The sequence below is a fragment of the Rhea pennata genome, chromosome 11, assembly GCF_028389875.1.
Source record: "Rhea pennata isolate bPtePen1 chromosome 11, bPtePen1.pri, whole genome shotgun sequence".
Taxonomy (NCBI): Eukaryota; Metazoa; Chordata; class Aves; order Rheiformes; family Rheidae; genus Rhea; species Rhea pennata.
Window position 1 is genome coordinate 19,367,417 of NC_084673.1, and position 72,089 is coordinate 19,439,505.

Genomic DNA, 72,089 nt, shown 5'->3' on the forward strand with positions numbered 1-72,089 from the left:
AGATCTTTTTTTTCTTTTTTTAAGTTTTTGTTGTTGTTGTTTTTTCCTCTCTAAACTAAGCTTCCGCTCTAAGTACAGCGAGACGATATTAAAACTATTCTAACTGCTTGAAAAAACAAAGCTTAGAAGTTCAAAACTTCAGATTTTCATGTTACAGAATTATGAAAAAAAAAATCTGCTTGTTCAAAACCAGTCTCCCTGGAAGTGTATAAAGATACTACGACTTACCTCCTAACCTGCAGAAAATGCATGGGTAAATATTTTGCAGGAGAAATCATTCAGCTGGCTTAACACAACGCCACCTGCTACAGTTCACCATCCAGCCAACGAGATGTTACCAATTGTTAGGAAAATAATAGAAAAAAATAGATAGAATAACAATAATGAATACCACGTGCAGTCCCTGCGTTCAGAAAAGACAAACAGCCAGACGGGTTTCAGAGACCATCAAAGGCAAGGAGCAGCTGCCCCTCAGGGACAGCCAGGTACCAAGGACTCTGGCCTCGAGAGGGGTACTGGGACAGGGAACAGGATAATCAGTGTATAATTAAAAAAATGATACAGTGCTCAGCGTGGCAAGGAAAGCGGCTAACAGCGAACAGGCTAAATGCATGGCAGAGAAGAGCGTGACATCTACAAAATAATCGTTACGTGACATGGAGAAAACAGATCGTTATCTCTTCCAATGTGAAAACTAAGGACTATCGAAGAAAGCTAGTAGGGAGCTGGGTCTGAAACAGCAGAAAGGGCTTCATGCAATGTGTACCGGATCTGACCAAAGGCTGCTGTGGGCACAAAAAGTTTACACAGGTTCAAAGAGAGATTGGAAAAGTACTTGGAAGCAATATCTACACAGGATTATCAAACAGACAGACCACATCAGGCTCAGGAAATCCCCCAAGCTGAAAGAAATCAGAAACTAGGAGTACGCTTGTGGGGAAGCATTATATAAGCTTGCCCTGTTCCTCCTCCCTCTTGGGTGGTGCCTGCTTGTGGTCCCTGCCGAAAAGAGGGGAGAGGACAGGAGGCCGGCTGGGTCCGGCGTTGAACGAGCAAACTTGTTCCTCAGAACACAGCTGAGAGGCAAGGGAAGTGTCACTCGTGACTACGGAAACTGCTTCCTACCTTTCTAATCACCTTTCCTGATGTTTTCATTCTGCACAGTTTCACATGCTGCAGTTTCACACGTCGCAGTTGCTCTCTTCCCAATCCCTTTAGCCACTGACATTTGAAAGTGTTCAGCAGTTTCTCTCTCTTTCACCTGTACCACCATAAAGGACTGGTATCAGCAGAAACCTGCTCCACAGCCACATACATGGCTAAGCACAGCCTCTGAGCAGCCCAGCTTCTCACTCCTACCGCAGCCTGGTCTCCAGAGCCAGGCCGTTTGCCCACATGTGCCTGCAAAATCCTTCCTACCATCAGGCCCTACCACTGCCACACAGAGCAGTGGCATGCAACAGTTTAATTATCATGTTATTGAGTCTGCATTAGCATCAGGATATCCAAAGCCCTAGCTTACGCAGGGGATGAAGAACAGTTCGGATTGCATGCGTGAAGCAAGGTCTTCTCAAATCACAGCACGTGCACAAGAGCCAAGGAGAGGCAGCTCAGAAACACACAAAGCAGACAGAGTTAAATTCTGTTGACACACGGACAAGCTTTAATCAACAGAGTGCAACTCTTGTTCAACGTTTACCCCGTGGAACACATCACCATTAATATTTTGGTCATTTCTAAAACCTTCAGCCTTAGAGACGCATGAATGGAGCCTCACCGCTGCCACCTTCTCTAAACCCACCCCCCAACCCTCCACAGCGTCTGTTCAACCTGTCCTACCTTCACAGAAATAGAATAATTTATACTTCTCAAAGGTAGGGTACATTCACCAAATATGCAGATTCTGTGCTCTTTCTTCACCCTCAGTTACACATTCCTGCACCCTCGCTTGCATCAAATTTAACAGCTGCATGGCTGCAGAAAAACTAACCTGCATACACTCCTCCTCCTCCATCCAAAAGGGAGCAGCAAGCGTTGGGACATGCTACTGTTTCAGAGAGATCTACACTGGCCCGCATTCCTCTAACCAAGATTAATACTCGGCCTGGGTTCTGACATTTGCCTCATCCTCTTCAAGTCATTTAGATCATTACAACCACTGTATTTATAGTTCACCACCTTCCACCACTCCCTGCCATGCCTCTACTAGCTTCCTCTCCTGCAACTCTTCTCACACAGCCTTTACTCTTTCTGGAAGGTTGACTCTTACCTTGACTCTGCCAGTGGTGGCAACCTTGATCCTTATCTTACTCTCTACCTCAGCACATTAAGTTTCACCCATCTCACAAGCTTCATCTTTTAAGTTTTAAGCTCTTGATGATGGAGACTAGCACGTTTGCATTTGTGACATGGTATGCTGGGCTCCCATCCTGCCTACTTTTTCTGGTTCTACACAAAGTAAGAGTAGAATTCATGTCTGGAGAACTGCAAAGTCTCATTAATAGAGCCAGGTCATAATAATGTCTAATGATCTCAAGATCAAATCTGTTCAGCTTTTTAACTCATTTCTAACTGTTACCTTGTTCACTACAGTCTGCAATTAAAAAAAAAGAAAAAAGAAAAAAAGATTTTAAGAACAGCGTTAAATGTAGATGTCATATAGCTCTACAAGTATCTCACATAAAAAAGCAAAAATGGTGGAAATCTAAAGTCAGCAGTGGATTTTTGAGTGCTATTACTGAAAACCCAAAGGATTACAAAGTTTTTAGCAAATAAACCTAAAATACAAAAAATTTTCATAAAGCAAGAGATATCTGCTTAGTCCTAATCAGTACTACTTTAGATTTGTCTATTTGTGAACAAGTTGGAGATGGGACAGAGAAGTTAGAGCATATTCCTGTGTCTGTCTTGACAAAGTTTTACCTGCATTCAACCTGTGCTAAAGAATGTCAACCCAAAGGCAAATAGTCCTTGGTTACTTAGGCTGGGAAGCCAAAGGTGCCCTTATGTGAAGGGAGACCCTTGTGTACCAACTGGTGGCTTGTCTTACCCACACTAGCTTGATTGTCAATAAGGTACCACAAAATTTCAGAAACTCCAATACTTATCAATAGTTTAAACAGTTTTCTTTCTAAAAATAAAATTGTCACATGACTCACCCAATTATTTTTTTCTTGGTCTAGTATATGATACAGTCTCATTTATTTAATGGCTTCATTGCCATTAGGAACTCGCCAAACTTTGAGTGTTTAAGAGTCATGTGTGAATAGAAACATCAATTTCCAAAACATTTCAGGCTCTGGCTCTCCAGTGTTATATTGCAGACTCAGCTGTCCAGCAAGAGCTATGAAAAATAAAGCAAGCTGGCTTGGCGCAAGTATGGGAGTGGAATCCCACTATTCCTGTGAAAGGAGGACATCATTCATTAGGAACCCAATAAATTTAGAAGTTTAAGTGGTTTCTTGCACATGTTTTGGTATTATTTCTCATGATTTCCAAAAGCAGGAAAAAACATTGGTATCCTTCAGTCACTCACAAAACTTCTTCTATTGAAAAGGAAATCTCTCACCAAATAGTTAAGTTATTGGCCCTTCATTCTCTAGTAAAGAGGAAAAAGTATTTTTATATATTTAACGCCCTAAGTAACAATTTAATTTGATATTTATATAGGTTTACAGTATATATCTAAACAATGCAATGACCACAAGTACTATTCATCTTTTATTATTGATTTAAAAGTTTTAATTTGCTCAAATCACATTAAATTGTATGTTTTAGCCATATCTATTAATAATTAGTATAAACCATCTCTTTTGAGACCTCCTTCTCCCAGGAAATAGGAGAGGTAACATCTTCCTGTGTTAACTCACACATCACTTTCACAGGACACACACAAACACAATCTGAATTGCAAACATCCAAACATACAGCCAAATTACCAGAAAAATAAAGTTTTCAAGTAACATCTGTCCCTGAAGATATAGTTCACGATTTAACCGGGTCAGAAAAATCCTTGCCAACAGTCTATTATGCTGCTGCTCTTGGGGTAATGTTACACCTGAAGCGAAATCTTCACAAATCCAAACACTTCTAATGATTCGAGATCATTCAGATAAGACACTAGCAGGATGTCAAGCAACACCTCCGAAACGCCTTTGATGAGTCAGGCTAATTTACTTCTGCCTTCCCCCTGCCCTCGAGTATGTCACAGATTCCTACTGAGCAAGGTTCTCAACTAAACTGCAACCACCTCTAAACTTAGTGACCTTTAGATACGGGGCTAGAATAAAACTTGTTATTTTCTACTCTTGATCTGCGAGGCAGGCCTTCAAGTACTTAAAAATACTGCAGTAAAGTTCTGCTTTAACCTGTATGTGTAGCTTATCATTAGAGAGCTGATAACATGCAAGAGCTACACGTGGAAAAAAAAAAAAAAAAGGCAAACAGTCCATAGGGGTGGGCCTCAGGGCAGCTCTCCAGCCAGGTCGCTACGGACTGTTTAAGGATGAGTCATAACAAAAACTGTTACGTTTTTAGGACAAAACAGCAATAATAAAGCATCCTTGGCTCTGAAAAGCTTTACTCTCCTGCCTGCCTTTCAGTTTGATCACTCCACTTCCCTTGTGATTGAAGGATGCCATATCTGATCAAAACAGTATTTGAAATGTAGAGTTTTTTTTCCCCTGGTTTAGATTGGGGGGGGGGGGGGGGGAAGAGAACTTTTTAGCAGAATCAGACTGGACACTATTCAGCCTGTTTTGGGAGCCCCACAGCTCCACAAACAGAGCACACAAACACACACTAAGTCACAACACGGGACTATAAACCCTTTCTAGTACCATCCAAAACCTCATTTTATAAACCCTCCCCACCATCAGCAATCAATATGGAGGGAACTTATTAAAGATCCTTTCATAAAGCGTGAGCAAACGCAGGGTTTTAAAAACAACAAAACAAACAAACAAAAAGCCCAGCAGTACCTCTTGCTAACATGCCACTGAACATACAAAAACCCCAAAGAAATACCGAGCGACAAACCGTCCCAGCAAGCCTGGGCTCCGGCAGCGTCTCGGAAAGGCTCGCAGCAGCTTTCCGCACACCTTCTGCGGCTCCCACCTGCCATCCCACGCAGCAAGAGCGATGAGGGGCCCTCGCATGCCAAGGGAGCAGGGAGGAAGGCAAACTTTTACAGGCAAAAATAAAAAGGGCAGTAAAGTATTTAAGATTTCATCCAGAGACTTAAAAAAAGAAAAAGAAAAAAGTTTCAGTCAGGACTGGATTCCTCCCATAGCTTCCTACATCCTACAGTGGGGCCTTAATGTACAAGACAGCTACACTCGAGAGCAGAAATTTAAGACTTCCAGAAAAGACATACACGACTATTAGCTGCAACTATGGATTTAAAATCTGGAGAAGATGATTTCCAAAAGTATTTTAACACTCACTACAAGTAAGCAGTCTCTCTTAATGACAGAGGAGCATTCATATTTCAGATTTTTCTCACCAAGGTACAAGTAAAACATAACTGATTTTTGGTCAAATATGTCATAATTAATTCACTCCCACACTACAAGACAAAAATCTGTTCTGCCTTCAGCAGCTCACACGCTACTTGAGAAAGCAATCTTGTGTATTTTTAAGCCTAGCAGTAAGTCACTCAAGACTGTTAAAATGGCATCTGTTACAGTAAAACTTTTTTTTTTTTTTTTTTTTTTTTTTAAGACTTATGATCCGACATTACTTCAAAGATTAGGATACACGTCAGTGTTCAGATGTATTTCTGATGGGTACTTCAAGCTATTTTTAAATGGGCCCATGCCTTAAGTATTCTGCTGATACAAAAGAGCCTCAGTGTGAAGCAAACTCCTAAAAACCACTAGTCTGGAATCCAAAAGCAGCAGTTATTTGCCTGGTATCTAGTAAACTGTAATTTACTATATTAGTAGTATCTAAAACTTCCAGCTTCTGATTTTCTCAAAATGTATATTGCTCATTTTATTCTTCATTATTTCACATTTTAAATATGCAAGTTACCATGAAGAATCTGGACAACTCAGTATAAAAGTTTTGCTTTAAAACTGTACTTGTTTTTCCTTCCTCTCAACTCTCCCAAAGGGTGCACAACACTTCTTACATAGTCTGACACAGGAGTAGATTAAAAAGGTGAGGATCATTTAAATTATAATCCTGCACTTTGGAGAACTTTTGAAACAATATCTTAACAGCTTATTAGAATATCAGGTAGAGATAAGATTAAAGAGTGGGCGTAAAATAGGTGGGTTGATATTAAGCTGAACATTACACTTACTCTGAACAGCCTGTTTTGTTTTTGGAAGCCATGGTATCTTCGTAGGTTTAATATTTCTAATTAAGTCTGCAGAAACATACTAGTAGTATACAGGACCCATTATGGAGTTTATTACTGCCCTGCTCTCATTATCCTCCTCAGTTTCTACAAGGTCCAGTAATAAGGTATATATTAGCTAAGCCCTGTTTGAAGTAGCTTTACTGTTCTGTACTCCTAGCACAAAATTTCATGACTCAGATTCATGTAATCAAAACTGCAAACCGCTTGCTTCAATATTGTGTAACAATTTCATGGTGAAACTGTTTAGCTAATGACCTCCTTAAAGTTTACACATTAAAAATCAAAACCTTATACTCGTTTTATCATCACTGTTTCCCATAAAGAACCTCAGCTCAATTATGCCTAAATCTAAACCAAAACTTTAAGGCGGCAGCAGACCTATTTCCCATTTTGAGTGAGCACCCTCCCCCTCCTGCAACCATTTCATGAATGGAGAAGGAAAAAAAAAAAGTTTGATTCACACCAGTGAACCTGAACCAGAAGTAGTTTGGGACTCACAATGAGGGTGCAATGATGCATTGGAAATCACTCTCCCATCATATCACTCTTAGCAGTTAAGAGAATGCAGCTGAGTCACAGAACACAATATCCCGTTTAAACAAACAAAAACAAAACAAAAAGGCAAATAATCAGAAGTTGGGAAATGTTTTCCTTTCATGTAAAACTGTATTGTAGGGAGAACAGTCTCCTAGCAGACAGAATTTAGTAAGTCAGGCATATCTCCGTTTTTGGAAGACAAGGGTATCTGCTAAATCTTTTCTTTAAAAACGGATTTAACCATATAGAACTATTTTTCTGGCAAACAGACTATGGGGTGGGATGTAAAGCAGAAGAAAACACAGTATTTAGTTCTGCTAAAAGTCTCCAAAAGTATTAAAAATATCAATTACACATAGGTACACTACACCTCACCTCTTCAGGAGATAAGAGGTTTAAGCATGAAGATCTATTTTCATGATTCGAAACAGAATTTAGAAGTTTCTTCTAGTTCATCTATTCTTTTTAAATATTCAAATAAAAAGCTTCACTGCAGCAGAAACAGATCAACTGCTTAAAGAATACAGACTTTATGTGAATGAAAATAGCTTCTTTATAATAAACTTTATCATCAAAAATTTTAAGGTATCACTAAGAAACAGAGGAACACCATCAATTTACCACACCGTATTTAAATTAGGTAAACTACTACTAGCCTGGGCTACACTTAAATCTGTTCACCCCTCTGAGTGGGAACATCCCCACCCCACTGGCCCTCCTATTGTACACCACAAATATTTTACGCCATCTTGGTAGACCTGTTAGGCCTTGTTTTGAAGCAGAATTTTGTGGAGTGTTTTAGTTTCCTCCTATTTCCTTCTTTTTCCTTTTTTTCCAAATCTAGAGGAAAAAAACAAACCCACTAACTTAAGCTCTTACTATTCTCATGCTTAATTTCCTGCCAATTTCCATGTTTTTATGCATTCTTTCACTTCAATATATTTTTTCACTCCTAGAAGACCTAAATTCACAGCAAACACACTAGGAGTAAGTCTCTTTCCTCCCTGTAACTTGCAATAGACGTGGAGGGGGTGAGGGGGAAAGAAGGCCAGCACAGGGACCTGGATATTAACTGTAGCAGTAACAAGCAAAATGTTTAACACAATTTTAACACAATTTCTAAACAGAGTATCTCTTGAGAAAGATATTTAAATGTAAAGTTTATAGCACAGCCGAAATTGAGTTATCTTTGTTCTCTCTCTCCATTTTGTAAGAAGTTATACTTTACAACATAGATTTTAGAGATATGAGGGGAATGAGATTCAGTAGGAATTCTGACGTGCTTTTTTAAGCCAAAATGACTATGGCAACCAGTGTGCCTTTGAGTTAACAGGCAAATCTCTGAAGTGCTGAAAGACTAACTTTGGAAGAAAGCACTTCTTGGACTGGCAACTTTCAACGTCTTCTAAATTTGATTCCAACCAACAAAACAAAGCAGAAAAAAAAAACACTGAGGCAAACCACACATTTCTGAGCAGCCCCAAGCAGTGCTGCCAGACTTCGAATGGCATGCTAGCTGAGTCAGGCTTACACCTTCCCCTATTAAAGGCTACACAGTTTTAAGCTCCTACGATACCTTCTGCCTGTAGACACTTAGTTTTAAGGGGAAAATGGAAAAAGCCTACTATTTTAATGTTCAAGACTACAATGAAAAATACAAAAACCCAGTATTGGTCTACCCCTTTACTGCTTCCTCTATTGACAGAGAAGTGGGCAAATATCAATGTCCAGCAGCGATTAAATATTTCCTCTTACTAGTCATCAATTATTGACTACACATATCTTTGCAAAGAGGAAAACATTGTTTCCAACACGTGGTTTTCTATCTGGGTATGTGAATTACCGTGAAAAAGCTGTGTGGGTCACTAATAGCAAAATATGGATTATGCTTCCCAAGAAACTGCTACTGTGCAGTACAGCACTTGCATAAAACACTGCTGTTCAGTCAGTGGACACAGATCATACCACCAACAGCAGTTACTATTTTTTGCATCACCATGACAGCAAAGAGCCTATCGTATGAACAGTAGCACCCCTTCTCTTTCCCATAGTCTTCCTCCCCACCCCCAACAGCCTTGTTTTTCACGCACACCTCTGAAACTTTGTTGCCTTAAGTTTGGTCAGACTTGACTGATCATTGGAAAACTAGCCCTCTGCACTCCCAAGCTTCCGACCTAGCAAACACCCCTCAAAGCCTGCTCTTCTTCCTGCTACAGGCAACGCTCACTGGCTGCCACAAAGGCGGACAGCCGAGTACAGCAGAAAGGCTATGGACCAGCCTCGCCCTCGCGCAGACCAGAAGGCCACGATCTTAAGGGCTTCGGCTGCAAAAGATCCTCATCGTCCCGCCCAGCCACCCGGAGATGGCTTCTCAGCAGGATATGCCGGAGAGCAGAGATCAAAAGGAGCATACCAGCCCTCAGGGGGAAAAAAAATTAAGATTTCTGTTTACCTAAGATTTATCCAACTAAATGTAAGTAGATTTGCACATAAAAAGCATTCCACCTACATTCATTGAAATAAACACATAAAAATCACCAAAAATCCAAAGTTGGTCATATAAGCCCAGTTTAGCAATTCCCAGTTTACCCTATCCACGAAACAAATTACTAAAAGCTCAAATTCAAAAAAGTGAAGATTCATCTAGTTACAAGGAGGGAAAAAGAGGAAAACAAAGGGAAAATAGTGGATTACTGTAACCTCAGGACAAGATTCTAGGATATAAAAGTGTGATCAACGTTCATACTAACAAAATTATTTTATAAAAATCTAAGTAGAAGGCAGCTTGGTAACACATAACTGCCTAGCAGAAGAGTTACATAAATCTATACCCTTTAGGCCAAGGGCCCCATCCTGCATTTGTTCAATGGTTTGCATACTGTGCCACTACTAGACAAGCTGTACTAGAATAATACAGAAGACTACAAAAACATTTACCCCATTTTGAAGACATTTTGATATTAAGTAGAGAATTTAATTCCTATAGTTAAATAAGCATGAAAGGAAATTGCTTCTAAAGTTACAAACCTTTTCTCGCAGCGTTACACTTCAGACCGTCGGACCTGGTGAAGTCTATGCTTACGTAAGCTCCACTGTCCAAACTCGAAGTACCATTTTGGAGATGGCAAGTTGGTGTAGCAGTACTTGCCTCACAGCTTATAGGATCATCACGTAAATTCAGGGCTATGTAGTTTAAGCCATTCTGAAATCCAGTTGAGGTATCCCTGGACATTTTGCTTTCCTGACCATCAGAAATGTTTTCATCTGGTTTTAACCAAACATTGTCAAATGAGGCAGAGCTGTGTCTTTTGCTACTATCAGTAAAGAAAGAGGAGGAAGTAGTCACAGTCCCAGCAGAAGAGAATGTTTCTGAACTGTGTCTCCTTCTGCCTTGAGGATCGGCTCGAATCACTTTCGGTCCCATAGGAGGATCAGAGCTAGGAACAGAGAAGCTACTGCTACCAGCATATCGATCAACAATGCACAGCCTATTAACTATGGAAGAAGGACTGTCAATCTTTACACCGTTGTCAGATTCAGAGGCAAACGGCCGAGGTGGTGTTGTCGCCATGTTGAACGACATCTCCGTGTAATCATCAGTCCTGTTACTTGCAGCGCTAACACAAGCGGTACCAAAGGAAAGCCTAGCGTAGTCAGGATTCGGTTGGTTTCTAGGAATACTGGAACTTGCATAAATTGTAATATCTGTTAAAGAGTTGGACAGTTCCTTTGCTGCTTTTGGTGACTGTACATCCAAATCAACACTCATATAATCAGAAAGCGGGGACTGTCTGTGGTCACTACTTGAGCCCAGAGATGATGGTGATCCTTCTGCAGATAAGGAATATGGTGTATTACTTGCCTTTTCATTAAAATCAATATTTATATATTCACCAGGACTGGCAGGCTCAGGTGGAACCGTACGATCATACATTCTTGGGATAGTATTACTTCCTCTTGTACCTAGGGGGAGTCTTGTAGGCCTAGTAGCCCTGTTCTGAGCAAGTCCTTCATCTGAACTTTTCACAACTGGTGACTTAGAGATGCCATTAGCCAGACCTTCATTGTTGACACCTTTTACATTTTCTGGTCCACCATATAAAAGTTTTCCAGGTGAAGACATTGGAACATATTCACTGTGGTCACCATTCTGTCCTGATAATGCCTTAAAGCTTCGGGGCAAAGAAAAATATGAGCTGAAACCTCTGGAAACAGAAGTGGTATGAATATAATTTGAATCACCAGGGTGCTTTGGAGCTGAATTACCAGGTGACATATCCATATACTCGTTGTTTATAATCTTCTCATTACTTCCTTTTGATATAAATCCAGTTAAGGGACTTCGGACAGGTGAAGAGCTAGCCTTGGGAAACATCATCATATATCCTCTGGAGTCAACCTGAGATGGTGACCACGAATTGTTAATCTGTTTTGGAACAGACACACTTTTAGCAGTCATTGGCAAATAATCAGTGTTGCTTGATAGAGAAGATGCAACTCCAGGCATCATTGGCATGTACCCATCATCCCTGGCTTTACTCCTGCTTTGGTTACATACAGAATCAAGGTTAGTGTCACTGTAGTCGGATTCATGGTTATCTTTCAATTTTGGTGATTCAGAGTAAAGTAATCGTCCATGATTTCCTGCAGAATCCTCATCTAATGAAGCGGTAGTCTGTGTTGTCTTCTGCTGCACTGCTGCAGAAGTTGGTTTAGTTAGAGAGTAAGTTCTTTTCCTGAAACACTTTTCAGCCTCCATATAATCATCTCTTGAACTATCATCTGCCTGCTGTTTACTCATGGACATGTACTCACTCAAACAGTTCTCTTCTCTGATAGGCGGTGTGTTTCCCAGGGAATCTGGAGTATTACTCCTGACCCGAAAGTACCTGAAATCTCCAGGGCTAGAGCCATATTCATCCGAAGAGATAAATCCCCCATCACTTGGGGAGCCACAAACAGATGAGCTAGAAGGCCTGGTCAACATGTCCGAAGCAGAGCCATGGCCACTACTGGAAGAAACACTGATGGGACTTGTAGTGGAGGGAAAATGCGACACTGGCAGCGAAGCAGACCTAGTGTGATAAGAAGAGCTGAAAGCTGCTCTAACATACCTTCCGCTCCCTTCTTGCCGGCCCAGATTCATCCTTGCAGTATTCAGATGGATCAGACTCCCAGTCACTGACCTGAAAGGTCTAGTCATCGTTCCTTCTCCTTCGCTGGACGTTCTGAAGCGATAGGAGCTGCTGCTTTTGGTGGTAGGTGGAGTCCCTCCAGCAACGCTCTCAGTTCTAGATCTCCTCTGCAAGCCTGTCTGGCTGGGGGGCAAGTTGCCCAAGTGCCTCCTAGTGGTGATGAAAGAAATAGGATTGGTACCACTACCACCACCAGAAGACTGGCTCTTGCTTCGGGGCCTGAACTCTGCAAAGGCCTTCAGCGCTTTCATGGTCTCCAGAAAAGTCTCGTGCATATTCTGGGCAACCACCGAATCATCCACTTGCATCCAGAGCTCTCCAGGCCCAATGGAGGCAGATCTGCCCACTTCGATGAAAAAGAAGTTCTCTGAGTGCCCACAGCGGCGGATATTCATCAGCTGCAAGTGGACAGAGGGCACCTCTGAGTTCAGCTTGACGAGGTGAATGGCCTTGCTGGAAAGGCACAACCTGTACACTCCAGTAAGGTTCTTCGTCTGGCCCAGTCCTTTGGGCTTCACGTTGACCTGCCACACCTCCTTGAAGACGGTGCCGGGCCTCAGCGCAGTGCCATAGTGCTCGTCATCCTCATCTGCCTGCGGATCCGCGTGGTCCTCCTGCTCCAGGACGCCCCTCTTGCTCTGGCTCATGAGCTCGCTGATGGCTTGGTACCAGGCCTCCTGCTCGGCCTCGTTCTCGGCCAGCATCGCAAAATACTCGTCCTTGGTGTACAGGGCGATGATGTGCTTGTGCTTGGCGTCGGCCCGCCGGCTGACGGTGAAGCACTGGTAGAGGGGGATGACCCGCTTGGGCGGGGGGCAGCAGAGCGAGGCGGCCCCGCCGCCCGCGGCCCGCAGGCTGCTCTTGAACTTCTTCTCGCTGTCGTAGTACTCGAGGCGGGCGGGGGCCAGGTGGCTCTCGGCCCGCAGCACGAAGTAGCGCTTGTGGCCGTGCTTCTGCTTCCGCAGGTAGCCGCACTTGCGCACGTCGTCGCCGGCGGCGGGCAGCGGGGCGGCGCGGGGCGGCTGGCCGGCGCGGGCCGCGGCGGGGGCGGCGCGGGCGGCCTCCGGGCACAGCGAGGCGCTGGGCGAGCGCCGCAGCAGCAGCAGCAGGTGGTGGGGCTGCGGCGACGGGCAGCGGCCGCCCTCGCCCGCCGCCGGCTCCCCCTCGCCCGCCGCGGCCGCGCCGGGCTCCTGCTGGGGCACGGCTCCGCCTCCCGCGTGGCGGGCGCCCGGCTCCTCCTCGCCGCCCCCGGCCGCCGCCGCCGCGCCGCCGCCCGGGCCATTCATCCCACTCGCCATCTTAGGGGCCAGGCAGGGTCCGGAGCGCCGCGGAGGGGACGGCGCGGGCAGCGCGAATCCGCCCTCACCGGGGAAGCGCCCGCCGCGCCGGGCTGAGCATGGGGAGCCGGCCGGCCGGCGCTGAGGGGCCCGGCTGCGGCGCGCGCCCGCCCGGCCGCGGTGCGGTGCGGGGTGCGGGGAGCGGCGCGCCCCGCCGCCCCCGTCCGCGCCCTCCCGCCCGCCGGCCGCGCCGCGCCGCGCCGCGTCCGGCTACTCGCACTCACACAGGCAGCCTCGGCGGCACCACGGCGAAAACATCACGTGACCCCGCGGAGGGCGGGGGCGCGCGCCGGGAGGGAGGCGGGGGCGGGGCCGGGGCCGGCGGCGGGCGGGGCCCTCCGCGCCCATGCGTGTGCGGCCGCGGCGAGAGCCGAGCGCCGGCGCGGCCGCTCGCCGGAGTGGCAGGGCGCGAGCCAATAGGAAGCGACGGCCGTTCCCCAGTGACCCCCAATCAGCAGGCGCCACTAGAGGAGAGGCGGGCTTCGCCGCGCCAAGCTGGGGGAGGCGGGGCTTCAGCGGATCGGCAGCCCAGCGGACCAATGAAAGGCGGCAGCAGCTCGGGTTCTCCGCGCGACCTAGAGGGGTGTTTCCTGTGTTTCAGACGCGTATGTGTGGGGAAGGAGGCGGAGCTTTCGCAGACTGGCGGGAGTGGTGAAGGGCCGGCCCATTGGCCAATCAGCGCCTCACACACAAAGGTACGGGAGGCGGAGGCGGGACACTGTGTGTATTTGGCGGCGCGAGTAAAACGGAAGGCGGGGTGCTTCCGAGGACTGACAAGCGGTTTAGCCAATCATCGGCAGAGCTCCGAAGTCCCATCCGATTAGCGCTACCGGTTGACGTTGCCTACTCCCAACGGTTTTTTTGAAAGCAGCGCAGCCCGCCCCCCCCCCGCCCTTCTCGCGGGCGCAGCGCGGCTCCGATAGGCCGGCAGAGCCGAGGGCGCGGGGCGCGCGGGGCGGCGGCGGGCGGGGGAGGGAGCGGGCGCGCGCCGCTGAGGAAGTAAACAACCTGTCAGCGCGCGAGCGACCGTTGGAGCCGAGTGCAAAGCCAACCGTCGCTCCTGCGTGGGGCTGGCGCTGGGGCCGGAGGTCCGGCCCGTCGGCGGGCCCCAGGCAGCCCAGATCGGGGGCGTAAGGGTGGTAGCAGGCAGAAGAGCTGAGCCCACGCGTGACACATGTAGCACGCTGTATCTCCAGAGGGCCGGCGCCTCAGCTCCTTCGTCCCCACGCAGGTTCCCCCTCCCCGCCAGCGGAGCAGAGAGCTCTCCCGCTCAACCCTGCTGGGTATGGGTCTGTGAACAACGCACCCTTCCAGTGCAGCAGTGACTCGTCCCCCAGCCCCAGCTCACATGAGCCCCAGAGAAGGCTCAGGGGCAGAACAAGCCTCTTAAAACGATGTGCTGAGCGTACGCCCCGCTGCCCACAATGCGTATGGTGCTCTCCCTCGCTCCCTTTCCTCAGAGTGGCTGTCCCCAGGCCGCTTCCTGCCCCTTTTGCCCAGCAAGGTGATACTTGGCAAGTCGTGCTCCAACCTAGTTCAGCCCGCAGGTAGAGCTGAAGCGCTGCGATGGATCTCAGCAAAATCATTCCTCACCTCGAGAGCTTGCTGCCCTTAGAAATGACTTCAGAGCACTTTTGGTAAGGGAGTTGTGCTCGCCCCTTGGCATAGCGAGGTGGTTTAAAACTGGCCTCTCCTGTTCATAACCAGGGTTGGTCCAGCGCTGCTGCTGTGCAAGGGAGTTGCAGTGGGGTGGGCAGCAACTCCTGATTTATTTTATCTCTCTTCTGCTGGCATTTTGATTGCATCCCACTCTTTCAATACTGGACTACACTCTTGTGGTAAAGTCCAAATATTTTAGTGTAATCCTTGCTACTTGGCACTATTTGTAAGGGTACAAAAGTTTTGTGTTGCGTGTTCTGACATGAGACTATTTTTATTAAGGTGCAACACCCTATTATAAAATGCTTTTTACTTTTGATTCAGTACTGTATAATTTGACAGTTTTGTGATTTTGGGACTGTCCAGCGACCAGTCTGTCATGATTTTGATGTGTTTAAGCATGTGATTTACTTCTGTGACATCTTGATAACAGTAAGTGATCTTCAGGCTGTGGTGTCCAGGCAGGCTGTTGACACAATCCATGAAGTTTAGACCAAAAATGAGGAGCAAGGTCTTTCTACTGAAATCAGATTGTCAGTGGATATTTGTATGCCACAAAATACTCTCTTTCCCATCTAGAATAAGTGTTGTATTGTTAAAATACAGAGTCAGAAGTTATCAGATACACAGATGTAATTCATAAACTGTACCATCGTTTAAAAGCTAATATCTGAGGGTATTCCCAGCCCTTTTCTGCCTCCATAGTGCTTTCTTCCTTTCTGAATGTATTCTTTCCTTTGACAACTCACTCAGTGCTCCAAATAGAGGCAGTTAGTTGGCACAGGAGATAACTCCATGAAGTTCACAGGAGCTAACCAGCAGCATTGAGACCCTGGCCACAAACTGAAATGACCAAGAGAAACAACTTTCCAAATTTCTTACATCGCGATGCAATATTATAGTACTTACTTAACAGTGGAGATCAGTGTTGCCCACTGATGAAGTTACTGATATCTTCTTATTTTTTAAAAAAGCCCCCTCCCCCGAAGTTGTATTTAATTGGAGTTAGGCGTTTGTAAATATCAATCATTTAAGTGTAAAAATATTTTTTTCCATAATACAGCTGCAAAGATCATTTCCTAGCCAGTAATTTCGACCGTATGTCTCTATACTAGCTGTCCTTTCTCTGTCACTCAAAGTACTTGGTTTTGCTTTCAAAGTATTTCCTTGTCTGTGTCAACCTCACCTATGATTCGTTACTGAGATGTCAACTGTCAGCAATTCCTGATGCCAAATTCCACCACCCACTTGTTAAATTTTTGGACAAATGTCTTTGTGTTTCTCTCATTCTGCCTCTCAGATTTGGGAATAGAACACCCCATAAACATCACAGATACTTTTTTGGAGTCTCGAAAAATTAATAGTTGTTTAGAAGTTGGCAGACAAATCTTATACATGTTATTTCATCCTTTCTTGGTACTTCTCCATTCTCTTTCTGTCCAATGATCACGTAAACAGCGATGCTTTTTGTTCAGTGTTTTTACAGCGTCTAACACAATATGTCCTTGTCCATGATTATAGCTTCTAAGTGTTATGGCAATACAGTGAATAAATTGTAACTACAGAAATGCAATTATTCCTTTAACAAGTACTCTAAACAGAAGGAAATTGCGACTAAGATTAGTTTTAAAAGAAATTCAAACGTGTCAGTATGAAAATGCACAACTAAACACCCAAATAACGTTGATTCTGCCCTGCAATGGTATCCTGTAATAAGCTATACAATTATGATTGCTGCATTAGATTGTTGATTGCTGCTGGTAGAATTAAACTGGTTTTTGAAAATGAATTCCTTTTATTTTTTGTTACTTTCTACCTAGTAGTTCAGTTGGGTGGGATTCAGATTGCTATGGGTGTTTCCATATATTTCTTGGATTTCTTTCTATACTTGAAAATTTAAGGCAATCTTAAAGTTTTTAGTATATTTAGTATATTATTTAGTATCCTAAATAATATTTAGAATATATTCTATATATTTAGAATATTATTTAGTATATTTAGTGTATTATTTGGTATATTTTAGTATATTTTTAGTATATTTAGTATATTAGTATTAATATACTAATATTTAGTATATTAGTATATTAAAGTTAGTTTTAATATTTTAGTATATATTAAAATTTATATTTATAAATATAAATATATTTACATATTTTAATGTATTTACGTTTAAATATATTAAAACTTTAAAACAGTAGAACAAGATAAACTTCACTGTGGCTGATTGCTGAAGGATGCATGTGGGAAGGAGAAAGGAAACAATTTAAAAGAAAGGGCTTGTGTTTTCTGTTTAGGGTTTTTTTAGTCATCAACTTCTCTGGACTTGTTTGACAGTAACTATAAATAAGCTTTTTCTTGATGTAAAAGGAAATATATCAGTATTTTCTGATCTTTTTAGTATTTTTTTTTTATTATTACATTGCACTTGCAATTTTTTAGCTAGGGAGTTGAGAAAATAATATATGCATAATTCAGTCATCTTGAAATTTTTTGGGAGGCAAATATGATCCAAAGCACAAGTAGTTGCACACAACAGAGTTAGTAGAAATAGATTTTTCTGGTGGGCCTGTCTGGCTTAAAAGGAGTACTTAGCCTTTCTGAAAACTTAGATTTTTCATATTTTTTATGTGACTATTGGGAAATACTTAACAAAACTGCAAATTAATGCTTAATTTGTATATAGTTTCCCAACTTTCATTGATAGGAAGAATAACTAATTTGTTTAATCTCTCTTCAAATAGATGTTGCTTGGAGTTCTTGACAGTTACTGAATCAAAATCGAATTTTTGTATTGATGTTTTATTATTTTGGTAGATTATATAGAATATATAAGAATATCTGCCAGTGTACGATACCCTTGCATTTCTGAAATAATTTTCTGCATATAGAACATAGCTTTAGTTTACTCTGTGAAGTCAGCACTCCACTTTTTTATGAAGTCATTTTTGTATTCTTCAGTTTTACTTACAGGAATCAACCTAGCCTCAGCAGAAAATGCTTCCTTAACTGTAGTTCCGTTGTCTTCCAGCAAACATAAAGGGAAATCAAGATCCCCTGTTCGTGTCTCTTCACCAGACTAGAAGAACCTGTAGTTCTTAGAGCTGCAGGTATGTTTGCTTTGTGTTTCAGTTATTTGCTTGTTCTCTCCTACGAAGTGCCTGTGTAAGGCAGGCACTGTAAAAGACCAGAAGTTTGAAATCACAGTTGCTTTCATTATAGTTTCCACAAGAGGCTATAATGTTTATAATATTCAGTGATTAAGAGATTGCTGGTTTTATTACTGAGCCAAATGTGGAATGATATATGTATTGAGAGACAAATAATGAGTTCCTGTAGGTGTCTGTGAAATTCCACAAAGAGCAGTACTATTAGTGCAGTTAAGATGTAGAGGGGTAAGTGCTTTTGGACACAATGTTGCCTGATTTATTGTTCCCTTATCATCAGCCTATATTCTGCCCATCCTAAGTTGCACCTGCAAGGGTAATAAACTGAAAAAATATGAAAAAGAAATCAGTTTTGTTGAGTAGTACAATATAGTCCCAGCTTGGTCTTATGCATAGATAATTCATTAAAGGGAAAGGAATTCCAGATACCTGTCTATATAAACTTAGAGTAAAAATATCCCAGAAGTATTTTTTAGCACATTGTAACAATAGATTTGGAGTGAAACCTAGGCTTCATCATTTTTTACTTTCGTTGTGTTACATTGTTCTACCATGTGCAGATTAGTTTACATTTCTAACATTTTAAGAAATATCTTAACTTCGTGGAGAAATTAATATAATTCTTCTTGCAAATGTATTTTTATGGCCTAAACTCTTTTCTTAAAAGTCTCATTTTCTTATTGCACCTCCAAAGTAGCCTAGTCTCATTAACTGCTTGACAGTCCTATTCTTAGTATGGACATACTATAATTTTTATATGAGATGAAGTTAGCTCAAAAAATCTAATGGAGTGAATTTTTTATGTTAATCTATTATCACTGGGTTATTCTACAAACAGGGAAACTTCGCCATTCGTTGTATGTCACTTGAGTGAACATACAAGAAAACAAGATTTAGATAAATTGAGTAAGATCTAGAGGACAGAAATGTAGGAGTAAGGCTCTAAACTGAAATAGATTAAATCAAAAAAACCCATCCCTTTCTCAAAAGAATGATTTTGGGGGTAAAATCTAGCAATGACTGAGAAGCTTAGGTATTACCTACTATGGTATCAAGGGTTATGTAGAAATCTTTGTAAAAGGCAACCTCAGAGTTTCCTTTACCCCCATGAAAAAGTATAATCCATCGTGTGACAAGAGTCCCCCAAATGTGCATTTTCCAGACAGCCCCATGAACTCATATTTCTCTCATCCAGCCTTTCCTTCCTGTTTTGAAATAATATACCTGAGTCTTCACAGCATTTATTATGAGGCATATTTATGAAAATACATAGATTGGAATTTAAGATTTTTAGTCACAAAGATTAAAGGCAGACCTATTAAGAGAGTTACTCAATTTAATTTAGAAGGAGCTGCGGGTGCTCAGCACCTCTCTGATAATGAAGATCTAGTTGTTTACTTGTTCCATTATAGTCCTTTCACCATCTATCTAATCCTATCGCATAATTGTCTACAGAAAATACTCAGATGCTTGGTTTCTTTACTGTTTTGTATAATTGGGGATAGTGTCACCATGCAGTGAAAAGAACCACAGACTGCTGTTTTTCAAAGGCATATACTCAAATTTGCAAAACATTTTCTCATTGGATCAGGAATGAATAGTAAGATTATGCTGCTTATTTGTTTCCCTACTTATGGATAGTTGTTCTTTACTTTGGGTTATATAATGATGATAACTTTGGGTTATATAGTGATGGTAACATTGAAATTATGTGAAAGTATTATGCAGCTGGTTTAGTGAAAGAAGCATGAATGTATCCTTCCTTTGTGAAATACAGCTTTTACCTATATGTGAAGGTTAGTAAGATATAGAAAGTTAAACAACCAAACTTTTATCTATAAATTTCATAGATTGTCATTAGAGAATATCTGGGTAGAACAGAAACTGAAGATATCCATTTATGTAACAGGAAATAAAAAGTGGTTAGTAAATTTCATTTTTCAAGTATTAATGCTGATGAGCAGACAGGATTGTTTTGGTAAAAGCAGAACATCTTTTCCCCAAACTGACTGCAAATGAACCTTTTCCTTTTCCTTCTTTGCTAGTACATTAGATCTATTGAAAATATATTATATATATATATATGTATTTATAAAAATTAGCCAGTACATCCTTAATTCTTTCTTTTTAAAAATTATTCAGTAGAAGTTAAAGTAAATGCCATACAGACTGTTCATAAATAAGAATTTTCAGCATTTTGCTGGGTGATACAGCCTCTTCAATTATTTCCATCCTTGCCTGTAAAAATGCCTTAAGTTAAAAAAAAATAATTATTTGCTTCTCGATTTCATTTTTTTTGACTTGAGAAATTACAAGTAATTTGTGTATTCCTTTCCTGAGAATTGGAGGTTACTTTAGCAGTAAAAGTAGAAAATAGAAATTTGAAAGGTACCTTTGAATGTCTGATTTTACTTTCCTTTTCTGATGACAGCTTCATTCCTGGAGTATCAATACTTGAATCCCAGTGGGAATCAGATTGTTTTTAACCTGAATTTCTTCAGTAATATCTGTCTCAGGGAATAAGTGTGAATGTGGTTGTCTCAACAACAACCACGCTTAATGAATTGACTGTTCTATTGGCAGTTTTATGTTGTGTCACTTTCATTTAGCTTCTATACCTTCCTTTATTCTTATTGACACAAATTGTCCTTCTTGGTATAAAAGGAAAATAATTATATCTGATTTATGTAGTATAGTTATATCAAATTTTGAATCTAGCCATGGTCATCAAAATAATACTCTGAAAATAGTTCTTGTGGGAAATCCAAACTATATCTGAATTATCATTCTTCATTATGTAAAAGCGTATTTTGTAAATGTTTTTAAACTACCGAATTAGGAAAAAGTTGGAATGCATATTTTTAAATTGATTAGCTTTATATTTAGGTTTCTTCTGTCTTATGTTTTGTAAGACTATGGAATAGAATCAGATTTTCTTAGAATTGTATTTTTTATGATGGAGCAACAGAGGTCCAATTGAACTTAAGAAAAGTGCTAATCAGAAGAGAAAAGGGCATCTAACTCAAGGGAAATATTTTTTAAAAGGAATCTCGGCATAAAGAATCCTATTCCATAAAGAAGTTGTTAATCCTACCTGTTCTTTTCCCCTTCATCTGTGTCTGAGCTCTCTGTTGAAAAAGTTGGGCTGATGTTTTTGCTGTAGAGTACCTTTGACTGACAGCTCAGAAATGCCTCGGCTTGTCATATAGAGGCAGCATAATCCACTTTTAAGGATACTGGTCCTTCTATCAGATAGAAGTACTACTTTACTGTTTTTACTGCTGTTTAACAAACGTGGCAAAATTCTGCAGTAGAGCTACTGACAGCTTAGTGTAAAATGTTTCAGTCTTCCTTTAGACAATAATCTTTAGTAACTGCAGCAGTTAGTCCATTGAAAAAGCAGAGTGAAAGCTGCTTTTCTCCTCACATTATGGAGTTATTTTTACATATCTGCAGGAAAGGATGGTTGTGTTTTTGCATGTTTCTCTTATTTACATACTATTATCTAAATACAGGTAGCCCCTGCAAGATAGCAAAGCAGTATTTTGTGTCTCTTTACTCTCTTGAACAGGGAATGATGCAGTCTGTAGCAAATGGCACCTTACTCCAGAAGATATGTCTTTCTTTTTAAAGCATGTGCTTCCATGCCGTCCATGCACAAGAGGTAAACTAATTCTATACAGCTTAGATAGAATAGTCTACAAATTGAAGCATAGGCTGAACCCAAGAACAGAGAGGCTCCTGTGTGCCTCTGTTCTACAAAGGGAGAGTCTACATTAGTATTTTCGTTAAGTTTAAGAGTGCACTTTTGAAGAGAACCTCTCAGTTGTCCCTGATAACCACACTTCAGTTGCATTGCAGAACAGTCATGGAGCATGCAAACTGAATTCCTTTTAGATTATCTAAACAAAAAGGTGCATGTCAGGAGCACAGTTATGATGCATCTACATTAGTGTTTTAGTTTGGATTAGAAGTGAACTTTAGAAATTAATTACTCATTTGTCCCTGCTTACCTTGCTTTGATTCGGCATGTGCAACCGTTTTGGGTTGCATGAACTCAGTTCCTTTCAGGTGAAATCAACCCAAAATTTGTGGTACGAGAGAACATCTAATACATTGCACGCTAGTGAGTTTATGGAATCAGCCTAGAACTACTATGAAATAAATTGCGAAATGCACACAGTGTGGACATCAAGTCTTCAACGCCAATTCTTTTGCCCTCCATATCTACTCCACTGTTCCATACTTACTGCTAATGTGGACATAGCCCTAATGCACTCCAGCTGCTAATGAGCAGTCAGTCAGTGGGACCAACTTAAAGTTAGTCTAAAGTAAAACCAGGGATATGCCTATAGCATGGACTTTTTGTCCTCAACATGGTATCTTTTGGTGTTGTACTGTACACTTGATAGTGTAGATAGATAGCCATAGAACAGGCCAGCAGGTAGGCTCAAAGGGAAAAGTAAGGAGTAAATTAGGCAAATAAAGTTTTTGTTGTGTCTTTTCTATAATGCATTGGGGGGAAAAAAAAAGCTCTGTTGTGGGAAATCTGAAACTTAGCTCTGTGATTTTCCCATATAAGAGTAACATAAACATTTAATTTTTCTGTGAATTGGATTATCTTTAGTGAATCCAAATCTACCAATTATCATATGGGATGGGTAGCTCAAAAACAGTTCTGTCAAAGGAATTTTTATGAAATCATCTAACAATGTAGAAATTATTGCTGATTTTTACTGGATAATACTGGATTTCAGGGATGATACAAGAAGTATTTGAAAAATACAGGTGAAGACAGTCAAATCAAGCAGTTAAAATACTGCTTCAATTTGTAGACTTTGGAGATGCTTCAGAAAGTAACCTAGAGCTTCAAATAAGAGTACGTTATGCCAGTAGGATACCTAGATTATCGCAGTAAAGTACCTGCAATAGGTGTTATCCACTATAATAGAATTGATAGAAAAATTCCCAGTATAGATAAGTGTTAAATCTTACACAGGAGAACCCAGTCTGGTTGAGCCAGAAGGAACTTTACCTGAAGTGGGAGCATGATAAAAACACTTATGCTTCAGATTAAGTGCCCAATAACGCTCAGCACTGTCTTCTCATATAGCATACATTAAGCTCTGTACACTTTTGTGGTAATTTGCTAGATTTTTAAGTTACTTCATGATATTTTCAGTATTTTTCTTTAAATGGGTTGAGGTGTCAGAAATTACTGCGTCGTTTAGAATTAGACTGTTTTTCTATCACGGCCTGCATCTAAATGGTAGTTAAGATGTACTTATAGTCCTTGATTACAAAGACAATTATTTGTTATGCTTAGCATGAATGATTTAGAAAGCTTAGCAATGTTTTCAATAGTTAGGGGATTCTGGAACAGTAGAACAAAGACACATTGTGGTGCAGTTAAAAAGGGATGTTTTCAATCTCTCTACTTGCCATAAAGAAACATTTTTACAAGTGCAACCCTTTACAGTGTAAATTAGATTGATTATGATCTTCCTCTAACATGGATTTAAATGTTAGTTGTTAACAATATCATAAATTATTGCCAATTTCCATCCATAATAAATTATGATGCTGTTTCAAAATAAATTGTTGATTTTTAGCAGATGATTTCCCTCTGAGTATCTTTAAAGGGTAAAATAACAAATCTGCTAAAATGATCATTCATAGTGTTGTTGCGTATTAACAGTCTTTACTGGTGCATGTTTGATTCCAGGATGATACAGGATGTCTGTAAACTTTTGTTAATAAATATCTCAGCTTTTCATGTGGGTGATGATATATACCATCTTAAATGTGTAGCAGGACAATATAGACATTTTAGAAAACACATATTAAGTATGTTTTTTTACTGTTTAAAATCATTAGCAGTGGGTGATTGTTCCTTTGTTAATATAAAATATATTAATCTTATTTAATTACTGCTAAAGGAGGTAATAGTGAGTAGAAAATTCCCCTAACAAACTTAGTGTTTTTGATCTCCTTGGCACATTTCAAAATTTAGAATAAGCTGGAAGCTTTGCTTGTAGTTCCAAGTATGGGACAAGATTTAGCCTCACCACTTCAGAAGGAGCTCAAAAAGAAATTATGACTCAGAGACAGTCCTCTGAATCATATTTCCCGTGAGCTGTAGCATTGCACAAGTGGGGAGTATGCTATCGGCCCATTGCCAGATGAAGTATATTCCCTCTGTCATGTCCAGTCAGCTCTTGCTGACAGAGAAGGGAGCAATATGATGATTATAGTTCTGATCCAATTTATCCCAACTTCTTCACTTGTTCATGAAAGGAAATATTAGCTCTTTGAGGCTTTCATGTTAATGTAGTGCCAATAATACAACCTTAAGAATGGTGTGATGACACAGTAGAATGCAAGAATGCCTTAGAACTTCCATACAGAACTTTGTTACCATGTTGTTAAGTATGTATTGCTGCTCATTCATAGATGGGACACTGCACATTCTTGGTAAGTCTGAAACTAGTGCTTGTTCCCTGGGCGCTCACTTTTTATCCCAACTAAGGAAGAAGCAAACCTGTGGCAGTGAGGGAATTTGTCAGTGACACCAACATGGGTTGCAAAGTACTGTTTGAGTTTGATTCCAGGCAGATCTGGCAAGACTAACAATCACTAAGTAAAATATGATTAAATGAAGCTGAGTTCTTGGTAATTATTTTCAAAAAACGAGCTGTACTCACATACCAGTTAACAAAAATAAATATTTTCTTTTGTTAAATTTAATAATTTAATAGAATGACCAAGTAATCCATTCTGCTACTTAAACTCCGCAATGCCTTTAAACAAAATTCAGTCAACAGATTTTACATCTGGACACTGATTTACCTGTAAGTAATTGAGGTTAAAGCATTCATTTGTTAGTATTAGATCAGGTAGAATGCAGTTGCAAAGGTCCATTGTTCCTAGTGGTTAAAGAGGTTAACAGTATTTGTAACCTGCTCAGAATCAAGCATTTAGAATTATATTAGTGAAGGAGAATAATCTGAAGTAGATGAGAAAACTTATCTTGAAATCATTCATTTTGATGTTGAACGTTTATATTTTTTACATTTATAGTGAAGTTTTTGGAAAATTTTACCTGGATTTTATATATAAGGGACAGATTGTGTACCTATCAATGCATGAGGAAATACCAATATTGTGAGTTTAGCCTGCAGGACTGCTTGGGTAAGAAGCTTCTCACAACATGAATGTAGATTGTGCAATCTAATTCTAAGCATGTAGCTTGAAATTCAATCTTACATGATCTTTACACCTACTTTTGTTCTTCAGAAAGAACTTTCACAGATTCACTAATCATTTTCACAAAAACTGAAAATTGTTATAGAACCAGACTGGATGATAATGAAGCTGAAAGAAATACTTTGCAATAATTTGAAACAACAGAAGATTGTCACTGAGTATTTGCTCTGTCTCCAGTAACTCTGTTGTCAGGGCCGTTCTGTTGTTATTGTTAATCCTCTGTGCTTGTTAAGCTTTACTTCCAGTCACTTTGTGGAAAATGAAGAACAGAGTGAGTAATAAATAATCATAAGTGTAATTATCAAAATTATTATGTGCCTATGTTTTTAAGAGCCTGTCATCCTGAAAGATATAACCTTATGGTACAGAAGATAAAACTGTTAAACCTGATCTATACTGTCTCTATGACTGGCATACTATGTGGCCAGTGAACAAGTGTCAGTCTACTTCATCTTCATCATATTATTTATAGTTTTACCAAGTTCTGAGAAAAGGTATTGCCTATATTGAATTTCAGATAATTGTGACGTTGTTACTATAGTTTGTTTTATATTATACTTCTTTTAATACATCAACACAGATTAACTCAAGCCTTCTTTGTAGTGGTGTATCCTGGAGGATAGAATAATTTTCCCATATACCCACAACCTGATTTTTTTTTATTGAACAATTTTGAGTGCAAGTGGCAGAGAGGAAAAAGTATCTGTAAATACGATATACCGATGCAAAAGCAGTAACTTAATGCCTTACAGGGTTTCCCTTACTACTGTGCTTTCAGTAATGGGAGGTACTTCTTTAATATTGTGAAGTTGTCAGTTTAGTGGGGGGGGGGGGGGTTGTGTGTATTTGTACAGTATGCAGCGTAATGACCCTTACCACAATAAAAAAATAAAAAAGAATACAGAGGCAGCAGATTTCTGAATTATCTGATATATTTCATCCTAGATCAGAACAGACTTAGCTCTGTTTTTTTCACAAAGGCACTTGATGTATTTGGGAAAAAAGTTCCCAAGGAGGAACACTGAGTACCAGGTATGCATTTATATTTCCGCTTTTCATAGCAATGTATTTCTCATCGCCAGGCAGTTAATAAAAGACTAGTACTCAGATTTCAAAATCTTGACGTTCATTCTGCTGTTGCATCTTATATCAGATTCTAAAGTTTTCACGTTCTAAGTTTCAGTCATCTGTGAATCTTACAAAGTGAATTTGGCATTGGATGCTAATCCCTTCTGCATAAAAGCATTGTATGATATAATGAAACTGTGTTTCATACAGTGTCTTACAAATAAATTATATCCTAAATAAGCTGATAGAATTCATGACTTGGGATAACATTGTAAACATTGTGATATAATAAGTAACTAAAGCACTTATGTTTTTGTTTGTGATTTGGAGGTATAGTTACAGAACGACATCGAGGATATACATGTAAAGGACACAAATGTATTTAAAGAATGAACAAGAAGTGCTAACAGATAAATATGTGGATAGGAATGAACATAGGATATTAAGTGCCCATTTTTAGTTTCATAATAAATAAAGTAGCTATTAGTTGTTAAATAAGCCAGAATATAAACAAATGGCAGATAAGTATGCAGAACTAGTATTTGTTGTGATGCCTTCATACAGTGATTAGGCACTTGATATGCATTAGCCATAATACTTTCCCTAGAAAGTGAATAATAAAAATAAATAGCTGTAATCTTTCTCTAGAAAATAATTTAATGACATAGATATTTTAGCTTGAATCAAGATATAAGCATTTGCTTGTTCTTTAACATGCTATGAATGGAAGGCATACTAAAGCCTATTTTGCAAAGACCTAGTAAAACAGCAAAATATGTCAGACGATCTGAGGAAAAGGAAGAAAAAGGAGAAGATTATGAAAAGATAACTCACATACTTTTAAAAGAGGGGAGCAAATTCAAACCTCATATAAGTAGAAATAATTCAAAATGTCCTTTAAGAGAGCAACAGTAATTTGCCATAACTGTCAAGTGGACTGGGGTCATCTTCCTCTCTTCTCCTTTTCCTGGAGTCCACTACTTTTAGCTTTCAGGTTATTTTTATATGTTTCCCTATGAACCCTCATAAAAATGTTAATACAGCTGTGTGATTCAGAGAAATACGAGTTTCTTCCAAGATGTCTTTTGTGTTTTTGTGGTTTTTGGGTTTTTCTCCTAAAGCAGTCAGGATGATATGGTTCTTTAGACAGCCATTTGGGTTGTTTTTTTTTTTCAGCAGAGTTTAAAGAGTTATTCTGTAGATGTAAACTTATCTGTACAATAGCAATATATTTCATTTTCACACTCCATGTTGCAAAGACACCTTCTGAGCTTTGACATATGATGCAAATGGTGTAAAGTGTATTTAGATGATTTACACTGTGCAGATTAAATAATATTTTGCCCTGTCAACTCCAGTCATCAGAAATTCAACAATATGGGGTTCACACACACATATATATTCATACAGACACATATGTGTATGTATGTATAAATATATATATGTACATCCAGTTAAAGAAAAGATATAGCCCAGAAAATCAATAAAAAACAGATCAGTACAAGTGCATCACTTGTTTAGAATCATGGTAAACTTAAAATAGCATCTTAAAATCAAGTAAACAAACTGGCCTAATTTTGTAAACCTAGTTCTCAGTTTTGCCAAAATCTTTTTATACCACAGTGTAAAAAGCAAAAGAAGTATTTCCAGTGGCTGAAAGTACAATAAAATCCCAAACCATTTAGTGTCTAAATATATAATTCCTGAAACAACTAATGCATTAAGAGCACAGCTAACTTAATTGTTGTAATATTCTCAGAGTGTATTAAGATGAGAGTGTTAACCCTTTAACAAGTTACTCCTTGTATATGGAAAGATACAAAAAGACGTTCATATTGTTATCATTTCCCTTGTTCTAAAACCCAGTAGTTCTTTGGGGATATCGGATAAGACAGGCCTATTTATTTATTTATTTGGATATGTTGAGACTGCTTTTCTTTCAGAAATTTGCACTAATTTGCACTATTTGAAGATGTACCCAGGTTCTCTGTGTTCAACAATTTGAAGCTGACTCAGAGCAGCTCCGTGCAAAAAACAAAGTGACTAATCTCTTTGTTGAACTGAGCCCTTGCAACTTCACTCTGAGTCATCATGACAACTCAGAGTACCTAGACTTAATGCAGAAGTAAACAGATTTAAACAAAACACGCAGTTTCAAAACAAACAGATTGCTTCTGGTGTTTTTGTCAGAATGACCTTGATAACACTATATAACATCAAAGTGTTGCTGATATGCAAGGTGGTTTTAATTTGAAATCTCTAGAACACCATCAAAGTGGAATCTAAGAAATTAAGGGAAAATGGGGAAATAAAAATGAAAATAAGGCAAAAATATTCTTTTACTCATTTAAAAACAGAGTGAAAAAAATAATCAGTAAGATTGGAACTGAAAGAATAAAACTGTTGGAATTAGGATGTGGAGGGCAGAGTTGTGGGAGATCTTTAATGGCTTACCTTCCCTAAACATATTCTAGCCACCCTTATTAGTCCTTCGTATTCATAACAGTCAAATCACTAAACTCAACAATAATAGCAATCATCATCGTGTATAATAATAATATATAGTAATAACTTCATTCAGCAAATCCCTCTCTCTGTTTGGTCCTCTGTCTGTATGCTGACATCTAAACGGTAAATGTTAGTACAAGTTGAGCTGGAATCTTCTAAAATGACTGGTTGTTTCTGCTGGCTCAAAGCTATAGAAGCAGATGTTGCTTTCAATGGCACTAGTGTAAATTTGTAAAGTAGGTCTGAAGTTAATGATCAACAAATGAAATACTGCTCTTGATTTGCTCTTGTGTAAGTAAAAGTAGTAGTTGGCCCTATATATTTATTTCAAGATCGTAAAATACAGCCATTTGAAATCTTTACTAGGATAGGTCTGGGCACGTCTGTGCAGACAGACCCAGCTTTTTATGCCTGTAGTCCAAGATAGCCAGTCACAGTCTAGCTCTGACTCAAAAGCTGTACAATCGCTTTCATGGTGTGCTGTCCTGGAGCTAATAAACCCGGTGTAGTATCAAGAACCCATAAGGTATGTCAGCAGGATGGTGTATGCAGACTGAGAAGCACAGCCATTCAACAAGACTTACTAGCCTCTGCAGTGTTTTGGACCAAAATTGATTTACCTAACTTAATTGATGGCTTAACGTGCCAGTAGAGTGAGTTCAGATCTGCCAGCAAATATCTACTCAGGATATTTGCATGCAAGACATCTTCACTAGGGAACAAATATTCCAAAACAGAAAAGAAACTTAGTATAGAACTTACAAACATAAATTATGGCTAAATTATTTAGATAAATAATTTAGTCATTAGATAGTCAGTGGTAATATTGAGTACATTGAGGTAGTAATTTGAATTACTACAGATGCACTACTCACACCTCTGTCATTAAAGTATGTATATGTGGGTATATTAAAAAGGTCGTTACAGAGAAATTATTTCATTTGGTGTCTCATTTTATAGTAATAGTGAAAAAAAGTAAATAAATCTAACAGAACTCCAGAAGTGAGCAATGCTGAATGTCTAGTTCTTTGAGTCATAAAATTAGCAAGAGGTAACATGTTAATCACTTTAACATTAAGAAAGCTAATAAGCATGTTAGTGTAAATGTTTTTGTGCTTGAGGTGGGATCATGTAAGATCTCAGGAACTAAGCAGAGTTGGGCCTCGTCTGTACTTGAATGGGAGATGTGTGAGAAAAACTTACCATATTACACGAAAAGATGTCAGTGGTTTAATAGGTTTCATCATTATAGCTGAGTCAGTACTGAAGGAATACCTGTTATGGTGTTAAGGAAAAATCCTACTGTTAGAATTGGATGCCAGATTGATTCAGTGGTTAGGATTAAATTTGGATCCACAGGTTGGGGCATTTAGGAAAGAATTTTGCCTTGAACTTACATCAGTATCCTGATGACTACAAAGGAAAACATGTGCAAAGTTTGACGATTTGCCTGGCATATATATGCCAAATATATATATGTACTTTGATACAGTATTAAAGTAATATAAATATATGTAGTTATTATTTGCTTAGTACCTTTTTTGTCTTTAGCATCAATCAGTAGGATGTGGTCATAGTTAAAGTTTGTCTTGTTTTTCTATAATTCCCTTATTTTTTTACTTGTAAAAAAAGAAAGAGGAAAAGTTGAAAGGAAAATAACTTCTTTTAAGTAAAAGTTTCTTGTATCAGATATACAGTAGAAATATAAAATGGTAAATAAATAAGTGGTAATTCATATGAACTGGAAATTGTGAATTGTGGAAAACTGATAAGGGAAGATAAAGATGAAAGGACAAAATCCTTTAGTGGCAGGTTTAATGAAAGTCTGATGACATTTGGACAGAATGCATCTCAAAATGTTTGAAGTTTGTTAGTAGATAGGGATGGTGAAATAGTTAATAATAATACAAGAAAGACAGGCCTTATCATAAATATCTGACATTTCTCATTGAGGAGTTTTTTATGCTGTCCTGTGGTCAGCTGTTTCACTTTACTTTTCAGAGAGTGTAGATATTGTAGTAAAGGTCACTCACTTTCAGAATTGCATTATTTCTGAAATAAAAATTGCTTCAAGTCTAAGAATTGAAGTCTGATGTAAAACTCATCTATGTGGATAGATAGATTTCAGAACTATACTGTAGTCCAGAAATCACTATTATTTCTATTAGATTTAATTTGATTTTTATTTTCTTCCAAAGGTTCTTTGAAATCCAGAAAATTTAATTTCTGTTGATGATTCTCTTTCTCATTGAGCTATCAACCTAATCGTTCAAACAAAAAAGGCAGACACAAAGTTGAGATCATAAGTATCTTCAAATAATACTGAGATTACTGAAAATGAAAAAGAAAGCATATTTCTGAAATTTCAGAAAACAAAAACTACATTTACATTTGTCCAACTCAGATCAGTTCCTAAATTGCTGTTTATTTTGCTCCTATTTGATTAAGTCAGAAACCATTTATTTCTGTCAGGCCAATAACTATTTCTAGTTGAGAAATGTGTCCTGTACTGTTTTGTCACATTTCTGCATCTTGAACTACCATTCTCTTCCTAGCAAATCAAGGCAGGTTCCTGGAGGAAGAGGTGATCGTTAATACTTCTTTAGGGATAATACTATTTGCATTGCCTACATATTGTTTGCTATTTCATTTACTGTATTTTCTGTTAATGTGAATAATGTAAAAGACTGTATGTCATTCAGTGAAGAATTAACCATTTCTGGAATTGTTAATTTTTTCGCCTTTGTAGTTGTTAGTGGAATAATGAAAACATTTATTTTTCAATTACTGCTAGAGTAAATGCCTTATTATGGATCCAGAAGACATTTTGTCATCCCAGTCTTTCTTGATCTAAAAAGCACTAACCTCAGAGGAATCCCAGCTTTTAATTACACAGTTTTCAAAATGTCTGTGATTTAGCAAAGCCACTACTCGGTATATTGACCACATGTTTACAGACCAATGTTACACTCCTTAGCAGACAGAAAAAAAACCCTTATAATGTATGTGCCATGAAGGTCTAGAGGTTAGTTTGTTTGTGTGTCCCCAAAAGATTTAAATATGATTAATGAAGTTAATAGCATCATTATTAACCATAAATCTGAAGGTTTTTAAAATAGAACAGTTCTGGTGTTTTATAATACCTTTTGCGGGTACTATAACAAGTATATCAACATCAGGTATAATTTCCTGACTCTTTGAGGTGCTTTCTGGAAAGATAGTGAAATATAACATTTAGAATGGGTGATTGGATTTAATTCATACTCGAATCACTTAATCTATTTTTGCCTCTGTTTACTGATGTGGAAAAAGGGAAACAATGTTTTAAGAGAGATTTGTTAAGTTTCTGATCTCCTAAAATGAAGGAAGTTGCTATAAAGTAGAAGAAATGTTACTTTGACTGATTGGACTTCATTGTAGGAAATCTTTTTTCTTCTATTTTGTGGAAGATTATTTTTTAAATGAATACCAGATAATATTCTACAACATCATCATGTCATCATGGTATTGTTAAAATAATTGTGTGTTGGATTAATGAATGAATACAGATAACAAAGGAAATTGTTGAAGGCTACTTAAATTTGCATGGGCAAAGCTAGAATATGTCTTTAACTATATCTGCTCTCTTAAGGGTCTTTAATAGGCTCTTAGGTGAGACAATTTCATATTTCCTGAGAAAATCTGTGCACTTCTAAAGTGTGATCGGTTTCATGTATTTTAGATAAAGCAACATAAATGGGTTTCAGCACATCAGTGCACTAAGATGAGCATCAGAAAAAGGTAGCAATATGAACTTAGGTCTCTAGTGTTATGTACAGTTTGAGAATAGGCTGATGCTACAACTAAGTCCATGCAAACACACTCCAGAGGCTGAGCAATATCTGGTATTTGACTTCCTCCGTGAGTGAAGAAACTCATACGTGCTGTACATGATAGCAGTTCATTTATATCCCTTAGAAGGAATCAGAGCTGAGGTTGTATACAACACATGAAAGAAAAAACTTCTTTTAAATAAGTATTATGTTTCTTTAGTAGTCGTGCTTGATCATTTGTCTGATTGTAGATTAAAATATGCATTTTACCTATCCATGCAGTTAAAATACTACTCTTCCTGCATCCACAATACATTATGAAAATATTTCCTTTAGAGATGCTAGTGACCAACTGAACTGACATTGAGTGGCACAAGTGCTGCTATTTTGGGAGTTTGTGCAGCCTGGAAGGGGAGGTTAGGGTGGAATAATATGCTTGATCATATTAGTTAATTTTTATTATGCAAGCTATAGAAAGAGAACCCTATACTAGTAAGTTATAGTTTTAAAAGCAAAAAAGGGAGGCAAAAGTGTTATTTTATTACAAAAAAATTGCATCAGAGGATATCAGATGCGTGTCAGAGTATGGGTGTGCTTCATTCCCCTTTCCCTACAACAAATTCTGCTCTTAGTTAGTTCATGAATCTAGAGCAGCTTCACCAAAATCAGTAAGACTGCTTAGTAAACACAAAAGAGGTTTTATGCTTTATATTTATACTAAATACCTATCTATATATAAAATACATATAAATATATATGTATATCAATCATTTGATGTGCCCCTTCATGCAAATATAATAATGTGTGCTTTTTCTCAGTTCTTTGCTCACATTCCTGAAGTGATTTATTAATGTTATTGAAATATTTCTGAATATTAAGTTTCAGAAATTGCTGCAAGTTAGAACATCAAAGCTGTGAAAACTGATAGTGTCTGAAGCAAAAATGCAGATACAGATTTTTTTTCAGAACAAAAAGACAACAAGTAACAAACTGTAATGCCTGCCCCATTGAATCTCTAACAAGGACCGTATTTTTCAAGAACATCTTCTAAAAACGTTTAGACCTATGGATGTGTACACACAATCTGAAGCTGTTTGTATAAATTTGCATGCAAAAATTAGTGCATTTTATTTGCATAGATGTGGATACATTTTCTGACTTACTTTTAAATATGTAGAATGCTAAAATATTTTATCATGATCTGTCAGTACACAACTGAAATGTTTGTGCATATATAGCAGTCAATACATGAAAAATATTAACATGAAATTTGTGAAAATAACACTTTTAAGAGGACTCAGATATTTAGAATTATAAAAAGGAAAGACTAGAATTTTTTAAAAGTGCTCTTCATTTTTGTGCAATGCCATGTGTTTGGGATTTCATTTTCAGGGGATACAGGATGCTAGAGCCTGCCTGTACAAGCAGAAGCAAGTAAGAATGCTAAAAGTTTAGTAAATTTATCTACATTTTAGCGCAGTTAATAGAGCTATTTTTTTGTACTGCCAGAAGAGGCAAGAATTTGGCCCTTTCATAATGTCTTTAATGACAGAGAGACTACTCTTGTGCAAAGTACTTGACCAAAAGGTGGTACAATGTACTGTTGAGTCAACACAACTGTTCTGGCTTGTTTTTTAAATATTTGCAAGGAGTTCACAGATGATGAGCTTACACTCAAGAAGCAGATTCTAGAGATTTATTGTTTAAGAGAATCCTTAGCTTTTGACTCACACACAAGATCAAAGTTTTAAAAGAATGACAGAGGGACACTGAGTTCATGATTCAATATTTTGGTTTGTATGAAACCAACAGTAATCATGGCACAACAGTAGTGCACTTCAGATATTCACTGCATTCTGTGATGATGTAAAAGGAATCAGAACTTGTAAGAGTAACTAAATCTACAAACACAATTCATTTCTTGTAAAAATGAGTCCCTTTGTAAAGAAATAGATTAACTGAAAACTAGACTTTTATATCAAGTCAGCTCTTGTGCAGTAATACATTTATCTGCATGTGGTGCATTTCTGCTACCTGTATAGCATACAGATAAATCTATAAGAAACATACTCCAAAGAGCAGGAGTCTGAAGGAGGGAAGATATCAACAGCTATTAAGGGTTCTATTGCTGGATGCTCTTGGATAGTGCTGAGCAAGTATTCAGCTAAATCTGAACACAGTCAGGTAGGTCCATACTTTTTAACTTCTTCCAACAGCAGAGTGTTTGAATTACCTACAGCCCAGCTGCCAATCCAGTGATGTAAGTTTGGTATAGGGCCACATTTGAATTCTTCACAGGTTATACATGACTCAAGAACTATTGATTGGTAATAATGCCTTTAAAATGTATGCCTACATTGCTGATGGCTGTAATGGATTAGAGCAAAAGACAAATTGTTGTTAATATTGATACTTTTAGGGGGAAGATCCTGCCCTGCAGTTTGCAAGTTAAAGAACTGAAATGCTGAAATAGAGGTTGTTTCGGTGTCTGTACAGGCTTGATAGCAGATGCCTTGCACAAAACTGGCTGTACTGGTCATTCCCCCTATGCCAGTGGGTGATGCTGAGTGAGGAGTTCTAGTGGAGTTGATTCGTTGGTCACAACATGGTGTGATCTGGGTATAGTTTTGGTTTGGTAAAGGCAATTGAATAAGTTGTTGTCATTTCAAAGTGGATGAAGAATATTCCTTTTCTTGGTCAACACTGTAACCCAGATCAGGGGAAAAACTCTTAAATGCAGTATTTTGTAACAATTTTCTATAAATTTTCTGTAAATTGAAGTCATGCAACTACTAATTAAAGTTGCTAATGCTCTATGAAAGTAAACCTTATATAACATACTTTGAAAAAGTGGTTAATATTATTTTCTGTCCATATAGATGATGTATGGATGTACTAGACTTTATTGGAAGTTTTTCTGGCATCCATAATCACATAAAAATCTAGCATTTGATTTGCTAGAACGAATGTAAATAGTAACTAAGACTGTTAATCAAGATTCTTTGATTCTAGTTTTCTTTTAGATACTGTGCAAGTATGGATGAGTCTAATATTGAGAGTGGATGCATGCCTGTCATTAGGGAGTGGCTGTAAAGTTATTGAGATCATGGCATTTACACCTTATGAAATTAATTTAATTCATGTAGTTAGCTCAAACATGATAATAAGATCAGTCCCTCCAAATTCTTGAAATACAAAATATTTATTACCAATTACATTTTCGTCAGTCCATCAACCGTATCAGAACACTGTTGGCCTAATACTAAATTGAATAAGTAATTTATTTGGTAGAAACAAGTGATGCTTTGAAGACTATTTATCCTGCATTCAATCATTGTAATGAAAAAATTGATATATGGGATGTCTATCATATAGTAAATATAAAACGTACAAATCTACTCTAAGGGGAAACTAGACTTTCATTTTTGCAAGAAGAGAATAAAAGTCCCTAGTTTCAATAATACACTATTGCCACTCTTCCACCCTGTTGGGCTGTAATGACTATTCCCCTTTTACGTAATTTAGATGTGTCATTTATCGTATTACAGATGCAAAGAGTGATTATAATGAAAACCTATAGGCTAAATTCAGTTAGGGGTTTAACTGCATTTTAAGAGACTATTTTTTATAATTCTGTAAAGAGCACTGTTTTAGATTAAGAAAATGTTACGTATGTTTCTTGAACTACTTGGTTCTCTTTTACTTTGCTGGCATGTATCTTTGCTTGCTGCTGAACTGTCAGCACTAGATGTTTTCAGTTTTGAAAAGGAAAATAATCTATAGATTTATTCCCAATGGATTCAAATCACAAAGAAAGAATGAAAGAAATGATCCTGATAGCTTTTATCGTCTTGCCTATCTATTCTAGAAAGGGAAAATAGTATTTACCTATGAAATCATTTTATTTCCAGAGTACAGGAGTCCATCCTTTATGTTTTCTTTTACTTCCATGTCAATTAAACTGCAATAGTAGGACAAAATAAAGTCAGTCTTATGATTTCTGAGGCCTAATATGTATTGAGTAATCAGTCACAGTTCTTTGTTTTATATCAGCTGTGATTCAGGGTTTTATGATCTCCCATCTAAATGTTAGCCACATTTGGTAATGTTTAGTTTCCAGGATGATATATGATTGGATGCTTTCATTTTATGTGTATAGACTACCAGGAGGGAAAAAAAGACATGCACCTGATAATACTAGATGGACGATTTTGCTTACAATATGATTTTGTTTGTATTACTATGTACTGAATAGAACATCTGTTCACAGAATAAAGTAGTTATGAATTCCAGAAGGAGAATGTCTCTGTGGCTAGAATGCTTAGGAGCAATGCTTTAATGAAGTTACTACACATCTGGGTGAATAATACTCGTATCTATATTGTACTGGAATACTTCATAAGACAAACAATGATTCATTGTGTTGTAATACACCTTTTCTTAAATAGGGTGATTCATATTAATATTTCCTTGTGGGAAGACACCGTGTTTTTATTTATTGTCAAAGCTAGACTTAGTGTGCATTAGAAAGATGATTTGAGAAGTTAGAATGGCTGTTATGCTTGCCATGCTTGGTCTGTGAGTAAGTGGAAGGTCTCGAGATACATACACGGTACTATGCAGTGCAGAGCTAGGCCAGGTCCTGGAAGTGGTACGGCTGCATTAGCTGAGTACTCTGCTCAGGTTTATTAGGTCAGAATCCTTTGCAAAATAGCTGTACAGCTACTTTGTTCAACATTATGCTGTGTATACATGCTCTAAAACCTCCACTCCAAGTATAGCATAGGTGGTGGCAGATATTTCTGCAGTGCCCTACATTGTCCTGTGGGCAAATCTTAAGTTTCAAAAATCTTGATTAAGTACTAATGTGTTATTATTAGATTGAAACTCATGATAGCTCCTTTTAATCTGCCCAGCGTTCCTGAGTTATTCTGATGATGAGTGACTTGACACATCTTCAGCAAGGGTAGATGAAATTGCCTAACATTGAATTCTCTGACACCCCAACTAGACTGAGCTAGTCAATTTTGGCATTGAGCTAACCCTTTAAAACACGCTTGAACATTTCTGTGCTATATTTTAGTCCACAGGTCTAGAGATACCCTGTCCATCTGACACTGCTTGGATTTTATTAAGAGTTATGCATGACAACTGAGCAAAACAGAGAAATAAAAGATAGAGAAAATATAATAATTATGTTATGCATGTTCACTTTAAACTTTCTCTAAGATTTTTTTGTTGAATTCTCTTATGCTAAGTGACATCCTGCACTCAGTATTCAACAGGTCAAGTTACTTTCTTTTTTTGGAATTTCTCTAAGCAGCAACCTACTATTCAAGTGCGCACTGGTAACTTTTGAAAGACACCGGTTGCTAACTGATGTGCTATTAGTTCTAGCTAAATGCCTGAAAGTCTATGTTAGAAATCTATCTTTGCGATATGCAAAGGAAATAATGTGTCTTGTTCCCCTCTTAGGGTATGAACAATCCCCAATTGTATCAAAACCTGTACCAGACAAATTAGTAGGAACTACTTTAAGAATGGAGTAAGTGGGCACATAGTGAGTATTGTATATACAGGAAGCATCAAACCAACTTTAGTCACAAATCTATTAGAATCTTTAAAGAAGTCACTCAACAAGTGAATAGGAAAAATCCCATTATGCAGTATACTTCTATTTCCAAAAGCCATTCAAAAATTCACCCCACCAAAGGCTCCCATAGAATGTAAGCTGTCAGAGGCTAAGAGGGAAGATCCTCACTTGCGCATATAAGGGGCTAAAGGATAGCAGCAGAATCAGTGATCAGTTTTCACAGTGGGTTCTGTAGCCATAATAGCATGTAGCTCAGTACTGGCTAGCCAATGATTATTTATTCAGTGTTTTGGGTAGGTTTTGTGTGTGTGTGAAAGACAAGGCCTTTCTGAGATTATGGTTTCTTGGATTGGGAGGGAGTAGACTAGAATTTGGAAAAGCAGCACTACTCAAATTTTCCATTCTTAGATGGAATTCACATTCACAGGAGAATACTGCCTCAAATTGATGCAGTAGTAGAATTTTAAGTGAATGTATGTAGAGAATTTCATTGATACTATTTTCTCCTTGTCTCTCATGTTTCATGTTTGTGAAACACCTGAGGTCAGGCCAGCATAATAGGAGATTCAAATACTCAGCACAGAAAAGCAACCAAGAATCAAATTTTAGCCTCACTATGAATGTGATTTAATAGTATTTTTGAACATGACCATAATATTTAGCTTCTGGATGGAATCAGTGTACCTGAACGCTTCTTCACAGAAACAGGACAAAGAATTGCAAGTATAATAGGATGAAAATTGTATCTTCTTTTAGATTTATTTGTACTGCTATGATAAGAAGTTCAATAAATAGCATTTAGTATAATTTCAGAAGAATACAAAATAATACTTTTTTAAATGGTACTGAAGACCACAAGAAAACCATATCATTTTATCATATTTAAGACTAACATTCCATTAAAAATAGCTGATGCAGGTTTCCATTGCTGTTTCCAAAATAGAAATAATGATCAAATATTAATTGATTTGGGATCCCTCTTCCCTAGTAGGAGAAATTTTGACAATAAATAAATTACTAAATTTACTGCAAGGATTCAGAAAAAGACTCTAGTTTCATTTTAATACTTGGTTGCCTCAGGGCTTCAGAAAATATATCAAAATAGAGGAGATAATCTATGAAAATATGGAAATTGGTAAGCAGCCAGCTCCAGTACTTACATAAGTGGGTGCAAATAAACAAACAAAATAAGCAGTCGATGGCAAGGCAGCTTGTGCTGGTGCCACACAACTAGACTACAGAAGCATGACATAAAAAGAATTTTTAAAAATCAAAAAAGCTGTCTGGCTGAACTGTTGATGTTCTTTCTCCTGTATTTCTCCACAGTTTTTCAGAATCGAGCTATTCATTAATATAAAAACAATAGTATATACGATCATGCATGGTTGAAGTTTCATTGATACACTTCTAGCACTATTTTCTACTGAATGGCTTGCTGAGACTGCTCTTTTGCTGTTTCAAAAGTCTATTTAGGAAGCAAAATGTTCTGACATTAAATTTGATTTTGATTTACAGAACCTTTTCGTTTGTACTTGGGTTATACTCGTAATTGTGTAAACTGATCTAGTCCTCCTGACTGATTTTGAGGAGTCCACTTTCTTTGGTATAAACACAACAGATCTTGGGAAAGGAATCTAGATAGCTGTAAGCCTGCTAGATATGAATAAGTAGTACCCTGTGTATTTTGACATATTCCCCTCTAAAACATAATATTTAACATAATGATAGGAATATTGATGGATTACTTTCTGAAATATTTTAGTAATTTTTCATCTTCTGCTTTGTGGTTTTGCAATCATACTTTTTGATATTAAGAAGTAATGATTTTTGTGGGTCTTCGGCTTACATGTTATTCTACTGATTCATACTTAGCCATTCTCACTACTTAAAGTATTGATTTTGTTTGTCTAATCTGAAAGCTAAATTTATAGTAGCTTTTCAACTGATCTGAAAAGAAACAGAAGTGTTTTGCCAAACTTGGTTCAAGTGTTTTCAATTACATTACTAAACCAAATAGTTTATATTTAGTTTATAACTCAGTTAAAACTGAGTTATTTCCTCCTGTACAAGAACTTACATCACAGAACAATCCATACAGCACTAATTTACAGACAAAATACTATACTTGCCATTAACATACTATACTTTCCAGTTAATATATATGTAAAAGAGGGGAAAACCCACAACAACAGGAAGAAAGAAATCCTTCAAATGTTTTACCAAATTGTGATTTCTACAGATCAGTTTTTAAAAATGCCAAGTGAAGTTTCTGCAGTTGTTGTTGCCACATATTTCATTCATTCCAGTACTACAGATGGAGTTAAGTTTTCTTTAGAAGCAGGGCAATGTAGGATTCGGTTTTTATTTGTTCTCATCCTAAAGCTAGATGTGCACTCATTAAAAATAGTTCAAATCATTTAATATATGACCATTCTTTTCAGACTCCAGCCAGCTATTCAGTGTGGCAGCATGACTGCATGTTGGGAGAGGGTAATGTCAGATGGGGGAAGAGGGAATTACGTGATTTCCCTTTAACATATCTGCATTGTAAACAGAGCTTGGTTCTGCATACTGATTTCAGCAGGCAGCCACTGACATTTTCAATCTCTTTCTTTTATGTCACATTAGTGGAAAGTGACCTGTTGTGTTTGTGGAAGCTCTGGAATCCCGCAGGAGAAGGATCACTCAGCACTGTGGCAATCTGCCAAGTACAACTTGTTCTGAAACACAGTGGCTCTGAGAAGTTGCATTATCAACTGAAACACAATGTCAGCTTAGCAGGAGGTAGGTTAGACTGTTGATTAGCTGAGTTGTTATGAACAGTATACCCTCCAGGGTACATAGCACCTCTGCTGCCAGGCTCTTTCTTCTTCTTCTCCTTTCTATTACGGGCTCTCTCATGCTCTGCTTGGAGGTGGCCATTACAGAGTTCAAAGTTAGACCTAGTGCTGTACTGTGTTCAGTAGCTATTGTGTACACTGGAAATTGAGGGCCTTCACTTATGAAGGATAGTTTCCTAAACTACTAAGCTGATCAAAAGTTGTATTTTATGTTCCAGTGTTAAAAAATGCTAAAAGTGTAAAAGACGCTAGTTTTAAGCTTTAATTTTATTATCTTTTTTCTTTTGTCTGTTTTGTGAAGCCAGAAATCCCAATATCATCTCATATGCTGATAAAATTCTGATAATAAACCTGTCTAATCAACCAGTTTGAAAGAATAAAATATCTGAGCCAGGATAGGCTCACTTACAGGCTTATGGCAAAATTAGTATGCCACTACTATATCTTAGTTAATCTGTTGCCAGCTAATATTTTCAAAATAACTGACAAATTAATTTCTCTTGATGTTTGTCATGGACACCAGACAAAATTTGGATCCAGATCTGTATTTCAATCTTCTTATTCCATTTAAATTCCATTAAAACGACAGATTCGGAAGTCTTAGCTATTGTAAAAGTAATGAGGAATTACAAAATTAAATCCAGATTTAGTTTTGAGCATCACATTACTTTTGTAAAATTCAGGAATGTTCTGAAACAGGACATGTCCCTTCACTGATGGAAATTTTATTACATAAGCCAATCAATTATAGAATAGTTCAATAGGTATAGAAGCTAGACTTCCAGGTTTTTAAATTTCTATTTCAGAGTTTAAGTTTTAAATAGCTTTATAAAAAAAAAAAACTGTTTTCAGTTATCTGCCAGGACAATACGATAAATACTATATAGCGATAGGTTAGAGAGCAAAAATGATGATTTAAGGAGGATTTAATTTCTTTGCTTCCTGTAGGTCTTAAAGGCACTTATAGCTACTGTTGTTTAACTCAGATCTATAATTGTTTTTCTGCCCTTGTGAGCAATGCTAACCCAAATTACCTTCTCATGGGTTTACTTTTAACTTCAGTCCTCAAATTCATGAGTATACTTTGTGAAAAACTGGACTGTATAAATCAGTGATGGTTTTGCAGATGTGGAGAATACAGACTATTCACAGAGTAGGTAGGGAGGCTTTCTTGCCTAGTGCTTTCCTGCTGTATGGGAACCACTGGAAGCTGTGGTGTAGTGTGGAAAAGTGTAAACCCTCCCTATCTCATTGCAGCAGGAGTCAGAGCTATATAGAACTTGGCTGTCTGAGCAGATGGTAAGGCTTACCCTGCTTTCCCTTGTCTCTGCTTGGGGGAGAGTTGCAAAACCCACTGAGATGTCCTCATCATCCCCTGCAGTATCTGTGCTGCTAGACCAGGGCCAGTGAGCTAAAAACAGAGAAGAGAAAGATGCCAGCATTGACAGGGGGCAGGAGAGAAGAGCTGAGCATGATATATGCTTGTAGGAGGAATGAGTAAATCGATTAGAATAAATTGGGTAAGTTAAGGGATGAGCTGTATGTGAGGAGTAAGCAGGTGACTAGAAAGTCTGGATTTGAACAAATCTATGTCAAAAGACAGTATAAAATAAAAGTTCTGAGCATGTGGAATACACATTCAGAGGAAGTTAGATGAGTATTTGTGTAATATGAAATGTGTTTTATGCACATTTATGCATAATATATCCTTCAGGACCCAGACATAAAAGAAGAAAATAAAAATTAAAAAAAAATAAAATAAAAAGAGGCAGGTTAATATGTCATTTTAAGGAAGAATTGAATGGCCTGAGAATTATTTGAAACAGTGTTTACAGAGCTTACAGAAGTCAGTATTCGTTTTTTCACTGACTAAACTAAGCATCTTATTGGGCTGTTAACTCTCAGTGGTGGAGACTACAAGGTCATGAGATACAAGTTTGCATTTAAAAATATCTTTGCATTGTTCACTCCTATAATACTCTCTTAACTGAGGCAGTAACAATAATGGAAGGAAGCTGGTAAACTTTAAATAATGTTAGCATGGTTTTCATACTGCTGTTGCATACAGTTTGTGCAGCTGTCAAAAGCTGCAAGATTACAAATTTTGTTATTTATATTCAGTACATCGAGTTCAATAAAGAAACAAACATATAGAACAGACTGAAATAGTCAAAATGTTACACATTATTCTTTTTGACCTACTGTGTATTTTAACATGCCACTTAAAGAGTCTGCAGAACCCAAAGCTTTGAAGGCTGTTTTGTAAGGCACATTGTAAACAGGTTGATCTTTGATTTTTCAGGGGGCCTGTGGCTACATACTACTTGTTAAAATCTCAAGCAAATACATTCATCTGAGATTGTACAGTTTGATATATTTTGAAGCTTTAAAATGTTAGCTTAATGTGCCCTGATGAAAATTAAAAGCAGTAAACACATCTTTTGCAACTGCTTTCTACTGTACTGGGACTTTTCTGATTGAAATGATACTGGGGTCTGTCATGTAGTTCATGTCAGCATTCCTATTTGGTATCACTGAGAGAGTTAGCTAGTGTAAAGTGGCAAGATCAAATCTATAATGAGAAAACAAGTGGAAAAAAAAATCCATTCACTTCATTTTTGGATAACCACAAGGGAACTACTTCTGTCTGTGTTAACAGATCCTAGTGTCTGCACAAGTCAAACGGAAATGATTAGGTTACAAGGATGAAGCTGTTGCAAGAGCAAGACTTTGAGAAGTATTCTTTCAGAAGCCGCTGCTTAGAAGTGATGGCTTTTTAATCATATGAATATTTGTTGCAATACAGTGCTTGATTTTTTTTTGAAGCTGTATTTCTTACAAATGGAAAAACCATCAGGAAAGTCATATACTGCAGCATCTCTGTTAGTAGATGATATTCTGACACTACTGAAGTAAGAAATATATTGCATTCACTGACACAGAGATGCTACCTGGTATATTCAGTAGAAAGAATTATAGGAAGTAAGTTAGACATGTTTTTCTTTCTGACAGCAAATAATTCTCTGAGAAAATTCAACATTAGGAACTCTACATTTATCAGAAGTCTTAAAACAACAAAGCAGTAATTTTATATGTGTAAACAAAATGGAAAATACAATATTAATAAAGAACCATTTCAGTTTAAAATTTCTAAGAATGCATTATAAAAAGCAATATGAACTGAATGAGAATATGAATTATAATATCTATCATAATGTATTTTATTTTAAAAATAGTGATTAAAATCTAACAAAGTACATGAGTCTTAGCAAACATGGTCCATTATCTTTATAAAAAGTATGAACCAACTCTGACATACAGGTTTAGTGAAAGATGAAATGTACAGACAACCTTGATTTTTTTTTAGTTTAATTTGTCTGTGTCATGGATTTAGCTCATTACTTACAGTCTTCTTAAGCCACTACAATGAAAATAAGACCATCTGTGTTTTCTCTTCATCCTCCATAAAATATAATACATCCTACTTTGGGGTTTTCAGAGAATGTCTGTATAGCTCAAATATACATACCCAATAGCGTATGCACAGAATCAGATCAACAGAGAGGTTTATGGAAAAGGTGAGCAAAATAAGCCCTTCATGAGGTCTGATTCTGCAGCCACACCCTGCATGGAACTTGCCTTGAAGTCACACACGTTTTTATGAGATTTCTTGCCCTACTTTTGCAGACTCGAGTCTACAAGAACTCAAGTCTACAGAAGCATCCAAACTTGTATATGTTTGGATGAACTGAAACATTTAATTTCTTAAGGACACAAACTAGAGGAACAGGTTATTTCTGAATTATGTGAAGCTTAGATGTAGATTCAAATGTGACATTGAGTAAGTCATTTAGACTTCATCTATATAGATAAGAATGCCTACAATAGTGTCCTAAAGGCTACATTCCCTGATGATCTACACAGTCATAAATTTGGATTGCCCTTGAGGTGTCATAAAGACACACTGTTGGTAAACAGAAGGAAGTCTCCAGAAACACCCAGATCTACAGAATCCTCCAGTATGTGCTTACAGGCTTTCACAAAGGTGATCGGTGGTGTCCTGGCTGCCGGTATCACATATTCCACAGAGCAGCCTGGCAGAATACTCATTGTTGCACCATCTTGCCAAAACCCGGTGTGTTTTACTGTGTACAGTCTGGCAGTTACTGAAGCAACATTTGGAAACAATGTTGAAATCATCCAAAAGTCTAGCCAGAGCCCATAGAAACCATTATGTTTTGGGTTAAGCTTGCAATCGCACTCTGTTTTAGTTCAAAACCTGTAGAATGGAAAAAATATCACCTTCTTCCAGATTTCCGTCTGTCCTTTTTAGATTTTATATTTTCTTGGGCAGAGACTGTTTAACCGTGTATATAGTATAGTAGCTATGAAGATGTGGATTCGTGTTTGTCAAATGTGTTATCTAGTGTATTAAGTGCATAGTAGCTATGAAGATTTGGATTCTAATCTCAGTTAAAAAATATAAAGTACACATAACCGCAATGAAGATTAGTGATAAGCACATCACAGTAGATGTAGTAATCATAGCCTGATGATCACTCTCTTGAAGTTTGAGTTCAAACTTGGTATTTGATTGAATACACCGGAGACACAAAGCTTGAAAATACCTTAAAGCTTACTTTTAGTAAAATCACATTTTTACTACGTTAAATCTTGAAGACTTGAGATTGATCCTTGATCTTTCTCCATGCTTGTAGTTCTCTGAATGTTTCTGTTTTTATACCTAAGTGCAAAAACGGAGACAGGAGGAATATGATTAAGGATTTAACATAAACCTTTTGGATACTGTGTCATTAAAGGCAAAAAGTACTTCCCATGAATCATAACATTTAAGCTATTAAAAATGAATAAAAATACAGTAGAATTCACAGCTATACTTAACGTTGTTTTGAAGAAGAAAAATCCAGTAGTCAATAGAGATAATGCCATGGGAATTAAAAAGAGGCATTTTGCATAGTTAATCACAGCTGTTACTATACAAATTCTCATATCTAATTTACTGGATACGAAAATATATTATAATGATTAAATGCTAAAGGCTTTGTTGAAATAAAAATAGGGTCATCTTACAAGCTGATACTCTCCCGTCTCACAAATAAAAATGGCAGAGATTGAAGTGTAGAAAAACAACTCTTATTCAGAAGATTTAGTGGTTTTAAATGACAAAAATGCACATTTTCAAAACTGATGAAATGTATGAGACTCCATCAACATTACATTTCTCCAGGTTCCTTCCACTGATACTGTGATCTATCATGGCATTACTCCAGTCTTATTAGAGCTCAGCTCTGTTGAGATCTTGACCTGTTAACCATGACTAACTTCTGTCTCATGTTAATTTACTGCAGCCAAATCTTTCTAGTTTGCCAGTGTAATGATATTTAATTCATTACAGCCCACTGCTATACTATGGAGGTAGCAGTTCTACTCCTTACGTGTGTAGAACTTCATAGTCAGTCATATTTGTGTTGTATTCAGAGTTGAATTTCTGAGTGATCAACATTTCGAAAATCAGCTTCTAATTATCTATAAGTTGCTCTTACCAAAGTAGTGGCATGCAAACTTAGACATCTCTCACATGTTTTGATTTTTTTTAAATAAATTGCCATAAATCACTTTACCAATCTATCTGTGGGAATTTGGGAAGCTTAAGAGTGACTTTGGATGACAGCTTTTTATTAGAGGTAGAAAACCCAAAAAAAAGAGTTAAGGATGAAAAAGATTTAAAAAGCACACCTTCACATGAAAAGGATTGTAAGTAAAATGAGAGCATAAATGAACTTATTCTCCTTCCAGTACTTTAGTTGGAAGGGGCCTTGAGCACACCACATGCTTTTTCACTTTTAGAGGCCCTCTACGTAATACAAATTAAAACCAGGGCATGCTTTTTCTTAGAACCTGTGCCAGACATTTTATTTTCATAGCTATCAACTTCAAAATCATGCTTTCCTGTTACTGATGTTTTGATGGAGGTGGGAGAAAAGAGTGTGCAAGTGAATTCTGATTACTTGAATGAAAAGCATTAGTCATTTGGACCATTTTCTTTTTTGGCCTGCAGATTCCTGGCTGACCCTTTTACACAGAGGTGGGAGTGGGGAACTGCATCAGTCTAGACAGAAGAGGCCAACAACTAGCTGTCCACTCAGGTTTCAGATTAGAAATGGGTAGTGTTCAATTTCTCACAGATGTTTGGCAACCAGTTTGCTTTCACTTTAACAGCAAGCAAGATTTCTTCTGCCTGAACAGTGGAGTGACCAACAGATTCACATATATAGACTCATAGAATAATCCACTGCTAGAGCTCATCTGCTGAGGTTTAGGCGTATCAACTAGAAAGCAGTATTTTTTAAAAGTGTGATCATTAGGCTTTACACCTATAGTATCTATATGCACAGCCTACAAATAAAGGGATGTTTTAGTTTTCCCTATACCATTTAATTAAAAACTCTAACTTAAAAACATTCTTAATTTCTCTTTGGGCACTCAGAGCTTCACAGTTGTCAATTACTATGTCAAATTTGCCAGCTATGTTGGAACTTAAATTCAAAAGCACATTTCTTTTCCTCCTGTACTAAAGAAGAATCTAATCTTACAGGTGTGCGCTTAAAGGTTTTGGTTTAAGGCACAGGCAATGATGCAGGTTATCACCATCTTCTCCCAGATTATCAACCAAAAGAAAATTAATTTAAATACTGACTGAAGTGAAAAAGGACTGTAGAGTGATCAACAAAATGTGATGTAAAAATGATGATAGCAAGAGCAGTGCAATGGCAAATAGGATTGTGCAGAAAGAAAACATTGCAGATTAAGCCTAGGAGGAAGAAACTTTTCTGTCTATATAATTGCAGGCTGATACTGTTCTGGTACAGGCTGTCCCAATGGCTTTACTCAGTTGTTTATTTAACTTCAAAATATACCACAAGAGAATTGTGATGAGTTTATTACTTCCTATAAAGTGTGAAAATATGAACTGTGAAAGAACCAAACCATCAAAACGCCATTGTGGCCCTTTTTAACAGGGATCCCATTCTAAGAGAGGTATTGGGCAATGCAAACAGAAACATTACAATTGAGAAAGGAATCAGAAAATTTATGCTGAATGGGAGGAACAACTTTGTGACAGTGAGACTTATCCAATTGTGAAATGGTCTCCCAGAGGAAGTGCTGGAAACACAATCACTTGGAACATTTAGGAACGGATATATGAAGTCTACTGGAAATATAAGGAAGGGGTCGATCATGTCTTAGCAGAGTGAATAACTGCTTCTGTCTTTTAAATTGTTTTTTAGTACTGACTTTGTACAGCAGATATCATAGTAGGTTGGGTCTAGAGCTGGAGTTTCTAGATGCTATCACAATTCAAATAACATTAAAACAATACTGTCTCACTAACACTTGGAAATGAATACTAGTGTAAGACTCATGCAAAAAAAATACTGTTCACAGTCAGGTTATAGGATGAGAACAGTTCAAGTGCACAAAATCAAACAAATATCAGAGCCTAACATCTTTCTATCAGTTTGAAAATTTTTTGCATAATTACAGAAAAGATGAGAAATGCCTTCAAAGGAGAAGGGTAGCTATGTAACTTTAATGTTATTTTAAATTCTAAAGAATATTCTGAAAGAAAGAACAGAAATCTTTCAGTAAGATGTGGATGAGTGGATGCAGAGGACTGCCTGGAATTGGAAGAATACTTCACAAAGAAACTACATTTATAAAATCTACTTCTGCACTGTAATTTTCTGTCTCTGGTTTGTCAACAAAGGACTTGGGAACAAAAAGCTATCAGCTGACCTAGGTTTCTGGGAACCCCATTCAGAATATTCATTTGGAATGGCAAATACTTAAAAAAGTATTCAAATCACAGACCAAGAATTATTGTGCAGAAAATGTTTGTAAATTACTTTGCAGAATCATTGAGTTATTTAAGTCGAGGGAAATCACAACGTGCAGTTTTTCAAGCTGCTTACAGATGGAAATCATTTTATAAGCATTTATTTTCTGATTTGTACAGTTGTTCTGTTTTCCAACTTGTACATTTATGCTTCTGAAGCTGGGAATGCCATACATTCCTAGCCAACATGTGGCTGGAAAGACAACCTGTCCAGTTCATTTGGAACTATATGCGTCTTCTGTAGTTTTCAGTTCTACGTACAGCTTTCAGAAATGAGGAGAATGGTAAGAGTACACAGTTACATTCTGGAAAAGAACTGAACTATCAAGAAGTCTTTAGCAAAGAGGCAAATGACAAGGTTCTCTGGGAGCTGTTTATAATATGAGATATGCTGTCTGAGGTAAGGCATATCATGAGTTTCATGAAAAAAACAAACACGAGGAATGAGGATCTATTTTGAGGAAAGAAAACGCTGTTCAGAAAATGAAAATCAACTTGCTTTTGAGCTAAATTTCTTTAGCTTCTTAACTTCCATTAGGAGTCTGCTCCCATTCCTATACAGTACAGTATCAGAATTCTTGTTGACTTTGAAAGAGCAGAGTCAGTCTCTAATGCTTCGTTTAATGAATACGGCAGAATTTATACGTTAAGCAGCAGTATCAAGTCAATTTTCTATAAGTTTTGAAAAGTATATTGTTGGAAGTATATAAATTCGCATTTGTCAGCTGCTATCTGCATTCTTTTTCCACTATCTTGGCACAGCTGTGACTCATATGAAGATTGTTTCTGATGCCTAGTATCAATGCTTTTCAAGAAGCATGTATGTTCACTGATAGATAAGCAGATAAACTATAGAGTTGGAGGCAGCAGAGAATGCTACATTATCTTTCTCAGAAGTGCTGACTGTTGGGATTCTGCATAGTTTTAGAACTGTTGTGGAAATGTAACATACACTGACAACTTTGTAACACAGAGGAGAAAAGCAAATAGTCTCCTAATGCTCTGCTTCTAAGATCAAAAATGAATTTCAGACATACCTTGATGTTCATTCATCTTCTGTAATCTATGTATTTGCCAGATGATATCTTATATTTCTGTTGCCAAATGTAGAAGCAAGGGCAAAGAACTTTCTAGATAAAATTGTAAAGTCTAAACAACTAGAAGCCCACTGAAGTGTTTAGTTTAGTTTTGGTTAGTTAGACATGGAAATCTGTTGCTTTCTTTAAACTTTCCAATTCTGATAGAAAAATGACAAGCTATCTGTAAATATCAGAGCATAACAATTATCCTAATAAATTTATACTTTTTCTATAAATTTCTAAAAACTAGTTCCAAAGAAAATGATCCTACTATCTAGAAAATTATATAGATTTTTTAGACTAATACTGTTCCTAGAGAACATTGTTCTGTTCCTGTAGAATCTGTGTGTTTTTATCCCTACAACATTTTGTTCGTCTTTTCTACAAAGGTCCAGCTTCAGTGAAAAAAAAAAATTGTCACTGTCCACAAGAGAAGCAAATTTTAGAGGCAAATATTGTATTTTATATTCTCTTCTTATTATTCCTAATGGTCCAATTTGGAGAAATTTCTCTATTCCATTTGAAAGTTATAGATCTCTTCCTTTGTAGTAAAAATTAGATGATTGCCATTGCTTTTTACTGAACTTTCTCCCTTCTGGAACACTAAGGTGGAGAGGTCAGAAGAGTTTTTTTAAAGCCATTGGGAGATCCAGACAGGATTGGAAATACAAAGTTCCTGGCTCTTGCAACTGTACTCAGGCCACTAGACCACATATTTCTATGTCATGGAAAATTAAAAGTGATTACTTTGCAACATTTCTTAATATGTTGTTTCTCTCACCCCAATTATATTGCTTTTACTGTGGTAAAGGTATAAATTTCAGATTTTAAAGTAAAAACTCAGCTTTAAATGTATTTGAAAATTAAAATCTTTTGAAGAATGATACTCTTAATACCTCAAATATTCAAATTCCTGCCAGGTCAATCAGCAGTTTAGCGTGGGATGACATTGTTTTCTTCTGGCAGTAAGTAGCCCACATTATGACCTCACCTCTTAAATTTCCTCAAGAGGTTGGTTTTCAGTAGAAGCGCAATTTTTCCAGGCCATATTCAACTTAACCAAATCATAATTTAGGAATTTAATTTGTTCCATATCCTTGCAATTGCTGTACTCAGCATTTAAATGGATGGCACTTTAGTTTTTGAAGCTTGGAAGCATAGAATTTGTTGGTTTAGGCTTTTACAGAATTTGAGAATTTAAAGGAACAAATAATGAAAAAGTACTTAATAGGTATATAGTGGCCACATTTTTGTTGCAAAGTAGCCTAATTCATTTCTTATAAAGGCCAGTTATCATGCAGATACTGTCCTTAAGAAAAAGCATAAAAAGAATTTCTTGTGTAATAAGACATAGGCATAGACAGCATATGCTACCTTTCCCACAATAGTTTACAGGCCTTGCAGATGGAAGAATCCGGATTATTTCATCCTGCAGGGAGTGCATAGCAGGCTGCACAAAGTAGCTGCAAAATTGGGCACATCTGTCTTGGTGTGGATAGCCAGAACCGCCTAATGGTTGCAGAACCAACTGATGCTGCTACAGCTGAAGCTGAGAGATCCAAGCAAGGGAGAGAAGTAGTGTAAAAGCCCCGATGTATCATTCCACACTGATGTCTTCTGATGAAATCATGGACTGTGTCATGCTATTTTGAAGAAAAATCTTATCACCTCTCAGTGAAATGTATCCATTTCTGGACTGGAAATATAAAATTTAGATTCCATTAAGCACTGCAGAAAGTGTTTTTTTAGACAAGGAAATGAGAATGCTACATCAAAACAAAACTGATGAAAATTCTATGAGAAGACTAACCCACAAATTAAATATGACTCACACTGACACAAAAATGCTATGGAAACTTTATTTATACCAACTGATGGGAGTCCTTTTTAGTTAAAGCAATATATATAGCATTTCAAGACTGGTTCTTTCCTTCAGGTCCAGGAGGATGTGATATTGTTTATCTTGTAAGAACAGCTACTGCCTTCATGCTTGTGTTCAGGAAATAGATAACTTTAATGATTTACGCCTTTTAACATTTATACACAAGAGCTGTATCAAGCTCCCTAGATCTGCACTCACTTGCATGTTGGCCAAAGTCCAATATTGGATGCAGGAGCATGTAGGATAAATACTGAAGATTACTGAAATACTGAAGTCCAAAATTGTTCTTCCTGCTATGGGGATGAAGCTGGAAGGGAAAGATCTTCCCCACAGAACAAGTGCAGAATAACTTTTGGCTGCAGCCCTGGTAATTCTTGTTCATGGGAGAGGTACATTGCAGGATTAAATGAGGTCATGTTTTCATCTCCCTCGCACCTACTTCACTGTGGCATGCAAAGAACTGATAAGAATAGAGCTCTATATAAAAAGTGTGTAATGGATGGGGGGAGAGAAGAGTGAAACAGTAACTGAAAGCAGGAGGAGAGTTTGGGACCATTGCTGCTTCCCTTGTGAAGAGAGTTTACAGTAGTTCATAATCAGGCAGTTCTTTGAGGAAGAGATTTGCTTCATAGTACTCATGTGATCTTACTTACAGCCATTGCTTATTGGAGGTGCAATGGCTGAGACCCTGAATAGCTCAAATCTAAACCTGTCTCTTAGTTTATTTTTCTATCACATTAATCTTCTAGCTACATTTTATGAATGAAGCTAGTTGCCTCCCACTCTTTGCTGCTAAGCAGGACGGGAGAGCAAATGTATTACTTTTCAAAGTGGGATGGCAAAAGTCCAAATATATCTAAGAGAGGAAGGAAGCAATCTTATCAGCTTTTCTGGCCCATTGATAAAACCATAGAAGGAAATCATTCAACTTTAAATGAGGAAAAGGAAGTCTTAGATAAAATATAAAAATCGCCTTGGGAATTTTCATATCACGTCAGTGAAAATGACACATACAAATAACAAAGCATTTCAGTCTATATAAAGTGATCTAATTGTGCTATCAAAGCAGAACTATTTACAGTTTTTGACAAGCTCCTGTACAGTGGATCAGCTGACATCTTTTCTAGCCTGTCTGCTCAGTCATATACCTTTTATCTGAGCTCTCCTTTATAGAAACAAACAGCAGCAGCCATGCTGAAACCTGATTTCAACTCCATTCTTGTCATAGAATCTAGTTTTTAGTGACCATTACACAAGGAATATTTTGGCATCCTGGTCTTACTTTTAATTAAAATTCTGTTTGATTTTCATTAAAAACAAATAATAAATGTGGCTGATCTGTTTCATGTACCTAAACTCTACTGGCACTGTGTCTTGCCATATGAAGGTTACCTATAGTTCAGGAATCTCTGCAGTGTACCTGTTTTACAAAATAGATATATCTAGTGCCTGATGTTTTACTTTTGCTTGCTTCCAGCAAAGTAATCTATTACACACTTTAATTGCTGTGATAATGAAAAACAAACATAATCCCTATTTAATTAGTCAGGTTTAGTGCTGCTGTCATTGTTACAGTCGCTCAAAGCAGTTGGGATAAAAAAGAAATCTGACATTATTTGTTTAGGTCTATACTCCGCAATAGTTCAAGGTACAGTAAGATAATTTCAGACTAAGGTTTAAAATAAAGAACAAAATATGTACTCTATTCAAATCAAAACACTGTAGTATTTTGATGATAGGTATAGTAAGAATTATAGCCTAGTATGTTTGTCTTTATTCTCTAGATCCTGAATCCAGTTAACATACCACTATATATAATAGTGGTTTAAGAATAAAATGATCCTAAACCAAAATGCATTACTGCACAATAGCAAGACTTCCAAAACATGGGTAAAAATTTTTTTATGGAAACTCTTATCTCTGAATTTAGGTAAGAAACTGGAAAGCTTGTGCAAGTCTTGTGGGTACAATATGTCCCTTTCTGTCTGCTAAGAGACAAATAAGCAGATTGATGTGTGCAGATAAAGCTAGGTTATATAAATTTACTGTGAATCTATATGTGCATGAAAGACACAGAAAGCAATAATCATCAGCACTATACTCAATTTACTATATCTTGAGAGTAAAACATTTGGTTATAGGCTATTTGTGAATGCCAGAAGCATATTCTTGCCAAACTCTCTCATTTGCAAACTTGGTCATCTACCAGCTGTTGCTTTGTTATTCCAAAAGGTCTAATATTGTACATTTTACTTAAATATGTTTGATGCCATCATTCTATTTTCAGTCTTATCATTCTGTTTCAGACTTAAAAGGTGAAACTGCAACTACCATTATGGGCAGGAAGTTTGATGCATAATTTCTTCTTAGGAATGTAAATGCCTTTCGCTGAAGAAATGAGCACATTGTGTACTTGTTTCTAGAATGAGCATATAGGAAAGAGAACTGTATGAAATTTTTTCTTCCTGGAATAGCTACTTGAACAGCTACTGTTCATATCAATAAAGTGGAAGTAAAAGAAATGATCTTAACATCATGGATCTTAGTTCATACTGTGATGGGCATTTTTTTCAAAATGCTCCAGTCAACAGAAAATACGCTTCTTTCTTACTTACGTTTTTTTCTGTTATAGTCAGGCTAGAGTAGAATGCCGGCTATTCTACCTACTTTATTGTTTACTTATTTTAAAGCTTCTTGTTTTGTTATCATTGACTCACTGTGTGGTTGTCAAGCCTGATTTGTCAGAGTCCTGTTCACAGTGACCTTTAAAGTACATCATGTTATGCAGCAATGTCAGTTTTCCAGTAAGAGAGAAATGAATCAGTTGACATATCCATGGCCTTTTACAACTTGTTATATTTATGGGGTCATAGGATCTCTTTGTGCAGTTCTGTTAGGCTGTAGGTCAGTAATGTGTGAGCTGAGTCAAACGTTGAAATCTCCCTTCTGTCCTGCTGCTACCTGTTACCATGTAAGGGGGACTCTGTATACAACAGAGGTGAAAGTATGTTGCTGAGCATCCACCTAAACGAAGAAGAAAACAGTAAATTCTTACAAAATCAGGCCAAACAACTGTTCCCCATCTGTCAAAATGTGATAGTCCTCCTTGCTGGTCATTTTTCAGGCAAAAGAAGTAGAAACCAAAATATTCAGACATCCCATGAAGTCTCCAGTGTAGGCAAAAGAACCTTTAGCAGAATGGCAGATGCCACAGACTTGTGTCACAGATGCCACATCCTTGTCAAGTGATTTCTGCTGCTCCAGCAAGCTGTTACAAAATATTTATAACTTTTTTTTGCAAATACTCCAGGCTGCCTTCCACTTTTGGTCGCCTTTTGATTATCTGTACTTCAATGTAGGATGCTCAGGTTTCTAAAATAGAAAAGGGATACGTCTGTGCAGTCTTCCTACATTTTCAAATGCATATTATTAATTAGAATGGAATTTTAGATTGTTTATAGATATAACATTATGTCATACACATACACACACACACACACATATATATGTGCTCCTGATTTTTATTTTGAAGCAACTATTAAACACCAGTAGTTTGCAACGCTGAACAACAATGCCTTTAAAAAGAAGGACTATTTCAAAATACTTATTTTAAAAACAAAATACAAGACAAATAACAGTTTTCAGATGATATATTTTACCTTTGGTTAAAAGGAAGAAATGAACTAATAGTAATATGGAATTCCTGGTCACACTAGTTCAGTTCACAGGGGAGTCTAGTTGTGGTCCAAATACATTTCCTTGTTTTCATAATGGAATGTGATAAACATATAGTAGAGAGATAGCAAGACCAATTTGTTAGTGCAGTTGCCCCAAAATCTTAGAAAACAGTGGTTTGGAAGCTGTTAAAAATACATCCTCTGTCTGTGTTTTCTTTAGATTCTGGATCATTCCTTATAAGTGAATAGCTTGTTTCACCTGTAGCTGGCATGTATCTGGAGTAATTTCACTGACAGTTACCCAGGGAGAGGTTAGAATGAACCCGTTCTAGGCTTACTGAAATCAGCGGAATGTGTCTTTATCTCCTTGAAGTACTTAGCCTTCAAACACGATCCAAAAGCATAGCAGCTCCACATTAGAATTTGTGTCATTCCTCTGTGCTCAGCCTATTCCAGCTGTAATGTGTTTCAGACTCGGTATAAAAAGGCAATTCAGACATATGTAGCACAGGTTTTAGTCTTCAATTAGGTCAAATTACAATTAAATCTGACAGTAAGAAATAGGTTAATTGCTTTAGGCCCAATTTAACAAGAATTAACCCTTGTATATAAACACATACTGAAAATATAGCAAAGCCTTTTTTTTTTCCCTTTGGGGGAATAGGAGGAAACTTTGCTTTATTTTTAGTATCAAAGTAAGAAAACATTATTTTTAATCTTGATAAAGAGACATTTAAATATTCATATATTGCATGGTCAATACATACCCATCATCAAATCTGAAAAGATATAATCTTTTACAGCTAAGAAAAGATTATTTCTGAGCCCTTTTGTTAAAAAAAAAGGGAAGAAAAACAAAAAAGGGTTGATAGGCCAGAAGAAAAGGCTAGTTTGGTTCCCCTAGCATGGAATTACATGTCTAAACTTCTATCTAGCAAGCAAGTTCGGCATTTATGCTGTGTATTGAGAGTGTGTGGCATCAGAGAGCTGAGTTCCTGTGTATGTGACTGTAGGAAAGTTACTTTGTCCCTCTGTGCCTCCATTTCCACCCTAAGTTCTTGTTCATCATGTCCATTTAGAATTTAGGTTCAGTGTGGCTGGAAATGGACTGTGTGTGTTTGTGCAAGCCCTGGGACGGAGATCTCAGAAGCAGCCTTTTGATATTGCTGAAATACAAATACTACTTTTTCTATTGAGACTCTAGGTAGGACATTCGATCTATTTGCCTTTATTTTCTCAACTATAAAATAGGTCAGTAATTCACAAGCAGGTTATGAAGATTAACTCATTATTGCTGATGAAATGTTTGGAGTTCCTCAGATAGGAAGCTTTAAGAACAGCAAAATATTGCTGAGCAAATGTACTCTGTTTATTTTTTATTAATTTACATGTGATATATGATTGACTTAAAAATGCACTTTTGATCAGGTAGAATCAGGTAGAATAGTTAGTATAATGGCAAAAGGTTGTTCAGTGTTGTAGCTGACTATGTACACCTTAATGCAATCCTTATGAGAAAGAGAAAAGAAGAAGAAAGGGGGCAGAAGTTTGCTTCAGGAATACTAGGAATTTTAATGATTTCCTGTGTCAAGTGTGAGGGTCCTCCTCAACCATGCAGGAGTGACTCTGTTTAAACAGCAGAGTAACCTTGAAAGACTACGGAGCTCCCTAAGATTTAGAAACAAACTAGCATGTGACTTTTTTCATGGTATACTGGAGAACAGGCATACCAGAAGCTTGTTCAAATTTCTTTTAAGAAAATGGAATAGCAGTTTGTATCAAAATCTGACTCATTTTAGCAATAAGAAGTATTGAGAGCTGGGCTGGCAATCTAGTGGTAACATCACCGCAAGTATACAAGAAACCATTTGGTCTTTTGTTCTTCTGAGAAGTTGGGGAACCTTACTAAACACAGTTACGGTGTAAGGAACCCAAGGAATTTCAGCACAGGAAAATATATGGAGGGGCCAATATGAAAGGGTCAGAAAAAACTATTTTTTCCCAGGAATCCTGATAATAAAAAGTACAAGGATAAATAAAAGGAATTGCTGAAAACTTTTAGCAAAGACAGAGAGTAAAGCTCCTTTTTTTCCATGGAGAGGAAATAAGGAAATAAGCTCTAATTGTGGATAGAAAACTTTCTCAGAGATATTGGAGAATGGCTAATTGAGTTAGTTAATAGTGGGAGTGTATGAGTAAGAATAATGCAATTTTTAATTTTTAAAATTTCTGTTTCCATTATTTCTACAAACTTTAAGATCTGGATGGGACGATGTTATTTTTATTAGTAGAATTATTTAATAATTCTTATGGCCCTGTTGACTTCATAGGTATACATATTTTAGAACCAATAGCTTGTTAGTAATTAAATACTCCACAAAGACTTTATAAGTCAGAAGTATTCCGTACTTGTTTCCAGTTTTCATAGGTACATGAAACTGTTATGATATATTTGTATTTGCAAGTGTATGCGTATATGTGCCTACAGGGAATTTAGAAATACAATAACCCTGGAGGGGTGCTGAATATGTTCAGACTGAAGAAGAGAGAAAGACAGGCTGCCTGATAGCAGAAGAAACATTTCATTTTATTCTGTGCAGGCAGGAAAGGGAGTGCAACATAAGCAAGACATTTCATTTGTGGTTGAATCCACAGATGAGCTATTGTAGAAAGTATTCTCCAAAACATGCTTACATGAGAGATGGGGCACGTGGTACTGATTAGATTTAGTACTAGCAGGGCAGTTTTATTACACAGAACCATTACAGTTTGAAAGCTGCAAACGTGCTTCAGTGTCAGAAGACTGTTCTTTCACTGCTACAGTGGCCTTAATGGAAATTAATAGAGCTTTGTACCTTCTCAGAAAGTGCTCAGCCCCTCTCAGCCTTGGCCAGTGTTATAGTTGGAAAGAGTCAAAGCTAGAGACAATGTTTTCTTTTAATAGTCAAACATGCTGGAAAACAAAGGCGAAAGCATGCCTTACATTCCACTGAAGTCAGTGGTTTCTGTCTCTTTTTGCACTTCAGATCACTTCCAGTCCCCTTTGGCAGGAATTGAGGAGCTTGTCTTTGAGCCTGCATTGTCTGTTTTCATACATGGGTACTCACACTCAGCTCACGCCTATCAGACGAGGAATGATGCACCCCCTCTGTTACACTGCTTTTTTGCTATGTGGAATCACTAACTGCTCTCCTGTCTATTAGCTGATAAATTGGCAATAAGAAGAAAAAGATTAGAAAAAAGAAATGAGCAGCATTTTTTAATTTGGTCTTCTTATGGTATGCTACTGATTTGATTTACTCCCTTTTTATGTAGATGATACCTGTAAGTTCAGTCTGTGGAACACTTACTTGGATTTGTGGAAATACATTGAATCTATAAAAAGATGAGGAAAAATTTTGAGCATTCGTTTTTCTGAAAGTGTCAGTAACTAAATAAAAGTTTGGGAAACAAAGTACCTAGAGGTTGTACAATAATGTTATTCTGAAAGTATCTTCTGAGTCTTAATTTAACAATTCTGAAAAAAAAGCTGAGTGCTATTTTTTGGAAATATTTTTCTGCTGGAGACAGGTTTACACCTATTAAGGTGTAAATGGTCAAAATGGTTTCAGAATCAGTTAAATGAGATTAAGAAGATTAAGAAATCTATTAATTTTGCTTCAACAGCTATTTTTTTCCAAACCAGGGAAAGTAGGAATATCAATAGTAATAAAAGACAAGTACAATTATTCCTTCAGTGGCAGTAATTCCTGATTGGATTAATGGTGATGAATGGAAGAATCCCTAACTAGTCTCACTTTTTGATAATAATCCCTTTTTCAGATTGTTCTTAACATAGGCCTCCATCCTTCAACCTTCAGTAAACTCTGAAACATAGACAGTAACAAGTCAGCATTTCACTGTAATAGTTCAGTGTTTTTCTAGTTGTTCAGTTTTATGTATGGATTTAATTTGTTAATCCAACACAAATCAGGGTAATATGAGCACATACAATTTGGCAAATATGCAAGATTGTACTATAAAAAAACACAACTACTGTGCTTGCTAGAAGGAAATGCCAGGGGCCCTCCCAACGTGAATTGTTGATTACTTTCCTCTTCAGCCATCATAAAGAACTCATTAAATGCCGAATTATTTCCCTAAACAATGAGCAGCACTGGTTTCTCTTTGGCCTATATGCTTATTTATTAAGAATTACAATTTCCTCAATTGATACATACATTCAAAGGAAGAGGAAGTCCAACAGTGAAGCTATTTTTCAGTCAGCTCTGGTCAAAGATAACTTCAAAATATGCTTTAATAAAGAAAACATGATTGAATTTTCAGCCCTCAAAATCTAAAAAGCAGCAAAATGAAACTTTTCCAAATGTCCTCAAATTTTATTTTGCCCTTAGGCTGAGACTGAAAACATAGGAAACTTTAGTCTGGTGTATCTTTCACCTCTCCGAGTTCTAGCTGCTTCCTAACAGATTTGAACTGTAGCTCCCACTCATCTGAATGAAAGCATTACTTGAATGGCTTTACAGTATGTATAAGCACTTGCATTTGTGAAAGAGAAGAAATTTGAAAAGAAATTATTTGGGAGAGGTGAAACAAAAGATGGCGTTACAGAACGTATTCCAGAAGATAAATATAGTGGATGTATTTTGCACAGAAGCTCAAAAGTGTATGAAATTAAACAAGGAAAGAGAATCAAAACAGAACAGCAAAAGAAGGAGCAAAAAGGAAAACATTTTAAATAGTTCCACTAAAATATTTGCTGCCACAGTGTACACCTGGGATGTCTAAAGGAAAACACATCCTGAGAGTCTAATAACTTATTGAGAGTTTGCTGCTACACGGACTGTGCAAGCTGAATGAATCTGTCCCACAGGGTGCTGTCATCTTTAGCTTTCAAAGAAGCCAATGGGATTTGAAAGTTCTCAGTATCTTGCAAAATTAAACACTCAAAAGGTCCAAGATAAAAAATGCATTGGATACTAAACAAATAAACAAAAAATTAAAGAAACAATCTTGATATTAATGTGATAACGAGAAATAATACTGTGAGAAAAAAAGTGATGTGATACTGCCTTTTAACCAAAGCTGAAGGATGAACCAGAAGATGACAGGAGGGCTTTGGCAAGGTTAACTGCAAGGAGGAAGGAGCAAATGCCATGAAGAGAGTGTAAGACAAGATATTTGCAGTATGAAAAGCTGAGCAGAGACTGATATGTAGCTCAATGCAACAAGAATAAGGGAGAATAAAATATGTAATGACTGAATGTAAAGGTTTGTAACAATTGTGCCACTGTGGGTGTCACATACAGCCTGTGGAGATTTTAGGACGGCTCCAGACCCAACAGGCACCAGCAAAATTAGGTGGCAACATTAACGTGACATCTATTAGTGAAATTCAGTAACAACCCTGCTGAAGATCATTTGCTGGTCCTTCAGAAGTGCTACAGAAGATGACTGTGCATTCACTTACCACTCAAAAAGGTTTATTGAAGGCCAAGCAACAAACTATATGATAGTCCACATCATCATTTCATATTAGATGTGGTTCTAGCCACACCTTTGTTTTCCATAGTCCTATCAACTTTCTGGGTGCTGCTATTGGGAAGCACAAAGACTTCATGCTTTTCTAGCAAAATAATAAAGTACTCAGGACACTGTTCCCATTTTGGCTTGTGTTGTGCTACTTTTATAAGTACATTCAGTAACTTCCGACTTTCTCACAGAATGTACAGCACAATCTTGGCCTCATTTTCATGAGCCTTTATTGCTAGTAGATGATAGCACATGATAGATTCATCTGGTGTGTTGTTATATTTTCCTATAGTAACCTTTTTGGGGAGGAAGAAAAGTAAAGGAATAACTCTGTTTGACACACGCACAAGGAATGTTGGTCTGCAACCCAGGTCAATGTAAGCCTACAAAATTCCTCTTGGTTTTATTGCTGGCATTGTCATTAACAATGTTCTGTGCCTGTTATCTGGTCAGATGAATTCCTTTTCTGTTATTTCAGGACATTCCAGTACATTAAGCTTAAAGTTGTCATTTATGTGTATGCAGTTTATAAAATAATGTTACCATTACCTCACCATTTCACATCGCAATAAGATACCCTCCCTCCTAGCATTCTCCCTCTAATATGACAATGTCGTGTACTCCTCCCAGTGATTTTTCCTCAGTAAAATCTATGACAGTGTTTTTCATAGTAATTGAATTACTATGCTGAAGTGGTTGTTGCTGATTTCTTCACATTTCTGCTGAGGATTAGTGTGGAAAGTTATTTACTGTTAGGTGCTGTCTGACTTAGAGCAACTAAATGCGTACACAGCAGTTTGCTATCACTTCATTTTGAAAGCATCCAACAGCCCATTGCTCGCTTTTGTAGTCTGGGCTCCTGTGGCAAAAAGCGCACTCTGCTATCCTTTGTCTCCCACCGGTGATCTCAGCAGCCAGACTCCATACCAGCAACCACTGAAAAAGGGCTCCAGTGTAGAAGCTCTCCCTTCCCCTTGCTGAAGTTGACCATACCAAGATTGTGTTGCCTGTTGCTACTCCTCCCCCTGTTCCTGCTTACTCTCCAAGTATTCCAGCATCTCTTCCAACAGTGGGCCGTCCATGTATGGAGGCATACATGATCTTTTTACCATCTCCAGTTGCCACATTGCAGCCATCCATGAAGCTAGAAGTGTTTAGGCAAGGGGTGCACCACAATACCACCTTGCCATGTTGCTGTCCTCAGTTCCAGTCAAAGACAGAGACTTCATGCATTCTCTCATCTGCCAGCTTCAGAGAGCAATTAGACACCACCAGCTGAGAAAGCCTCTGAAAAGCCTTTGTCTGTCTCCTAACACAATCTAACCAAATCATTTGGCTCCTAGGATGCGCCTTTGGGGAACAGTGGCCAGGATACAAGCAAAGACATGTTGAAAAGAAGGAAAAAATGTAAATGGAATGGAGAAGTACATGTGGTAAGAAAGGAGGGAAGGGATAAGGAGGTGCTGAAAAGAACAGAGGGAGGTAAGTCATGGAATTTCCATGAAAGAAGCAGACTGAGAAGGACAAGGCACAAGAAGAACACCAAAGCTGCTGAAGGAAGTGAAGAGAATCAGTAAAGAGAGATAAAATTCAGTTCTAACACACAAATTAGATCAAGACAAGTAAAGAGCAACAAGCAAAAGCCCATTATATTTCAGTTTTTGTACTATGCTGCCAAAAGGGTTTTGCAAAGTGGAGGGTCTTGTATGCCTGCATGGTGTGCTGGCTAGCTGCTGGAAGTCCTGGTGCAGTGTGAAAAGAGGATATCGCTTTTTTTTGTATCACTTTCATCTAGAAAGAAACATAGGTTTCCATTCCAAAACTCCCTCAAGAATTGAAATACCATGAGATTAAGTAGAAGTAGTGATGTTAAAGACAAATACCCAGGCAAGTTCAAGTACAGATGACTGGTGCGGACAGAGAGAACAGATAGGTGCTCATCATTAATGTTATCATCTTCCTCCGAAGTTCACCATGAAACCTATTCACTTGTACAGAGGCTAGTAACTTTAGTCCTCAGTGGGAAAGAAATAAAAGAAGACTGTACTCCAGGAGCTAGATTCACAATTCATCCAGTAGTTATTTTGATTTCATGATTTACTATGATGTAACAGATCAGAATCTGTTTCCTCTGTTACTGTGTCTAAATCGTTTTGTCTGTGCAAGCTTCCATGTTTGGAGTTATTAATACAAAGGTGAATTCTGTTAAGGGAACCAAATTAAATACTGAGGTTGCAATCAGCAGATATAGCCTTAAGTTTGAGATGTGACAAATTTATTCAAGGGGTTGCACTACTTCACAATTTTTTTTGTCAGGGAGCTAGAATTTTCCCAAAATAGCATAACCTTGTGTCCATGACTTTAGTCTAAGATACATTCAAAAACTAGTATATGGACTCCTGAGTTACTTAGGGAAGAGTGTTGAAAACTTAAATTATTTATTTTGAGGTATCATCACCACATGAGCACAAGCAATCACCCTGCTTTTTTATAAGACTAGCCAATTCTTTCTTAAAAAAGAGGGGGAGGAGTCAGAATTTCTTAGTGATGTTGGACATGTTCAGAGCTTGACTATTACATGTATATTATAAAGTATTATGCATGAAAGTGGAAGTTGTGTTCATGTCAATAAATTGCATTTTGCTTATAGACTTCCCTTCTCAAATACGTTAACATCACATGCACGCATCCTATGCCTGAAATCCCTAATCACTTCCCAACTTTCATTTGAATTGCACTACGGTTTAATAAAAATTCCATACTGGGATTTTCCACCAGCATGAATCAGTTGACTTTGGGTCACAGGCAAAATTCACTGAAATTCATCTGGGAGCTAATGTAGTCCATGTCGGGCTATTTGAAGTTTATTGCCATTTTATATAAGCATTTAAGTGCTGTAAAGCATGCTGCTGTAAGAAAACAATTTAATGTAGCCTGAGAGGATGAAAAGAACATTGCTCTTTCTAGTGCCTTGTCTTCTAATCCTACCTCCATGCAAACCAACATGTTACCATTACAGTTAAGTCTCCACTGGGATATAAGAGAAATTAGAATTTCTCATTGCCTGTTTTAGGGTTCTATAATATTTCTGATCTGCATATGTAAGATCTCAAAAGTCAAAGAAACTTATAAAGCAATTGACACTGAGATTTTTCATAGTATGAGGCAGAGTTTACCTAATGGCTGCAGGAGAGACATACTGTGAGAATACAGATGTGGAATTGAGGAAGCTCCATGCATTTTGCTTCAGAGATCCTTGCAGTCTCCTGATTCTACTGTCTGAACAATTACTTAAGAATTTCCAGTTCAGAGTTTGTTTACAACACTGTCTTCTTCCTTTTCTTGATAGCTGTTCAAGGTTGTAAAGATCTGTCTAAAAATAAAAAGTAGAACATGTCCCTTTTGTGCATTTCTGTCTCCTTTCTCAAATGAGACCAACGAGAAAGCACCTGACACCAGTACTAACAGTCTTAGTTGAAAACAGAACATTGCTGTCTATACCAGGGCACCAGTGAGTGCTTTCTCAGGGCAAAGTGGCTGCATGGCCATCCTTGGTGACATTGCCTTCTGGAAAAAGGCTAGCTTTGTAACATAAGTTAAATTGCTTGGAAGAAACATTGTCTTTGCAGGACTCTCTGTGACAGGAGAATTAGAAATACACATTCAAGGTGTATGTAAGACCTACTCTTCACAAATCAATGACAAAATCTCCTTGGGTCTTAAGAGTCTTTAGGTGGATGAGGCATCTAGTGTAAATATTGTCAAAATTGCCTTTCCATATTAATCTGTCAGCCTATTGCATTCTCCAGAACCCACTTTAAATTATTATCATTAGGAACAGGTATTTCTTTTCTACAGCTGAGCATGCTAAGATGCATACTATCATGGTCATTTTACTTACTTGTCTGTGTGCTTGAAAATGAAAAGGAACTTGGAAGCATTCATTCCAGTTATGTACTTAAGTGCCACAAAATCTTATTCCAAGTATCTGTGAATATAAAAATAACTCACTTTTCCAGTATTTTCCTATACTGTTGCCTTAACTGTATTTTGTGAGACATTCAAAGGTACTGTTCATGTTTGAAGATCCTTTGTTACAATGTGATTTTTAGATTTCAGTAAGATGATTTTATTTCGTTTTCATGGCTAGGATGCTAGACAGAGACCTAGTATATTAAAAAGCTGTATATCTGTGTGGGATGCATGTAGGCTGTTTTAGGTAGCTTGAGAAAACATTCTGATGTTCGAGAAAATTCCTCTGTAATGTTCTTGAAAATATCTAACGTTTTGTGCAATCTGCTGAATTCCAAATCGAAAAAATATTCTAAAAAATACTTATCAGCTCTTTGCATTAGTATTCCTCTTCCCTCTCCGTTTTCTCCTTCTATCTCAAAAATAGAAGTTTTAATAATATACATAGGAATGAGAATCTCCATTAAAGACATGAATATCATCTTTCTCTCCTTTCTAGGTGTTCTGTCTGATTTTTTTGCAGCTTGTTATCATCATTTCGTCAAAGGTCTAACAGATTGCAACAGAAGCCACAGCTGGATTCCATGAGGTTGCTGATTCTTTTCCCTTCTCAGTTATAGAGTGCTCTGCTTGGAATTAAATTATTTACTATTATAGTTAGTTACTATTACAGTTAGTTACTATTACTTATTTTGCAGAGGCCTGAAATTGGTATTGAGAAGGTTGAGTACCTAGTTAAGCTGGTGGTTGCCAGTGAAAAATGCAGCTTGTAAAAATGACTTTATCTAGGTTTTGTCTCAGTACTCCTAAGGATGTGCCTTTTAAGTTCTAATCACTGTTCCAGCTCAGTTTCAAAGATTTTACAAGCTCTGCAAAATATGAAACATCCCATCTAAGGGGGATCTACAAATGCTAAAAATTTTGATGTTCAACCATCAGTAGTTTTGGGACAAGAAATTCTGACATCTACTATTCAGGATCATGTTTTCATTAGGAGTTAGATGTGATCTGTACATTAAAAAGGAATCCAAGAGAACTGAAACCCACAATCCATCCACAACTTAAAATGGACATATTGTTAGTGAACATGTACAAATATGTCTTTTAGTTTCTCATTCCTTTCTGTTGAAACCAAAGTTCCTCCACTGGTAGAAAGTAAATATGTTGCACCAAATTTTGTCCTTTAGACTTTACTCTGACATGTGATGACTAAATATTACCCTGATGTTTGACCTCATTCACAAGCCATATACTGTTTGGTAGTCTAAGAATGTTTAGCCCATGTCTGACCTTATAAATCATTACTCGAGTGTAGAAATACGCAGTGCTGTCATCTATACAGCATTTGGTGTGGAAAAGATTACTTAAGGACGTTGTTTATATGCCACCTGTCGGTGAGAGAGAACAATTACTTACATCAATAAGATATAAAGGAATTTTCTTTCTTTCTTTTTTTCCATCCTTCCATCTGTGTGCATTTTCTGTTATTTACCGAATTTGAAGATTGAGATTAGGCAACCTTAGTTCAGTAAAAAGCTTTTGACCCAACTATAGAGACAACACTATCTGCACTCTGCTTTATTTTTGATCTCATTCCTTTACACAACACATTCCCTTTCAAAAATCCTTGAGCTTAGTGATATTTACCATACCCCATTTTTACAAGAGTAGTATTTTGAGATAGTAATTATGGTGAGTACACACTGCTAATACAAAACAAATCCTTTTAAAAAAAATGCCTATATACTATTTCTTAATCTATATCCAAAGAAAGTAAGCAAATCTGTTACCAAGCCTCAGCAAACTGCAGATGCATCCACTGGAGAGGGAAGCAGGTCATTTTCAAGGACAGGGCTATTTTCCTTGTGTAGTATGTACTCTCTGCCCTAGAGTTTCACAAAATACATATGCTTTTGATAATGTACTTTACTCATTCTATTATTTCCCATTGGAACATATTTTAAAAGTGACTTTTTCAGCATACATCTTGATCTGTTTTTTTCATTACCTTCACTCCTGGTGTTTATCTCCTACAGTTCATAGAATATCTATTTTAACAGGTACTCTTCTGTTCTCTCAGTTCTTTGGGGGTGTTGCAGGACTTTGTCTTCAGTTTCTACATTTTCTTATTATATACATTTTTATTGTGATTTCATCAGCTCTCATCTTCAAAGCTTGTCCATGCTCTGAAATTTTTCAGATCTACGTCTTCACTTCTTAAGCATTCTTCTATGCACAGTGTTGCTTCATTTCCTGTTGAGTATCTTCTTCTTTGCAGGCAAAAATGCCACAGTCCTCTGAGTTGCTCAACCCTGTAATAGCGTGCTGCTTCATTCATCCAGTATTCAAATTCCACTGCTTCATGCAAAACATTCCCTAATAACATTTCTAATAAACACTTTTGTTCTTTCTTCACAGCCATGACTCTAGGTCACTCCCCAGCCCTGCCTGTTGTAACATCTTCCATACTTTCCATGATGCATAACTACCCTCTCCTTTTACCCCTGTAGTTTGTCTAAAATGTGTTTGTTAGTCTCAAGATCTTAGACTGATAGTCTGACCACATCCTTCCCTCTTCTCTGCTATATAATTTGTTGAATGTTACTTTCTACCTCTCCTCCCATAGGTGTCCGTAGCTCACAGTGAACCACTCTGAACTTGACCTTTTTGGAAATGTTACAGAACCTGTAATTTTGATTAGAGTTATACTCAGCAGCACAAAATCTCATTCAGGAACCATAACATTGTATGAGAAAAAATATTCAAAGCCTAAGGACAGGAACAAAATGTAACATTTTCCAGTATTTCAAACCCATACAGAATCACTAGTGACAAATTTAACAAGCAATTGTTTGTGTCAGACAATATGACAACTATTGAGCAAACAGCTGTTACTCCAGATGGAATATGTATGACAGCTGGTGAGTCCAGGTGCATCGCTCTGGAATAAATCAACAGAGCATTGGCATGTTGGTTTATTCTTGGCTGTTTTGATGGCACTTCTACCAGATTCTTGGATGCTCTCCTTTCAATCCTTAAGAAACTGTTTTTGCACAATGATGTATTAATGTGTTGATATTTAAATAAGAGGGAGAGATATTACTGAGATTACCAGTAGACAAGAACTTAGGGGCACAGCCTATTACAATTTCATGGACATATTCACTTAGATTTTGTAAAACCTGGCTACATGCAATGTTCAGTTTTCCTGTACTTTTTCTTCTAATTTTCTTAATTTTTTTCAGGAGTAGAGATAGTATTTTACTAATAGATCACTTGTTTTGTATCCTCGTTTTCCTGACTGGGGCATTGTACCAGGTACAACAATGGCTGAACCATTTTTGATGGAAATGTTTTCTTTCTGAGAAGTGAACTGGAATCAATAAATGCCACATAGGTCCCTAAATGAGTTGGATAGATTTGACTAAAGGTATAAATGTGAAAAGGCTGCAGCCTATTTTCAGTACCATGAATTATCCTATTATTTGATAAATTTTAGTACCTATAAAGAAGGATTATCTCTCAATCTCCCTGGAAAATCATCTTGAAATATAAATCCAAAGGTCATCTAGGAAATTCTTCTTGCTTCTTGTTCAGTTGGTCTGCATGTTTCTGAATGGAATCATCATATCCTTCTGTGATTCTGTAACATGGAGGAATAGTAATTTTAAAGATGATACTCCATTTTTTTCCCTTTGATATAAACTTTGGTGGAATGCAAAAACACAGTTTTTAAGATGTCATAGTGCTTGTTTTTCTGAATATTTGCCTTTCTTGGCTGTTTGGTTATAAAATCAAAAAGGCTCTTCTAAATCACTCACACCCTGTGTTTCCACCATACTTACTGATATGTTTTTAAATACATTCCTCATTGGCAGCTTAGTGCAATCATGGGAGTTACTAATCAGATTTAGTGCTCATTGATGAAACAGTATTTTGATTGCAGCAATGCAGTTTGTTATTAATAGTTTTATTCTGAATGAGAACCCATCCTACAGAATAAAAAGATCTTATATTTTACTTTTGGTCTGGCTGAGAGCTGGGAGTATCTGGGATAAAGTAGAGTGGGTGGTGTCCTTCATGGAAGTCGTTACTCCCAAAGATGGCAGGCTTACCAGTTTCTCATTAGGGAGCATGGGTGAGCTCCAGCCTTTGTGTACTATGGACCGCTGGCAGATCCAGAATTCCCCTGCCTGTCCCATGTCTACACGAACTATTTCAAAGGAAGAGTAAAATGTGGGTTGCCTTCACAGTGCCCTACCAAAATGGAGAATCTGCATGCAGAAAGACCCTTATGTACCTATTGGATTGTCTGTTTGGAAAAACGTTTGCCCAGTAAATGTAGAAAATAAGTTTCTAATGCATTTCACTGCTATGAGGAAATTTACTGCAACCAAAGGGAACTAGGCAGCTTGTCAGAAATGTGACAGTGATTTGTGGAACCAAGACAATACACGGACCGTGCTTCTGGAAGTCCTGTATCTTACTTTATTCAATCTTTTGGGAGGATAGATTTATAATAGAAAGCACAAATTAGAACCAGCTCATTTTGTACAATTCTTCTTCATTACAGATGACACTTCCTCTTTATAGGCTTGGTAATAAGAAATTCTCTCTTATAGTTCAGGCAACCATCTTTATTGTCTCTTTATTTTACTGACATGTTTGATGTCTCCTTAAGTCATTTATAGGTACACCCTTTGATGCTAAAATTTATCATTGGGGGTGCAGAGTAGGTCTTCCCTTATTTCCATCTGATAAAGTGTATATGTACATTGGTAGAAGAAATAGGGAGAGAGAGATTGCTTGTGAAAAAAACAAACAAAAATTCCAAATATTCAAGTCTATTCAACTGATACACTCAGAGGAAACCAAACACACAGCTCCAGTTAACAGCTGCTGCAAAATCAACAGGGGGATCTCGCACCTGTTTTGTGAGGTCTCCCAAAATGACAGCAATTATTTTTGTTTCTGTTTTAGCAAAGTGACAGTGAATTTACTAAAAGCAGTGATATGTTGAAATTGTAACTCAGAGAATATTCTGCACAAAATAATAGAGCTATTTTAAGTTAAAACACGTTTGTTATCTAAACTGCTTGATATTTTAACCTTGCATTGGTCTTTAATTTGAAATTGCTCTGATGTCTATTGATCAGTTTCATCCAAAACACAGGTATCTGTTACAAACTATTGATTTTTAAATCACCTTTTAGCCAAATGGGTTAATTGAATGGTGCTTGGGGAAATTATTTCAGACAGACTGTCTAATACTTATCTTCAAAGAGCTGATAGAATTGTTTGACATTTAGCCAAGATATCTGCTAAAATTGCAGCTTGATCAGTCAGACTGTGTAGCTTAGGTAATGATTAAAGTTGTATTTTGAAGAAACTTAGTTTATTCCCTGATTTGATATTTAGATAAAACAAACAAACAGACCGAGGGACAGATCTGGTTCCATTAAAATTAGTGAGATTTTTGCTTTTTTTTAACAGTTGGACTACTGGACTACTGATGCTTTAGGGAACAGTCACTAGCACTAGCCTTGCAGTTTGCAAGCATAGAGTATATATTTACAGCAATAACTTTATTGTACAGTGTGGGATACTCATGTCAAAATACTTTCTTTTGGTTCCATGTCTTAATACACACTTAACTCCTAGTCTAGGTTTCCATGAACAGTGAGTAGACAATATGCTAATTTACCAAATAACAATGAAAAATAACATTTTAATGAGACGAAATATTTCTAACACTTCACTTTCTCAATATCTAAGGGGAAAAGAGGGAAAATTTTATCAATTGACTCCTACTCTAAATTCCTAGTAGTTTTACATTTATTTGGGAGGCAGTCTGAAAGAGACAATAATGTGATAAAGCTTTTTTTGAAAAGCTTTTCTACAAAGTATACTGCAAAATGTTGATTACAAACTGTAATATAACAGCCCATTACTGTAGAATAATAACTGTTTCCTACCATCTGTTGCTCTGTATATCCATCAGGCACAAATCAATATTATCTAAGCATGGAAATGCAATCAGAAAACAAGATGATGATTTCTGTTTCTCCTTCTTAAGTGAATCTTAATCTCCTTTCTATGTATATATTTCTCTTGTCTAAATGTTCTACTGACATCAGATTACGCTCCAACTGCCTTCAAATACAAGAAATATTTGTGAAGTAAGAGGTATGTGAGGCAATGTTTTGGGGTGTTGATCTTGTTTTGTGACCTATTACTTAAGGGATTCTTCATTTCAGTTGTGATTATTCTAGTGCAGTTAGTTACGTGATTCCAAGCATTCTCTTTGGGTTTTGGCTTCACTTTGTCTGTGCGAAGGACCACAAAAATAGATTTCCACATGAAAATGAACCTGTTTCAGTGAAGGTTTCTATTCCTTCTATAGAGGGAATAAATGGAATTAAAGCAGGTGAAGACTTTGTATAGAATTAATATGCTCCACTGATTTAGTTTGTTGATTTCATTAAGCTAAGATGTACATTCATTAAGCTAAGCTATGTGAAAGATGTACAAAAGATGTACAATCAAGCTTGTGGAATGTAAGTCAGCATGCTGTTAGGATAAGAGAAGCAGGTTGCAAAGTCTGGTACAACATTTTTTTTTCTTTATAATTTAACAAGTAACTCAATAGATGAAAATAGATGTACTAGCTTTGCCAATAAAAT

At 37.3% G+C, this 72,089-nt stretch overlaps 1 protein-coding gene and 1 long non-coding RNA gene across 4 annotated transcripts in view; one reads left to right on the forward strand and one right to left on the reverse strand.

Annotated features, from left to right (window-relative positions):
- Positions 1-13,503, reverse strand: part of IRS4 (insulin receptor substrate 4) — a 22,916-nt gene extending 9,413 nt beyond the window's left edge. For all 3 annotated transcript variants that reach the window (XR_009959595.1, XM_062584825.1, XM_062584823.1), the window contains exon 1: positions 9,932-13,503. Coding sequence is in view for 2 of the 3 variants with exons in the window: in XM_062584825.1 (XP_062440809.1) it covers positions 9,932-13,397 (3,466 nt within the window). In the remaining variant the exon portion in view is untranslated. The remainder of the gene's footprint in view (positions 1-9,931) is intronic.
- A 4,618-nt stretch (positions 13,504-18,121) lies between these two features.
- On the forward strand, positions 18,122-41,192 carry LOC134145147 (uncharacterized). The gene is made up of 3 exons (XR_009959547.1): positions 18,122-18,202; positions 21,831-21,923; positions 41,135-41,192. It is a non-coding gene; the product is annotated as an uncharacterized LOC134145147 (long non-coding RNA).
- Positions 41,193-72,089: the final 30,897 nt, after the last annotated feature.